This window comes from Ammospiza caudacuta, chromosome 1 (genome assembly GCF_027887145.1).
Source record: "Ammospiza caudacuta isolate bAmmCau1 chromosome 1, bAmmCau1.pri, whole genome shotgun sequence".
Classification (NCBI taxonomy): Eukaryota; Metazoa; Chordata; class Aves; order Passeriformes; family Passerellidae; genus Ammospiza; species Ammospiza caudacuta.
In genome coordinates this window covers 154,943,330-155,011,609 of record NC_080593.1, presented here as the reverse complement: position 1 = coordinate 155,011,609, position 68,280 = coordinate 154,943,330, and the positions used below count along the sequence as shown (strand labels likewise).

The 68,280-nt window shown below is 45.1% G+C and overlaps 1 protein-coding gene across 1 annotated transcript; it reads right to left on the bottom strand.

The window, feature by feature from the left end:
* Window positions 1-7,828: 7,828 nt before the first annotated feature.
* On the bottom strand, window positions 7,829-55,551 carry LOC131561942 (rho GTPase-activating protein 39-like). The gene is made up of 9 exons (XM_058811499.1): window positions 55,492-55,551; window positions 54,227-54,495; window positions 53,710-53,719; window positions 53,303-53,373; window positions 52,373-52,804; window positions 39,525-39,605; window positions 23,829-25,227; window positions 14,300-14,861; window positions 7,829-8,037 (listed from the first exon to the last, which is right to left on the bottom strand). The coding sequence occupies exons 1-9, from the start codon at window positions 55,549-55,551 to the stop codon at window positions 7,829-7,831; spliced, it is 3,093 nt and encodes a 1,030-aa protein (XP_058667482.1).
* Window positions 55,552-68,280: the final 12,729 nt, after the last annotated feature.

Here is a 68,280-nt window from a genome sequence, read left to right as displayed (position 1 = left end):
TGTCTGGTGGGACCTCGTGGGATTTGGTGGTGTCTGGTGGGATCCAATGGGACCTGGTGGTGCCTGTTGGGACGTGGTGGGACCTGGTGGGACCTGGTGGTGTCTGGTGGTGCTTGGTGGGACCTGGTGGGACCCAATGGGACCTGGTGGGACCTGGTGGGATCCAATGGGACCTGGTGGTGTCTGGTGGGACCTGGTGGGACATGGTGGGATCCAATGGGACCTGGTGGGACCTGGTGGTGTCTGGTGGGACCTGGTGGGACCTGGTGGTGTCTGGTGGTATCTGGTGGGACCTCGTGGGATTTGGTGGTGTCTGGTGGGATCCAATGGGACCTGGTGGTGCCTGGTGGGACGTGGTGGTGCCTGGTGGGACGTGGTGGGACCCATCCGCGGTTCCTGAGGGTGCGGCGCCCCCAGGAGCTCCCCAGGACCTCCCTTGGTTCCTCCTGGAGGTTCCTCCTGCTGGGCCCGGCCCAGGCTCCAGGGTCCCAAACTCCCCCAGCCCTTCAGCCATTTATCAATTGATTAATTGCACTAATTAATTAAATTAATGACATTAATTAATTCAATTAATAAACAATGACTTCAATTATTATAAATAATAGGAATAAATTATAATATTCATATTAATTATGATTAATGACATTAATTAATTCAATTAATAAATAATTACTTCAATTATTATAAATAATAGGAATAAATTATAACGTTCATATTAATTAACTATATTATTCAAATTCGATTAATTCTACCATCTGTATAATTAAATTAAAGTAGTAAATAAATAATTAAAATTATTTAATTAAATTTCATTTCCTTGATGAATTATAATAAACGGATGGATTTATAAATATTGTATGTGTTAATGAATATTAATAATTAAATAGTTATATATTTAATATTAAAGTTATATGGAACATTATATATTCATACTTATTAATGACTTTTAATAATTATTACCATTATAAATATTACAAATAATAATCAATATTATATTAGCTAAATGATACCAACTCTTGCTGACCGCTATTAATTAGCCCAATTAATGCGCTAATATTAGTACTAATATTAATAGTAACTCTGCTGCTAATACTAAGAATACTACCAATACTAATATTGATGCTAATACCTTAATAATATTATTATTAATATTAATAATATTAATAATCTTATTAAATTCAATATTATTACATAAATGACACCAACTCTATCTGACCCCTATTAATTACCCCAATTAATGCAATAATAATGTTATTATTGATACCTATACTAATAATGCTAAGGCTAATATTAACACCAACACGAATACTACTATTAATAATACCCTATCTGACCCCTATTAATTGCATAATTAATACAATAATCATATTAATACGAATACCAATATGAACAATACTAATGCTATATTAATATCAACACTAATACTATTAATACTAATGATGTTATTAATGTTATTACTAAATGAGTGACACCAACTCTATCTGACCCCTATTAATTGCCCCAATTAATGCAATAATAATATTATTATTGATACCTATCCTAATAATGCTAAGGCTAATATTAACACCAACACTAATATTACCATTAATAATACCCTATCTGACCCCTATTAATTGCATAATTAATACAATAATCATATTAATACGAATACCAATATGAACAATACTAATGCTATATTAATATCAACACTAATACTATTAATACTAATGATGTTATTAATGTTATTACTAAATGAGTGACACCAACTCTATCTGACCCCTATTAATTACCCCAATTAATGCAATAATAATATTATTATTGATACCTATCCTAATAATGCTAAGGCTAATATTAACACCAACACTAATATTACCATTAATAATACCCTATCTGACCCCTATTAATTGCATAATTAATACAATAATTATATTAATACGAATACCAATATGAACAATACTAATGCTATATTAATATCAACACTAATACTAATAATACTAATAATGTTATTAATGTTATTACTAAATAAGTGACACCAACTCTATCTGACCCCTATTAATTGCCCCAATTAATGCAATAATAGCATTAATACCAATACCAACACTAATAATACTAATGCTAATATTAATGCCAACACTGATACTAATAATATCAATAATAATAATATTGTTACCTAAATGACACCAACTGTATCTCAACCTGATTAATTACCCCAATTAATATAATAATAATATTACCAGTTATACCAATACTAATAATACTAATGCTAATATTAATACCAATACTACTACTATTATTACCTAAACGGTACCAACTCTATCTCGTCCCTATTAATTACCCAAATTAATGTAATAATAATATTAATACTGATTCCAAAATGAATAATACTAACCCTAATATTAATACCAATACTAGTACTAATAATATGAATAATGTTATTAATAATGATATTATTACATAAATGACACCAAGTCTATCTCAGCCTTATTAATTACCCCAATTACTACAATATTAATATTAATACTAATACCAGCACTAATAATGCTAACACTAATATTGATCCAACACTAATACTACTAATACTAATAGTAATATCATTACTGCATCAATTCCACCAATTCTATTTAATCCCTATTAATTACCCCCATTAATGCAATAATAATATTAATACTAATACCAAAACTAATAATACTAAAGCTAATATTAATACCAACATTAATGCTACCAATACTATAACTAATATTATTATTAATTAAATGACACCAACTCTATCTGACCCCTATTAATTACCCCAATTAACATAATAACAATATTAATACAAATACCAATTCTAATAATACTAACGCTAATATTGATACTAACAATAATACTACTAATATTAATTAATGTTGTTACATAAATTCCACTAACTCTATTTCATCCCTATTAATTACCCCAATTAATGCCATAGTAATAATAATGCTAATAATACTAACGCTAATACCAACACTGATACTAATAATATAAATAGTATTATTACCTAAACGACACCAAGTCTATCTGACCCCTATTAATTACCCCAATTAATGCATAAATAATATTACTATGAATACCAATAGTACTAATAAAATGCTAATATTAATACCAGCACTAATGCTATTAATATCAAAGATAATAATAAGATTAAATAAACGACACCAAGTCTATCTGACCCCTATTAATTACCCCAATTGATGCATAAATAATATTACTATGAATACCAATACTACTAATAAAATGCTAATATTAATACCAACACTAATGCTATTAATATCAAAGATAATAATAAGATTAAATAAATGACACCAAATCTATCTGACCCCTATTAATTACTCCAATTAATGCAATGATAATATTAATACTAACACCAATCCTAATAATACGCTACTCATAAGACCAACACTAATAATATTAATGTCAACAATAATATTATTACCTAAATGACACCAACTCTATCGGACCCCTATTAATTACCCCAATTAATATAGTGATAATATTCCTACTAATACTAATACTATTAACGCTAATATTAATGCCAACAGTAATACCACTAATGCTACCAAATTAATAATATTAGATAAATTACACAAGTCTATCTCATCCCTATTAATTCCCCTAAATAATACAATTATTTGGGGTAATTAAGAGTATAACTTACAATAATTAATAATATTAATATCAAAACTTATATCAAAACTAATAATACTAGTGCTAATATTAATACCAACACTACTACTGCTACTACTACTGCTATTATTATTAACTAAATGACACCAACTCTCTCTGACCCCAATTAATTACCCCAATTAATGCAATAATACTAATACTAATAGCAATACCAATACTAATACTAATACCAATACTAATACTAATAGGAATACTAATACCAATATGAATATTAACACTAATGCCCATACCCACACCAATACTAATATTAATACTAATGCTGATACTAATAATGCTAATATAAACATCAACCCTAATAGTAATATTATTAATATTAATAAATAAATGACACCATGTCTACCTGACCGTTATTAATTACCCCTATTAATGCAATACTAATACAACTACAAATCCTATTACTAATGCCAAGGCTAACACTAATACTATTACCAATACTAATACTACTCTAATACTAATACTACGAATTCTAACATTAATATCAACACTAATACTAATAATATTAATATTATTAAATAAATGACACCAAGTCTACCTGACCGTTATTAATTACCCCTATTAATGCAATACTAATACCAATACCAATACCAATACTAATGCTAATACTACTAACGCTAATATTAATATCAACACTAATACTAATAATATTAATATTATTAAATAAATGACACCAAGTCTACCTGACCATTATTAATTACCCCTATTAATGCAATACTAGTACCAATACCAATGCTACTAACATTAATATTAGTAACAACAGTAATACTATTAATATTAATATTATTAAATAAATGACACCATGTCTACCTGACCATTATTAATTACCCCAATTAATGCAATACTAATACTAATACTAATACTAACACCGATACCGATACCAACAATACTCTAATACTAATACTACTTACGCTAACATTAATACCAACACTAATACTAATAATATTAATATTATTAAAAAAGCGACACCAAGTCTACCTGACCGTTATTAATTACCCCAATTAATGCAATACTAATACTAATACTAATACCGATACCGATACTAACACTACTCTAATACTAATATTACTTAAGCTAATATTAATACCAACACTAATACTAATAATACAAATATTTTTAAATAAACGACACCAAGTCTACCTGACCGTTATTAATTACCCCAATTAACGCAATACTAATACCAATACTATACCAATACCAATGCCAATACCAATACCAATGCTAATACTACTAACGCTAATATTAATATCAACACTAATACTAATAATATTAATATTATTAAATAAACAACACCAAGTCTACCTGACCGTTATTAATTACCCCAATTAATGCAATACTAATACTAATGCTAATGCTAATACTGATACCGATACCGATACTAACACTACTCTAATACTAATACTACTTACGCTAATATTAATTCCAACACCAATACTAATACTAATAATATTATTAAATAAATGGCACCAAGTCTACCTGACCATTATTAATTACTCCAATTAATCCAATACCAATACCAATACCAATACCAATGCTAATACTACTATCGCTAATATTAATCCCAACACTAATACTGCTAATATTAATATTGTTAAATAAACGACACCAAGTCTACCTGACCGTTATTAATTACCCCAATTAATGCAATACTAATACTAATACTAATCTAATACTAATACTACTTACGCTAATATTAATATCAACACTAATACTACTAATAATAATATTAAATAAATGACACCAAGTCTACCTGACCATTATTAATTACCTCAATTAATGCAATACTAATACTAATACTAATACTAATACCGATACTGATACCGATACTAACACTACTCTAATACTAATACTACTAACGCTAATATTAGTACCAACACTAATACTAATAATATCAATATTATTAAATAAATGGCACCAAGTCTACCTGACTGTTATTAATTACCCCATTAATGCAATACTAATACCAATACCAATACCAATGCTTATACTACTGACGCTAATATTAATATCAACACTAATACTAATAATATTAATATTATTAAATAAATGACACCAAGTCTACCTGACCATTATTAATTACCCCAATAAATGTAATACTTATACTAATAGTAATACTAATACTAATACTGATACCGATACTAACAGTACTCTAATACTACTTATGCTAATATCAATACCAACACTAATACTAATAATATTAATTTCATTAAATAAACGGCACCAAGTCTACCTGACCGTTATTAATTACCCCAATTAACGCAATACTAATACCAATACCAATACCAATACTAATACTACTAACGCTACTATTAATCCCAACACTGACACTGCTAATATTAATATTGTTAAATAAACGACACCACGTGTACCTGACCATTATTAATTACCCCAATTAACGCAATACTAATACCAATACTATACCAATACCAATGCCAATACCAATACTAATGCTAATACTACTAACGCTATGATTAATATCAACACTAATGCTAATAATATAAAATTATTAAATAAACGACACCAAGTCTACCTGACCGTTATTAATTACCCCAATTAATTCAATACTAATACTGATACCGATACCTATACCGATACTAGTACTACTCTAATACTAATACTACTTACGCTAATATTAATCCCAACACTAATACTAATAATAATATTATTATTAAATAAACGACACCAAGTCTACCTGACCGTTATTAATTACCCCAATTAATGCAATACTAATACTAATACTAATACTAATACTAATACCGATACCCGTACTAACACTACTCTAATATTAATACTACTCACGCTAATATTAATACCAACACAAATACTAATAATATTAATATTATTAAATAAACGGCACCAAGTCCACCTGACCGTTATTAATTACCCCAATTAATCCAATACCAATACCAATACCAATACCAATACCAATACCAATGCTAATACTAGTAACGCTAATATTAATCCCAACACTAATACTGCTAATATTAATATTGTTAAATAAATGACACCAAGTCTACCTGACCGTTATTAATTACCTCAATTAATGCAATACTAATAATAATACTAATACTGATACCGATACCAATACGGATACAGAAACTAACACTATTCTAATACTAATACTACTTACGCTAATATTAATATCAACACTAATACTAATACTAATAATATTATCAAATAATTGACACCAAGTCTACCTGACCGTTATTAATTACCCCAATTAATGCAATACTAACACTAATACTATTACTAATACTGATACCGATACCGATACTAACACTACTCTAATACTAATACTACTTACGCTAACATTAATACCAACACTAATACTAATAATACTAATATTATTAAATAAACAGCACCAAGTCTACCTGACCGTTATTAATTACCCCAATTAACGCAATACTAATACTAATACTAATACTAATACCGATACCGATACCAATGCCGATACAGATACTAACACTACTCTAATACTAATACTACTTACGCTAATATTAATACCAACACGAATAATATTAATATTATTAAATAAATGACACCAAGTCTGCCTGATCGTTATTAATTAGCCCAATTAATGCAATACTAATACTAATACTAATACTAATACTAATACCGATACCCGTACTAACACTACTGTAATACTAATACTACTAACGCTAATATTAATACCAACACTAATACTAATAATACTAATATTATTAAATAAACGGCACCAAGTCTACCTGATCGTTATTAATTACCCCAATTAATGCAATACTAATACTAATACTAGTACTAATACCGATACCGATACTAACACTACTCTAATACTAATACTACTTACGCTAATATTAATCCCAACACTAACACCGCTAATACTAATATTATTAAACAAACGACACCAAGTCTACCTGACCGTTATTAATTACCGCAATTAATGCAATACCAATACCAATACCAATACCAATACCAATGCTTATACTACTAACGCTACTATTAATCCCAACACTAACACCGCTAATACTAATATTATTAAACAAACGACACCAAGTCTACCTGACCGTTATTAATTACCGCAATTAATGCAATACCAATACCAATACCAATACCAATACTAATGCTACTAACTCTTCTATTAATCCCAACACTAACACCGCTAATACTAACACTATTAAACAAACGACGCCAAGCGGATGCTGCCCGTTATTAATTGCCCCGGTTCATTAATAATTAATGAATTGCGGAGCCCCCGCAGCGGCGCGGGAGCCGCGCGTCCCTTGTCCCTACCGGGGCTCTCGAGGCTCCGCGCCTTTGGTTTCTTGCGCAGTTTGGGTTTCCTCTGGGCGCTCGCGGCCAGCAGCTGCCGCAGGTGCCGCGACACTGGGGGGGCGCCGGAACCGCGGGCACGGACGGGCACGGGCACGGGCACGGAGACGGAAATGGAAATGAAACCCAAATTCAAATCAAATGAAAATCAAAAAGAAAATTAAGCGGAGGCGAAAATGAAAATTTGAAAAAATTAAATTTAACACTGAATTGAATTTAAGTGAAAACTTAAATTAAAATTAAAATTAAAATTAAAATTAAAATTAAAATTAAAATTAGATTGAAAATAAAATAAAATTAATAATAAAATTAAAATTAAGATTAAAATTAAAATTGAAGTTGAAATGGAAAATAAAATTGAAATTTAAAATGAAAAAAATTAAATTGATGTTAAAATTAAAATTTAAAAAATTAAATTTAACACTGAATTCAATTTAAGTTAAAACTAAAATTAAAATTAAAATTAAAATTAAAATTAAAATTAAAATTAAAATTAGATTGAAAATAAAATAAAGTTAATAATAAAATTAAAATTAAGATTAAAATTAAAATTGAAATTGAAATGGAAAATAAAATTTAAATTCAAAATTAAAATTTAAAAAATTAAATTTAACACTGAATTCAATTTAAGTTAAAACTTAAATTAAAATTAAAATTAAAATTTAAATTTAAAAATTAAAATTAGATTGAAAATAAAATAAAATAAGTAATACAATTAAAAATTGAAATTGAAATTGAAATTGAAATGGAAAATAAAATTGAAATTTAAAAAATTAAATTTAACACTGAATTGAATTTAAGTGAAAACTTAAATTAAAATTACTAAAATTAAAATTAGATTGAAAATAAAATAAAATTAATAATAAAATTAAAATTAAAATTAAAATTAAAATTAAATTGAAAATATAATAAAATTAATAACAAAATTTAAATTGAAATTTAAATTTAAATTAAAAAATTAAATTGAAATGAAAATTAAAATTTAAAAACTAAATTTAAAACTGAATTACATTTAAGTTAAAACTTAAAATTAAAATTAAAATTAAAAAAATAAAATTAGATTGAAAATAAAATAAAATTAATAATAGAATTAAAATTAAAATTAAAATTAAAATTGAAGTTGAAATGGAAAATAAAATTGAAATTAAAATAAAAAAATTAAATGAAAATCAAAATTAAAATTAAAAAAATTAAATTGATATTAAAATTAAAATTTAAAACTGAATTAAATTTAAGTTAAAACTTAAATTAAAATTAAAATTAAAATGAAAAAAATTAAAATTAGATTAAAAATTTAAAAAAAAATTGAAATTGAAATTGAAAATGAAAATTAAATTAAAATTGAAATTGAAACTTAAAATTAAACTAAAAATAAAAATAAAAATTGAAATTGAAATTAAAATTCCAAAAATGAAATTAAAATTGAAATTGAAACTTAAAATTAGAACTACAATTAAAATTAAAATTAAAAATCGAAATTAAAATTAAAATTAAAAAAATTAAATTGAAATAAAAATTAAAATAAAAAATTAAATTACATTTTAAATTAAAAATGAAATTTAAATTTAAATTCAAAAATTAAATTGAAAGTGAAATTTAATAAATTAAATTTAAGTAAAACTTAAAATTATTCAAAATAAAACTGAAATGAAAACAAAAATTAAAGGAATTAAAAGTTATAATTGAAATGAAAATAAAAATTAAAATGAAAACTATTATTAAAATTAAAAAAATAATAAAAAATTAAATAAAATTTTAAATTATAATTGAAATTAAAAATCGAATTTGAAATTAAATATATTTTTAAATTTCAAAATTAAATAATTAAATTTAATTGAAATTAAAGCAAAATATTAAATTTAAAATGATGATTAAAATAAATTAGAAAAAATAAATTGAGATGGAAAGAAAAGTAAAAGTAAAAATAAAAATAAAAATTAATAAACCAAATTAAATTGAAATTAAAACAAACATTTAATTAAATCTAAAATTACAATTGAAATTAATGTAGAAAACTTCGAAATAAAAACTGAAATCACAATTGAAATTAATATTAAATCTAAAAATTTAAAATAAAATCTAAAAAATAAATTAAAATTAAATTGAAAGAGAAAATTAAATTAAAATTACAATTGAAATTAAAATAGGAAAAAATTGAAATACATGAAACTGGAATTAAAATTTGAAGCCAAATGGAAATTGAGATGGAAATTTGAAATTGAATTTAAAATGAAAAATGAAAATTGAAATTGAAATTGGAATTTAAAATTTGAAATGAAATGGGAAGTAGCACTAAAATAAAAATTTACATGAAAATCAAATTTGAAACCTGAAGTGAAATAAAATTTGAAATTGAATGAAAACTGAAAAGAAAACTTGAAATTAAATTCTAATATAGAACAAAAACAACATTTGAAATTACAATAAAATAACAAGAAAACGAAATTAAAATCTGAAACCAAAATCAAATTAAACAGGAAATGAATTAAAGTTAACAATTCAAGTTCTAACTGAAGTTACAACATCAAAAAATAAAATTAAATTTAAAATTAAAATAAATAAAATTAAAACATCAAAAAATAAAGTTAAATTTAAAATTAAAAAAATAAAATTAAAACATCAAAAAATAAAATTAAATTTAAAATTTAAAAAATAAAATTAAATTAAGTTAAAGGAAGAATTAAAGGAAAATTGAAATTAAAAAAAGAAATAAGAATTAAATAAAAATCAAAAAAGAAAATGAATTAAAGGAAAAACTGAAAGGAAAATGGACAAATAAAATGGAAATAAAATTTGAAAGGAAATGAAAGTGGAAATGGAAAAACATTGAAGTGGAAATGGGAATGAGAATAAAGAGATTAAATAAAAATAAAAATACAAAATTAAAATAAAATGAAAACAGAAAAATAAAAAAATCCGTAAATAAAATTAATTTTAAAAAATTAAAAAGATAATAAAGCAAAATTAAGTAAGCAAAGATTAAAACCTTGGGAAAAGTGTCAAAGTTTAATGGAAAAGGAATAAAAAATGAAAATAAAAATAAAATAGATATTAAAAATAATAAAGAAAATTAAAAAGAAAATTAATAATTAAAATAATTAAGAGAAAATAAAGATGAAATTTGATAATACCATGGAAATAAATTAAAATGGAAAATAAAGTAGGAAAATTAAATAATATAAATAAGATATAAACTAAATTATAAATTAAAAATAGAAAAAATTATAAGTAAAACTGAAATTAAGGAAAATAAAATGAATTAGAATTAGAATTAAAATTGAATTTCAAATAAAATTAAAATTAAAATGAAATCTAAAATTAAAATTAAAATTAAATTGAAACGAAATTATTTAAAACTGAAAATGAAAGGAAAAAATAAAAATAAAATTAAAGACAAAAGCACAATTAAAATGACAACGGAAATGCAAATTTAACCAAATGAGACGGACTCAAAATGCAAATTCAAACAAATCAACGCCGACCATGAAACCAATCAACACAAAGACAACGAAATCTGATTGGCTGGGAGGGGATTGGGGGCGGGGCTTCGACTTTGGCGGGAAATGACTTTGGCACCTCTGGTGGGACCAACGCGACCAATGCCGGCATCCCCGGGATGTCCCACGGGGTCTTCTCCACCTTCCGTGGCCACCTGGGGTGGGACCAGCTCCTGGTGTCCCCATGGATGTTCCTCCAGGAGCTGAAGGGGACCTCAAACCCCCAGGAGAAATTTGGGATCCAAACTCGGGGTCTTCTCCACCTTCCGTGGCCACCTGGGGTGGGACCAGCTCCTGGTGTCCCCCATGGATGTTCCTCCGGGAGCTGAAGGACATCTCGGAACCCCGGGAGAAATTTGGGATCCAAAATCCCCAAAATCCCAAATCCTCCAGGATTCCCAATCCCACCTGATCCAAGACCCACCAGGAGGTGACATCGAGTCGTGGGGACCTCCAGAGGGTGAAGGGTTTGGGACAACCAATCCCAAGGCGGGAGAGGACCTCCTGAAATTCCCAAATTTCTGTCAAATTTTGGGCCCAGAGCTTCTTGAGAGGAGACATCTGGAGATGTTAGTGAGGGAAAACATGGAATCCTGGAATTTTGGATCTAAAGCTACTTGAGGAGAAACATCTGGAGGTGGGAATGATGGAAACCATGGAATCCTGGAATTTTGGATCCAAAGCTATTGAGGAGAAACATCTGGAGATGTTAATGAGGGAAACCATGGAATCCTGGAATTGTGGATCCAAAGCTACTGGAGAAGGAGCATCTGGAGGGGGGAATGATGGAAACCATGGAATCCTGGAATTTTGGACCCAAAGCTACTGGAGAGGAAACATTTGGAGGTGGGAATGATGGTGGAACCATGGAATCCTGGAATTCTGGGTCCAAAGAAGAAACATCTGGAGGTGGGAATGATGGTGGAACCATGGAATCCTGGAATTCTGGATCCAAAGATGCTTGAGGAGAAACATCTGGAGGTGGGAATGATGGAAATAATGAAATCATGGATCCAAAGCTACTGGAAAGGAAACATCTGGAGGTGGGAATGATGGAAACCATGGAATCCTGGAATTTTGGATCCAAAGCTATTGGAGAAGAAACATCTGGAGGTGGGAATGATGGAAACCATGGAATCCTGGAATGGTTTGGGTTGGAAGGAACTTGAGAAGTTCCAGGAGCAGAGGTGAAGATGATCCCACAGCAAAGGTGTCAAAGCTCATTTCCTCTTGGATCTCCTGTTGGATTTCCAGGAAGGAAAATGGTGGGGAAAGCCTCAGAGCACCAGGTGCACCTCCGGGAGATGTTCTGCATGGGTTCCTCATCCACCTTTCCACCAGGAGACTCATCCAAGAGGAAAGGAACCAAATCAACGGGTTGGGACATGGAATCATGGAATGGTTTGGGTCCAAAGCTACTTGAGAAGAAACATCTGGAGGTGGGAATGGTGGAACCATGGAATCATGGGATGGTTTGGGTTGGAAGGAACTTCAGGTGATGGGAGAATTTCCAGGAACAGAGGTGACACCGATCCCACAGCAAAGGTGTCAAAGCTCAGTTCCTGTTGGATTCTGGGAAGGAGAAGGGTGGGAAAGGTCCCACAGCACCAGGTGCACCTCCGGGAGATGTTCTGCATGGGTTCCTCATCCACCTTTCCACCAGGAGACTCATCCAAGAGGAAAGGAACCAAATCAACGGGTTGGGACATGGAATCATGGAATGGTTTGGGTCCAAAGCTACTTGAGAAGAAACATCTGGAGGTGGGAATGATGGAACCATGGAATCATGGGATGGATTGGAAGGAACTTGAGAAGTTCCAAGTGTGGTGGTGACACTGATCCCCCAAAGGTGTCAAAGCTCAGTTCCTCTTGGAACTCCTGTGGGATTCTGGGAAGGAGAAGGGTGGGAAAGGCCCCACAGCACCGGGTGCACCTCCAGGAGATGTTCTGCATGGGTTCCTCATCCACCTTTCCACCAGGAGACTCATCCAAGAAGAAAGGAACCAAAGCAACGGGTTGGGACATGGAATCATGGAAAGGTTTGGGTCTAAAGCTACTTGAGAAGAAACATCTGGAGGTGGGAATGGTGGAACCATGGAATCATGGGATGGTTTGGGTTGGAAGGAACTTGAGGGGATGGGAGAAGTTCCAGGAACAGAGGTGACACCGATCCCACAGCAAAGGTGTCAAAGCTCTGTTCCTGTGGGATTCTGGGAAGGAGAAGGGTGGGAAAGGTCCCACAGCACCGGGTGCACCTCCGGGAGATGTTCTGCATGGGTTCCTCATCCACCTTTCCACCAGGAGACTCATCCAAGAAGAAAGGAACCAAATCAACGGGTTGGGACATGGAATCATGGAATGGTTTGGGTCCAAAGCTACTTGAGAAGAAACATCTGGAGGTGGGAATGGTGGAACCATGGAATCATGGGATGGTTTGGGTTGGAAGGAACTTGAGGGGATGGGAGAAGTTCCAGGTGTGGTGATGACACCGATCCCACAGCAAAGGTGTCAAAGCTCAGTTCCTGTTGGATTCTGGGAAGGAGAAGGTTGGGAAAGGTCCCACAGTGCCGGGTGCACCTCCGGGAGATGTTCTGCATGGGTTCCTCATCCACCTTTCCACCAGGAGACTCATCCAAGAGGAAAGGAACCAAATCAATGGAATCGTGGAATGGTTCGGGCTGGAAGTGACCCCAAAGACCATCCAGGGACACCTCCTGCTGTCCCATCTCTCTCTCTAATCCCCATCCAACCTGGCCTGGAGACCCTCCCACGCACGGAGGACCACCCCAGAGTGCACCGCGCCGCGGCTCCTCACTCACCTTTGGTGTCGTTCACCGGGTCCATGTGCCGGTAGATGTACCCCTCAAGGTAGGAGTGGAACTTGGGCGTGGGCGGGAAGAAGGCCAAGCAGATGGCCATGAGCTCCCAGCCGCGCGCCAGGCTCTCGTAGCGGAAGTTCTCGGTGGTCTGCCGGCACAGCTGGATGTAGAGCTCGTCCCGCAGCCCCTGCACGCTCCACCCCTTGGTGGCCACCTCCAAGGCCACGCTGAGCTGGTCCGTCTTGGCGCGCCGGTCGCCCATGTACATCTGGATGAGCTTGAAGATCTCGCACGCCTCCTTCTTGACGTTGCGGTCGTTGGTCATGATCATGGGCTTCTTGATGGACTCGCTGCTCCAGGCCAGCATGTTGGCGATGGAGACCTTGCGGCGGAAGAGGCCCTGCGTGTGCTTGTTGAAGTGCTTGGAGGCCCAGTTCTCAATGTCCGTCTCCGAGGACGGCTTGCGCAGCGTGAACGTGGGGAAGACGCAGCTGGCGCTCGGCATCATGGCGCGCGCCGGCCGGCCGCCCTCGAACGGCGCGCACGCGCCCAGGTCCTCCGACTGCGGGACACAGGGGGGGGTGAGTAAGGGATCGATTGGTTGGTTGGTTGGTTGGTTGGTTGGTCAACTGATAGAGAAATGGAGCAGCCAATAATTCAATGAACCAATCAAGCAATGGCTCAATCAATCAATCAATCAACAAACCATCAACCAGCAAACCAACCAATAAATCAATCAGTCAACCAACCAACCAACCAATGGCTCAATTAATCAATCAACCAACCAACAGATCAATCAACAAGCCAATCAACCAACCAACCAACCAATGGCTCAATCAATCAATCAATCAACCAACCAGTAGATCAATCAACAAACCAACCAACCAACCAACCAACCAATAGCTCAATCAATCAATCAATCAACCAATAGATCAGTCAACAAACCAATCAACCAACCAACCAACCAACCAATAGCTCAATCAATCAATCAATCAACCAATAGATCAATCAACAAACCAATCAACCAACCAACCAACCAATGGCTCAATCAATCAATCAACCAACCAATAGATCAATCAACAAACCAATCAACCAACCAACCAACCAACCAATGGCTCAATCAATCAATCAATCAATCAACCAACTGATCAATCAACAAGCCAGTCAACCAACAAACAAACCAATAAACCAATCAGGCAACCAACCAACCAACCACTGGCTCAATTAATCAATCAACCAATAGATGAATCAACAACCAATCAACCATGGGAGTGCTGATGGAATGATTGATTGATTGATTGATTGATCGACTGAGCAACAGGTTGAAAAATGGAGCAGCCAATATACCAATGAACCAGTGCAACAATGGCTGAATCAATCAATCAGCCAACCAATAGATCAATCAATAAACCAATCAGCCAACAAGCCAACCAATAAACCAATCAGTCAACCAGCTAATGGCTCAATCAATCAATCAATCAATCAACAAATCAATCAACCGTGGCAGTGTTGATGGAGTCATTGATTGACTGATTGATTGATCGAGCAACAGGTCCAAAAATGGAGCAGCCAATAAATCAATGAACCAATGAGCTAATGGCTCAATCAGCCAAGCAACCATATGATCAATCAACAAATCAATCAGCCAACAAACCAACCATCCAAAAAACCAATGGCTCAATCAATCAATCAGTCAATCAACCAACAGATCAATCAACAACCAATCAACCATGGGAGTGCTGATGGAGTGATCGATCGATTGATGGATGGATTGATTGAGCAACAGATTGAAAAATGGACCAGCCAATCAAGCAATGGTCCAATGGCTCAATTAATCAATCAATGAATAGATCAATCAAACAAACCAATCAGCCAACAAACCGACCAGCCAAAAAACCAATGAAGCAACCAACCAACCAATGGCTCAATCAATCAATCAATCAATCAATCAATCAACCAACCAACTGATCAATCAACAAACCAATCAACTGACAGACCAATCACTAAACCAATCAGTCAACCAACCAACTGATCAATCAAGAAACCAATCAACCAACAAACCAACCAATAAACCAGTCAGGCAACCAACCAACCAATAGATCAATCAACAACCAATCAACCATGGCAGTGCTGATGGAGAGATTGATTGATTGATGGATGGATCGATGGAGTAACAGATCAAAAAACAGACCAGCCAATAAACCAATGAAAAAATGGCTCAATCAATCAATCAACTGACCAACCAATAGATCAATCAACAAACCAATCAACCATGGTTGTGCTGATGGAGTGATTGATCAATTGATTGGTTGATTGGTTGATTGATTGATTGATCAAGCAACAGGTTGAAAAATGGAGCAGCCAATAAATCAACAAACCAACCAACCAATGGCTCAACCAACCAACCAACCAATAGATCAATCGACAATCCAATCAATGAATAAGCCAATCAATGAAACAACCAATAAACCAATCAGTCAACCAACCAAGCAATGGTTCAATCAATCAACCAACCAATAGATGAATCAACAAACCAATCAACCGTGGCAGTGCTGATGGAGTGATTGATTGATTGATTGATTGAGCAACAGATCAAAAAATGGACCAGCCAATAAATCAATGAGCCAATCAAGCAATGGCTCAATCAATCAATCAATCAATCAATCAACAAATCAACCAACAGATCAATCAACAAACCAACCAACTGATAGACCAATCAGTAAACCAATCAGTCAACCAACCAACCAACGGCTCAATTAATCAATTAACCAACAGATCAATCAGCAAACCAATCAACCAACCAGTAAACCAATCAGACAACCAATGGCTCAATCAACAAACCAACCAATGAAACAACCAGTAAACCAATCAGTCAACTCAACTAACCAACAGGTTAATCAATGAACCAACCAACAAACCAATCAACCAATCAACCAGCCAATCAAAGGCTCAATCAATCAAACAACCAACCAACAGATCAATCAACAAACCAATCAATGAATAAGCCAATCAATGAAACAACCAGTAAACCAATCCATCAACCAATCAATGAACCAACCAACCAAGCAATGAATTGATCTGACAAACCAATCAACCAATCAACAAATCAATCAATCAACCAACCAACCAATCATCCAGCCAATAAATCAGCCAACAAGCTGATCAATCAACCAACTGACAAGTGGAGAAACCAACAGAGAAACCAACCAACAAACCAACCAACCAATGAATTGATCCAAAAAAGCAATCAACCAATCAATCAACCAATCAATGAACCAACCAACCAAGCAATGAATTGATCTAACAAACCAATCAACCAATCAACAAATCAATCAATCAATCAACCAATCAGCCAACAAGCTGATCAATCAACCAACTGACAAGTGGAGAAACCAACAGAGAAACCAACCAACCAACCAACCGACCAATGAATTGATCCGAAAAAGCAATCAACCAATCAATCAACAAATCAATCAACAACAAACCAATCAATCAATCAATCAATCAACCAACAAATCAATCATCCAACCAATAAATCAGCCAACAAGCTGATCAGTCAACTCACTGATAAGTGGAGAAACGAAGAGAGAAACCAACCAACCAATGAATTGATCCAAAAAAGCAATCAACCAATCAATCAACAAATCAGTCAATCAACCGACCAACCAATCAATCAACCAACCCACCAATTAATTGATCTGACAAACTAATCAACCAATCAATGAAATAACAAACCAACCAATTAATTGATCTGACAAACCAATCAGCCAATCAATCAATCAACCAGCCAACAATCAGCCAATCAATCAACAAATCAGTCAATCAACCGACCAACCAACCATTCAACCAACCCACCAATTAATTGATCTGACAAACTAATCAACCAATCAATCAAATAACAAACCAACCAACCAATTAATTGATCTGACAAACCAATCAGCCAATCAATTAATCAGTCAACCAGCCAACAAATCAACCAATCAACCAACAAACCAATCAATCAATCAATCAATCAACCAATCAACCAACAAACCAATCAATCAATCAATCAATCAACCAATCAACCAACAAACCAATCAATCAATCAATCAATCAATCAACCAATCAACCAACAAACCAATCAACCAACCAACCAACCAACCCACCCACCCGCCACCCACCCAACCGCCGCAGCATTCCGAGGTTTCCCACCAGCCTCGTCCTCTCCAGGAGCTTCTCCTCAGTCCCACCACGGCCAGGTGCCGCGCGATTGGCCGGCACCGAGGCGGGCCCGGCACCGATTGGCTGCAGGAGGGAGGGAGGGGACAGTGGGGATGAGTGACAGCCAGGCTGTCCCCACTCTTGGCCAGAAGAACTTGGGGGGGAACAAAGTGGGAGTGGCTTTGGGTTCCTCCCATATTTTGGGGACACGCCCACCCTTAAGAGCCCCCCAGGACACCCAATCACCTTCCAGGAGTGGCCACAGGAGGAGGGTGGTGGCTCCTCCAAGCCGTGAGGAACATGGATGGTCCTTCTGAACATCCTGAGGGACAGGAGATGCTCATGGTTTGACCTCGGCAGAGCGGCCAGTGGGAAGGACCCAGAGGACCTCTGTGGACCCGTGTGGCGCTGGTGGATGTCACCCCAGGAGGTGGAGTCACCAAAAGCTGGTGGCCACCATGGAGGAGACCAACAAGGGACAGTTGGGATGGACCCAGAGGAACGCAGCGTCCTCCTCCTGCTGGCACCAGTACAGCTGGTGGATGTCACCTCAGCAGATGGTGGCCACCATGGAGGAGACCAACAAGGGACAATTGGGATGGACAAAAGGACCCAGAGGACCTCTGTGGACCTGTGTCCTCCTCCTGCTGGCACCATCACAGCTTCTGGATGTCACCCCAGGAGGTGGAGTCACCAACAGCTGGAGGCCACCATGGAGGACAACAAGGGACAATTGGGATGGACAACTGGACAATTCTGGACAATTCCGTGCTCCTGCAGCCAGCCAAGGTGGCTTCATCATCTCTTCTGCCCATCCAGCCCAGCACCACCAGGTTTGGAGGCCATGGGGACATGACCCATGGCAGGGAAGGACCAGTCACACCATGCAGAGGTGACACTGATGTCCCCACCTCGGTGGCCCTGGGCAAGGTGACTCCAGCCCTGCCACGGACTCGGGGCTGGGCTTCAGATGAGGAACAGAAGAAAAGCAGAAGGTGGAAAGACCCAGGAGGTGGAAAGTCCAGGAGGGGGACAAGGAAGCCACCCAAAGAGCCACCAGAGCTGCTGGCAGCTGAACTTCTACTGAGCTTCTGCTTCTTCAAACAAGTCAAGGTTCTTGTCTCCAACCACTCGTCCTGGTCCAATGTGGAGATCTTCCCGTGGACATCGCTCCACTCCCATCTTGACCATGGTGACGATGGTGGGGACATTTGATGGAGACACAGGAGCTTCATCCCTCAAGAGACCCAGCCCTGGTGTCCCTGTTGAGGTCACCTCACCCCAAAGGTCCTTCTGTGTCCTCCAACTGGTCAGCTGAAGGCCCCTGGGGTTTCTACTGAGCTTCTTCAAACAAGTCAAGGTTCTTGTCTCCAACCACTCGTCCTGTTCCAATGTTGAGATCTTCCCATGGACGTTGCTCCACTCCCATCTTGACCATGGTGACGATGGTGGGGACATGGGATGGGAAGCCTTCATCCATCAAGGAACCCAGCCCTGGTGTCCACATGGAGGTCACCTCACCCCAAAGGTCCTTCTGTGTCCTCCAACCTGGTCAGCTGAAGGCCAATGGTGTTTCCACTGAACTTCTTCAAACAAGTCAAGGTTCCTGTCTCTTCAACAACTCGTCCTGTTCCAATGTGGAGATCTCTCCATGGACACTGCTCCATTCCCATCTTGACCACGGTGATGATGGTGGGAACATGGGATGGGGACATGGGATCTTCATCCCTCAAGGAACCCAGCCCTCGTGTCCCTGTGGAGGCCACTTCACCCCAAAGGTCCTTCTGTGTCCTCCAACTCAGCTGAAGGTCCATGGGGTTTCTACTGAACTTCTGGTTCTTCAAACAAGTCAAGGTTCTTGTCTCCAACCACTCGTCCTGTTCCAATGTGGAGATCTTCCCATGGACATCGCTCCACTCCCATCATGACCATGGTGACGATGGTGGGGACATGGGATGGGGACACGGGATCTCCATCCCTCAAGGAACCCAGCCCTGGTGTCCCTGTTGAGGTCACTTCACCCCAAAGGTCCTTCTGTGTCCTCCAGCCTGGGGTTTCCTGGGTGGAAGGAGATGCAGGAGATGCTGGAAGGTCTCACCTGGCGGCTGCTGAGGACGTGGCTCTTCCAACAATTGGTCCATGGGCTGGACCAGAGCCACCAAGAGAAGGAAATGACCCCATTGGTTGAGGACATCGACCTTCTCCAGCCAAGGAGGGCGTGGTCAGGCCAGGGAGCGACACCAGAAGTGATCCTCTGCTGCCGGAGCCAACAGGAAATTAACTTCAGCCCTAATTAGCCCTAATTAGCACCTAGATGAACCTGGGGGATGTCCTGGCCTACAAGAAGGGGATGAACCATCGGGTGTCACCTCAAATGGCCGTGACCTCCTGCCTGGCCCATGGGGTGACCGTGGAGCCACCTCAGGAACTTGGGAATCCTCAAGGGAGAAGGTCCTGGAGCCACCCGGGTGGGGCTGGGATGCACCTGGGTGTGGGGACACTCCATGGTGACAACCACAGCCATGACCATGGAAGAAGGGGTTGGGTTGGAAGGGACCTTCAAGGTCCTCCCGTTCCAATGGCCAGGGACACCTTCCATGATCCCAGGTTTCTCCAAGCCCTGTCCAGCCTGGACAATTCCAGGGGTGGGGCAGCCACAGCTTCTCTGGGAAACCGTTGTTGGTGTCCCACCACCTTGGTGTCCCTGAGGTCAAGGACCACCAGGACAGAAACCTCTGGGGAGCGGAGAAGATTCCCACCACATCTTGTGAAGAAGGTGTGGGATCACCAATGGTGGCAGCTTTTTCTCCTGGCGTGAAGATCCAAAGCGGGTCCGGAGCTCTCCAGCTTTGGGTTTGGACCTTCTCCTGTGCTTCAGGAATCTTCTGCTGCTGGTCCACCGATTCCCATGGACAAAAAGGGAATTTTCCTGATGATTTCTGTTTCCCAGGTCCATGTCCAGGGTCTCCTTCCTGCTGACACCCAATTCCATCTTCCAGGAAGTCTGGAAGTTTTCCAGGTGGGATTTATCCTCGTGGATGGTGTCATCACCTGTTTTTTGGAAGCCCTGATGGCCTTGCCCTGGAGGGGAAGGGGCTGATGGAGGACATCCAGAAGATGATGGAGGACATCCAGAAGATGATGGAGGACATCCAGAAGCTGGTGGAAGACATCCAGAAGCTGGTGGAGGAAATCCAAGAACCACGGAGACATCTGATGGGATGGAATTGGGAACATGGGGTGCACCAGCTCCAGCAATGCCAGGTCAGAGCCTCAGGGTCTCCTCTGGAATGGGAGTTTGGATCTCCAGGGAGGGAACAGGCAGCGCACAACCCTGGGGAACAAATCCTGGAAAAGTGGCGGCTCTTTCATCCCAAGGTTTTGAGGGACCACCTTGCTAAGGACCGACATCTTTGAAGGACCACCTTGGTAAGGACCAACTCCTTGAAGGACCGAAATCTTTGAGGGACCCCCTTGGTAAGGACCAGCTTTGAAAGACCACCTTGCTAAAGACCAACTTGTTTGAGAAACCACCTTGGCAAGGACCAACTTTGTAGGATCACCTTGGCAAGGACCAAGTTCTTTGAAGGACCACCTTGATAAGGAGCAACGTCCCTGAGGGACCACCTTGCCAAGGACAAACTTCTTTGAGGGACTACCTTGCTTAGGACCAACTTTGAAGGACCACCTTGGCCAAGACCAACATCATTGAGGGACCACCTTGGCAAGGACCAACTTTGAAGGACCATCTTGGTAAAGACCAACTTTGAAGGACCACCTTGCCAAGGACCACCTTCAAAGGGACCACCTTAGCCAAGACCAACATCTTTGAGGGACCACTTTGGCAAAGACCAACTTTGAGGGACCACTTTGGCACGGACCAACGTCCTGGAGGGACCACCTTGGTAAGGACCAAATTCTTTGTGGGACCACCTTGGCAAGGATGAACTTTGAAGATGTTGGCCAAGGACCAACTTCTTTGAGGGATCACCTTGCCAAGGACCAATTTTGAAGAACCATCTTGGCAAGGTCCAACTTTTAAGGACCACCTTGGCCAAAACCAACATCTTTGAGGGACCACCTTGCTTAGGACCAACTTTGAAGGACCACCTTGGCAAGGACCAACTTTAAAGGACCACCTTGCTAATGACCAGTTTTGAAGGACCACCTTGGCCAAGACCAACTTCTTTGAGGGACCAGCCTTGGCAGGGACCAACATCCTGGAGGGACCACTTTGGCAAGGACCAAATTCTTTGAGGGACCAGCTTGATAAGGACCAGTGTCTTTGAGGGACCACCTTGGTAAGGACCGACTTTAAAGGACCACCTTGCCAAGGACCAACTTCTTTGAAGGACCAAATTTCTTTGAGGGACCACCTTGGCAAGGACCAACATCTTTGAGGGATCCCCTTGGCCAGGACCAGCATCTTTGGGGGACCGCCTTGGTAAGAATGAACTTTGAAGGAACACCTTGGCAAGGACCAACATCTTTGAGGGACCACCTTGCCAATGACAAACTTTGAGGGACCACCTTGGCAAGTGCCAATTTCTTTGAAGGACCACCTTGCTAAGGACCAACTTTAAAGGACCACCTTGGTAATGACCAACATCTTTGAGGGACCATCTTGGTAAGGACCAACTTTGAGGGACCACCTTACCAAGGACAAACTTCTTTGTAGGACCACCTTGGTAAGGACCAACATCTTTGAAGGACCACCTTGCTTAGGACCAACTTTGAAGGACCACCTTGGCCAAGACCAACTTCTTTGAGGGCCCACCTTGGCAACGACCAATATCTTTGAGGGATCATCTTGGCAAGGACCTCCTTAATAGGACCATCTTGCCAAGGACCAACATCTTTGAGGGACCACCTTGGCAAGAATCCACATCTTTGAGGGACCACCTTGCCAATGACCAACTTCTTTGAGGGCCCACCTTGGCAACGACCAATATCTTTGAGGGATCATCTTGGCAAGGACCTCCTTAATAGGACCATCTTGCCAAGGACCAACATCTTTGAGGGACCACCTTGGCAAGAATCCACATCTTTGAGGGACCACCTTGCCAATGACCAACTTTGAAGGACCGCCTTGCCGAGGACCAACTTCCCTGAGGGACCAGCCAGGGCTGGGCACTCAGGAACCTCCTGGGAGCTGCGCGGCTCCAGGATCTGCCCCACACCGAGGCAGGAGAACCCACGGCACAGAGCTGAGGCCACCATGACGCAGAGATCCCTGTGCCCAACCCCAGGGACCATCCCACTGCATCTCCACCGGAGGAGAAGCACCTGGTGAAGACCCCAAACCCGAGAACGTTCCCGAGGGCGTTACCTGAGACGGATGCAGGTACGGCTCGGGCGACGCCAGGTTGGTCTGCACCGAGACGCTCTTCTCCAGCAGGATCTGCGGGAAGCCCAGCTTCTCGAAGGTGTTCCTCTTCCAGTGCTTGTTCTCCTGCTGCGCCAACGCCTCGTCCTCGCTGAAGGCCCTCACCACGGGGCCCGGCATGGGCAGCGGCAGCGCGCCGTCGCTCTCGTAGCCCGACCCGTCCTTCTGGGAATCCCAGCTGCTCCTCTGCTTCATGTGGTAGTGCGCCTGCTGCGCCTCCCACGCCAGCCGCGCCTGCGCCAGGAACGGCTCCGGGAACGCCCGCGCCGCCGCCTCCGCCTCGGCCGCCTTGCTCTCCGTCCGGTTCATCGGCGACCGCGTGGGCGCCGCCCGCTCCTCGCCCGGCTCTCCCGGCGCCTCCCGCTCCGCGGAGCCGTCCGTGGAGGAGGCGTTGGCGTCGTGGTTCACCGAGGGCTTCCGGCTTTTCCTCTTCCTGGTGGAGGGCGAGTAGCCGCTGGAGGACAAGGTGTCCTGCTGGCTGGACCACGACATGGAGTCCTCGGCCTGGCCCGCCGGGGCGCCCGCGGGGCCGGCGCAGAAGTCGGCTCCCTCCATGCTGCTGTAGTCGCCCGATTTGACGTCCAGGCGTTGGTCGCGCACCAGGCAGGGGCTGTGCTGCAGCGAGTAGGAGCCGCCGATGGGGTTGGGGGAGTATTTGTGCCTCAAGCCCGTCTTCATCTTGGGGCTGGAGCCCGACTGCTCCACGTAGACCAGCTGCCGCACGTACTCCTTGCCGGCCGGGCTGTACTCCAGGCTCATGAACCGCTCGGGGCACTTCTGCTTGGTGAGCACCAGCTGCTGGTAGGGCGAGTTGGCGCCTTGCTTGGGCGACTGCAGGAACGGGTGCGGCTTGCGGATGGGCGACTTCTGCGGCGAGCCGGCCTTGTAGCTGCCGCTGGCCTCGTACTGCATGTCCACAGGCGGCTCGTCGTAGATGGGCGCCTGGTACTCCATGGGCGGCTCCTCGTAGAGCGGCGGCTCGTAGGCGTAGCGCGGCGACGACGGCTGCGACTCGCTCGAGTGCTTGCGGTGCTGCCCCTGCAGCGGCGAGCAGAAGGAGTCGCCGCGGCCCAGCAGCGGCGAGCAGCTCCCGGCGTGCTCGGCCCGCTTCAGGAAGGGCGACTGCTTCCTCTCGGGGAAGAAGACGGAGTTGTCGGCGTCCGAGGAGAAGGTTTGGAGGTTGGGCGATTGCTGGCCGCCCGAGGGACGGCGGGAGCGGGAGCCGGGCTGGTTTTCCGGGGCGTAGCCGTTGCCTTGGTGGAGGAGGAAGCTGGGCTCGCGGTCCGTCACCTTGATCAGCATCCGCTCCTTGGTGCCGGCGTTCCATCGGAGCGATGAGGTCCTGCCAGGAGGAATGTCACAGTGGGGGTCAGAATTCCAACAAAATTTGGGATTGTTGGTCCTGAACCTCCTGGGACTGGAGGATGGACATTCCCAAGTGCTCAAGGGATGGGAGGGATTGGATGGGGTTGGATCTCGGCCAAGGCGTGGAGGCACAGGAGACAGGGAATGGCTTCCCGCTTCGGAGGGCAGGGTTGGGTGGGATAATGGGAAGGAATTCCACCCTGTGAGGATGGTGAGGGGCTGGGATGGAATTCCCAGAAAAGCTGTGGCTGTTCCATCGGAGCGATGAGGTCCTGCCAGGAGGAATGTCACAGTGGGGGTCAGAATTCCATCAAAATTTGGGATTGTTGGTCCTGAACCTCCTGGGACTGGAGGATGGACATTCCCAAGTGCTCAAGGGATGGGAGGGATTGGATGGGGTTGGATCTTGGCCGAGGCGTGGAGGGACAGGAGACAGGGAATGGCTTCCCGCTTCGGAGGGCAGGGTTGGCTGGGATAACGGGAAGGAATTCCACCCTGTGAGGATGGTGAGGGGCTGGGATGGAATTCCCAGGGAATCTGAGGCTGCTCCATCCCTGGAAGCGTCCAAGGCCAGGTTGGACAGGGCTTGGAGCAACCTGGGATGGTGGAAGGCGTCCCTGCCCTTGGAAGAAATTCTCCCGTGAGGAATTCCTCCCTGGCACAGCGGATTTCCATCTCCTCCCTCCCTGCTCCTTGGAGGGAGAGCAGAGATGGATTTTGCGGAGCTGCCCGGCCCCCAGGAGGGATCCCAGCTGGAATTCGCCGTTCCCAAGGCACAGGGCAGCACATCCTGCCACCAATCCCACGCTGGAACGGAACATTCCGGAGGCGCCGTCTGCTCTCCCAGCTCATCCCTCCCCAGCTCCCGTTTATTCCCAGACATTTGTCCCTTCTGTCCAACCCCCCGGGAAAAGGTGGAGTGAGTTCAATCGCCGAGTTTTGATGGAAAAATTCCTAAAAAAAGCCACAATTCCCTGCAGGAGGCTCCACAGCCTCTCCTTGCTTTTCCACGACTTTGTCCTCGCTCCAGGGGGTTTGGGAACAATTTATTCCTCCCTTTTCCACCTTTGGAGCTCCTGGGGAATTGAGGCTCCTGCCAACTCCTTGCTGTTGGAAAACCTGGATGAGTTTGGGTTCCTCCACCTCATGGAGCCCTTCCAGACCCCCAAAATTCCATCCACGACGACAAAATCATGGATTCATGGAATGGTTTGGGCTTAAAGCTCATTAAAAGTTCTTGCCATGGGTTGGAACATCTTCCACCACCCCAGGTTGCTCCAAGCCCCTTCCCACCTTTCTCTGCTCCCGAAAAATCTGCAATTCCTGCTCAAACCACGCACAAAAATCTTGGATCGCTCCGTGTTTCTTCTGGAATAGCTGGAGGTCTTTAATCCTCAGGAATAACCTGATTTTTATACACAGATCCCAGAAATCGTGAGGAAAGAAAACAGAAGATCCACAGAGGAACTGGACTGGAATTCCCAGGGAATCTGTGGCTGCCCCATCCCTGGAAGTGTCCAAGCCCAGGCTGGACAGGGTTTGGAGCAACCTGGGATGGTGGAAGATATCCCTGCCTATGGAAAAGGGTTGGAACGAGACAATCCGGAAATTCCCTGCAGAAATCCGCGTTTCCACGTTTTCCCCACGCCCACCCAAATCCCAGCTCCCAACTCCCAAATCCCAAATCCCTGCCAAATCCAGGTGTTTTCACTCAAACCAGGTGAAACCACCGCTGAATTCCCAGATTTGCTGCCGGCATTAACATTCCATCTGGATCCGAAGGAAAATCCCCGAGGGAGCGGCGGCGCTTCCGTCAAATCTTCAAATCAGCTTTCAATCCCAAAAATTAAATAAAAGGGAAACAATATTCCAGAGAGCTCCGTGGATTATGGTTTGGTGCCCCCCCTCAAAAACAAAAAAAAAAAAGGGAATTTTCTGCCGGCAAAAGGAATCCCAAAAAGGCAAATTTTGGGCTGAAATCGCTGCCCACGAGAAAGAAATCCAAGGGATGCTGGCACCGTCAGAAATTCCAGGTTTTCCGGTTATTTCTGGCTTGGCACCGCGTTCTCCCTGCTGTTCTCTCCACGTGGGGGAGGATTTCTTTTTTCCTGCTCCGTACATTTCCATGACAAAAGCGCTTCCCAAAAAAATCCCTGCGCGTCTCCTACGCAAGAAATCCGTTTCTCTGGAAATTTGCGTGATTCCCAAATCATTTCCAGCTGGTTTGGGGCAGGATTTTTCCATCTTCTCCTAAATTTCCTTCCCTGCTCCAACGTCCCCTCCTTGAAATTCTTCCAAACTTTGGGAATTCAGAGATGGAGGGGACAGGAGAAACCTGGATCCCTCATCCCGGAATTCCTTTTGCTTCCCGTTGTTTTTTCTGGACAGACCCCACACCTGCAGACCCCCCCCCCTCATTTGCATATCATTATTCATTCCAGCACGGCTCAAAATTCCTTAAAATCCCCACGAGAACGACCAAAATGATGGATTTTTTCGCATTCCTGATGCTTTTAATGGAGCTTTTTTTATTCCCTCAAGGTGGGACTGAGGGAAAAAATCATATTTTAAGAAAATTATTTAAAAATAAAAATTTCATTCTTTTAAACCAAAATTATTTGGGTTTTTGATGGACTTGAGGTTTATAAACAAGAACATTTCCAAAACCGACACAATCCATGCATTTTTCCAGGACTTCTTCCCCTGCCCCGGCATTGTTCAGACTTTGCAGGTGAAAATTAAAATTTAGAGCCGGGATTAAGTGGATTTTCCCCTCCCTCGGGAAAAGCCGAATTATTTTAAAAATAATATTTCACTATTTTAAACAAAATTATTTGGTTTTTGATGGAATGAGGCGGCGACATGAGGTTTTTAAAAACAAGAATATTTTCATAACCGACCCCATCCATGCATTTTTCCAACATTTCTTTCCCTGCCCCGGCGTTGTTCAGACTTTGCAGGTGAAGATTAAAATTTAGAGCCGGGATTAAGTGGATTTTCCCCTCCCTCGGGAAAAGCAGAATTATTTTGAAATATTTCACTACTTTAAACCAGAATGATTTGGTTTTTGATGGACTTGAGGTTTATAAACAAGAATATTTTCAAAACCGACAGAAACCATGCATTTTTCCAAGATTTCTTCCCCTGCCCCGGTGTTGTTTAGATTTTGCAGGTGAAGATTAAAATTTAGAGCCGGGATTAAGTGGATTTTCCCCTCCCTTGGGAAAAACAGAATTATTTTAAAAATAATATTTCACTATTTTAAACAAAATTATTTGGTTTTTGATGGAATGAGGCGGCGACATGAGGTTTTTAAAAACAAGAATATTTTAAAAACCGACCCAAACCATTTCCAAGATTTCTCCCCCTGCCCCGGCATTGTTCAGACTTTGCAGGTGAAGATTAAAATTTAGAGCTGGGATTAAGTGGATTTTCCCCTCCCTCGGGAAAAGCAGAATTATTTTGAAATATTTCACTACTTTAAACCAGAATGATTTGGTTTTTCATGGACTTGAGGTTTATAAACAAGAATATTTTCATAACCGACCCAATCCATGCATTTTTCCAAGATTTCTCCCCCTGCCCCGGTGTTGTTTAGATTTTGCAGGTGAAGATTAAAATTTAGAGCTGGGATTAAATGGATTTTCCCCTCCCGGGGAAAAAGCAGAAGTTTTTTGAAATATTTCACTATTTTAAGCCAGAATTATGTGGTTTTTGATGGAATGACGCGGCGACATGAGGTTTTTAAAAACAAGAATATTTTCATAACCGACCCCATCCATGCATTTTTCCAAGATTTCTCCCCCTGCCCCGGCATTGTTCAGACTTTGCAGGTGAAGATTAAAATTTAGAGCTGGGATTAAATGGATTTTCCCCTCCCTGGGAAAAAGCAGATTTTTTTTGAAATATTTCACTACTTTAAACCAGAATGATTTGGTTTTTGATGGACTTGAGGTTTATAAACAAGAATATTTTCAAAACCGACAGAAACCATGCATTTTTCCAAGATTTCTTCCCCTGCCCCGGTGTTGTTTAGATTTTGCAGGTGAAGATTAAAATTTAGAGCCGGGATTAAGTGGATTTTCCCCTCCCTTGGGAAAAACAGAATTATTTTAAAAATAATATTTCACTACTTTAAACCAGAATGATTTGGTTTTTCATGGACTTGAGGTTTATAAACAAGAATATTTTCATAACCGACCCAATCCATGCATTTTTCCAAGATTTCTCCCCCTGCCCTGGTGTTGTTCAGACTTTGCAGGTGAAGATTAAAATTTAGAGCCGGGATAAAGTGGATTTTCCAGGAAAAAAAAGCCTGGATTTCAATAATTCAAATACCAGAATACAGCAGGATTTTCTGAGAAGAGCAAAATTTTCTCGGGCACCCCCCACCATCCCGAATTCCCAAAAATCCCAAATTCCCACCTGGCTCTTCCTCACCTTCCTCCGCCGGCCCTGGGATTTGGGAGCATCTTCTCCCTCCGCCTTCCACCTGAGCTGAAAATTCCCTTTTCCAGAGCTAAACTGGGAACGGTGGGAATGAGGAGAGCAGCCCGGCCCCTCTTCCCTCCCAGCCGCTCCGAGCGCATCCCGCTGGGAATTCCGGGGATCAGGGAAAAACCCTGGCACGGCGCCCGGCTGTCGGTTCCTCGGCTGTTCAGGTGGCCTGGAAAGGCCCAGGGATGGCCTTGAGGAGCCGGCGCTTCAAAGGACGAGGAGAGACTTCTGATCTTTTCTTGGTGTTTATTAATTGTTTATCTAAAAGATTTTCTCTCGGCCCGACAGAGGTCTGCACAGCAGCCAGCCATGGGCACACTGCGAGCCCCCGGGCGGTCACTTATCTTTATACCCGAGTGTGGGATCTCAGCACCTCAGGACGGAGGTGCAGAGAGGCCGAGACCACCCTTGGGGGGCTCGGGAGTCCTGGAATGTTGCCAGGAGTGTCTGGTGGCTGCACTTTGATCCGACACAGGAGACGACGCCTGTGTGAGGATGGGAGGGTTTCACCGGGTGAATGGTGAAGGGATGTCGCAGATCGACACGAAGGGACACAGGCACGCGCCGCTCTCAGGCGAAAGGAAAAAAGGAAAGTTTTATTCTCTGACTCCGCTATTTATAGTTTTACAAGGGTGACAGTGGATTGGAAGGTGACAGTACCACCTCTGCAATGCCACAGGTCAAACCAACAGTCCATCAAATCTCTCTTCCTCCAAAAGGAATGAAAAACGATGAGTTGTTTACAGAAAAAGTGTGTGGGAAAGTTCACTACAAGAATGTCAACATCAGAAGGCTTAGAAAATCCTAGAAAACCAGGGTGACAAAGGGATAAGTTAATTAGAGTGTGAGACACAGGGTTTAGGATTTCGGTACAGGGGGGTCTGAAGAAGTAAGATGGAGGAATTGGGGCGTGTCCTCTTCTTCTTCTTCTTCTTCTTCTTCTTCTTCTTCTTCTCGGCCTCCATCTTCTGTGGTGATGGTGGCACTTTGGGATTGGTCATTACTAGAAGTGCACCGGTTAATAAGGGTAGAAGGCATTGGGGAAAAATGATAAATATTGTACACGTAACTTCGGGTGTAAGTTTTTCGGTGCTGTTCAGGTGGCCTGGAAAGGCCCAGGGATGGCCTTGAGGAGCCGGCGCTTCAAAGGACGAGGAGAGACTTCAGATCTTTTCTCGGTCTCGGTGTTTATTAATTGTTTATCTAAAAGATTTTCTCTCGGCCCGACAGAGGTCTGCACAGCAGCCAGCCATGGGCACACTGCGAGCCCCCGGGGCGGTCACTTATCTTTACACCTGAAGTTACGTGTACAATATTTATCATTTTTCCCCAATACCTTCTACCCTTATTAACCAGTGCACTTCTAGTAATAACCAATCCCAAAGTGCCACCATCACCACAGAAGATGGAGGCCGAGAAGAAGAAGAAGAAGAAGAAGAAGAAGAGGACACGCCCCAATTCCTCCATCTTACTTCTTCAGACCCCCCTGTACCGAAATCCTAAACCCTGTGTTTTACACTCTAATTAACTTATCCCTTTGTCACCCTGGTTTTCTAGGATTTTCTAAGCCTTCTGATGTTGACATTCTTGTAGTGAACTTTCCCACACACTTTTTCTGTAAACAACTCATTGTTCTTCATTCCTTTTGGAGGAAGAGAGATTTGATGGACTGTTGGTTTGACCTGTGGCATTGCAGAGGTGGTACTGTCACCTTCCAATCCACTGTCACCCTTGTAAAACTATAAATAGTGGAGTCAGAGAATAAAACTTTCCTTTTTTTCCTTTCGCCTGAGAGCGGCGCGTGCCTGTGTCCCTTCGTGTCGATCTGCGACATCCCTTCACCATTCACCCGGTGAAACCCTCCCATCCTCACACAGGCGTCGTCTCCTGTGTCGGATCAAAGTGCAGCCACCAGACACTCCTGGCAACATTCCAGGACTCCCGAGCCCCCCGAGGGTGCTCTCGGCCACTCTGCACCTCCGTCCTGAGGTGCTGAGATCCCACACCCGGCAGCACGAAAATATCCGTGGGAAAAAAAAAAAAAAAATCACGGAAAGGTGAGCAGCAAAGCCTGAGGATGTCCAGGATTCCACCTGGATTTCATCTGTGATCCATCCGAAATTTTCCAGCTGGGGAAATTCCTCAGGACAGGGAATGCAGCCTCTATAATCGCGTAAAAACTCATCATTTATGTTAATTTGTAATTAAATCAAGCTGTGTGGTGAAATCCCGAAATCCTCCGTCCTCAAGGTTTTGCTGTTCTTCACCTGCTAGTGCTGCTCCCAAATCCTGGAATTCTGCGGGATTCCGTACATTTAATAATCCCAAGATTTGGGATTATTTTTATTTTAAATTCTTTTAAATTCTACATTTTAAAATTTCAAATTTTTTTAAAATTCCTGCTCAAGCCCTCAAAATTCTCAGTTTTTGTGGGATTTTTGGGTTCTCATAACCCCACCACGGCCTCTCCAATCCTTCCACACTTCCAATCCCTCTTCCCATTTTTTGGAAGCGTCGCTTCCTCCTTGGAGTTCATTTTTTTAGGAAGCATTTTGATTGGTTGAAGCTGATTCCTAGAAAAACCAGAATGAGGGGAAACTTGCAGAATTTGGGCAATAAAATGGATATTTGGGAAGAAGGTGAGCACCAGGATCGAGTTTTTCCAGGATGATTTGATGGATACAATAAAATCCATGAGATACCCAGGAAGGGGAAAATCCAGTTTGGTATTTCTGCGGGAATTTTGGAGCGATGGGAATGCTGAATCCCAAAGTTTTTGACATCAAATCTTGGTTTGGTGGATGTCCATGACCTCCTGGAGCTCCTCCACGCACAATTCCGTTCTCCAGTGGAATATTCCCAAAGGATTATACCCATCAAAATACCACTAAAAAAAAAAAAATTATTTTTATTTTTCCAAAATTTTATTTTTCCAAAATCCAATCCCTGTCTCCGGATGGCGCTGTGGGATCACCTTTAGCTTCAAGCCCTCAACACCAAATCTCTCCATGGAAATTTCTGCTGCTCCGGTGGAATCGGCGCTAATTAACATCCGCGGAAGATGATCGAGACCAGAGGGAGATAACGACCAATCCAAATCCCTCACCATCCCATTCCCACTTTTTTTCCAGGAAAAGCAGGGTGAAAAATTCATCAGGAAGGTGAATTTTTGCCATTTTCCGGCAGCTGTTTGGGCGGGATTGGTCACGTCAGGACGTTGGAGGCCACAGATCCACAACCAAAGGATTTTATGGGATGTCCACGATGAGGAAACACCAAAATGAACTGGGGTGAAGGTCAGGTTGGCCTTGCTGAAGGTCAGCTCGGGGTGGAGCTTCCCCACCCATCTTTGTCCTCTTGGTTTGGCCGGGATGGTCTCCAGGGAGTTCCTCCAGGATCAATCCCATCAGGAACCCACCAGGTGGAACCACAAGACCAAAAGACTCAAACTGGGAATGGACAACACGGACACCAAATTCCCAGGAGCCAATGGGAGCTGCTCATCCCAACTGAAGCCATCCCCCAAAAATATTTTTGTTCCCAAAATCCAAATGTCACCCAAAACAAGAGGAGATCTTTCCAGATTGGAGAGGGACGTTGGAGGCCACGAATCCACAACCAAAGGATTTTATGGGATGTCCATGACGAGGAAACACCAAAATGAACTTGGATGAAGGTCAGGTTGGCCTTGCTGAAGGTCAGCTCGGGGTGGAGCTTCCCCACCCATCTTTGTCTTCTTGGTTTGGTCGGGATGGTCTCCAGTGAGTTCCTCCAGGATCAATCCCATCAGGAACCCACCAGGTGGAACCACAAGACCAAAAGACTCAAACTGGGAATGGACAACACGGACGCCAAATTCCCAGGAGCCAATGGGAGCTGCTCATCCCAACTGAAGCCATCCCCCAAAAATATTTTTGTTCCCAAAATCCAAATGTCACCCAAAACAAGAGGAGATCTTTCCAGATTGGAGAGGGACGTTGGAGGCCACGAATCCACAACCAAAGGATTTTATGGGATGTCCACGATGAGGAAACACCAAAATGAACTGGGGTGAAGGTCAGGTTGGCCTTGCTGAAGGTCAGCTCGGGGTGGACCTTCCCCACCCATCTTTGTCCTCTTGGTTTGGTCGGGATGGTCTCCTGTGAGTTCCTCCGGGATCAATCCCATCAGGAACCCACCAGCAGGAAGCACAGGACCATAACAGGTGGTGCCACCACCATGACACCACCAAAAGCAACCATCAACCCTCATCCCGTTTTTTTCCCAGAAGATGGGATTTTCATCTCATGGCTCCTCAGGGAATTACAGTTCTGCTCCTCTTCCTCACTTCCAAGGAAATGGATTGGCTTCCAAAAATCAGGAATGGTTTGGGTGGGACTGGACGATCTTGGAGCTCCAACCCAAACCCAAACCTCCAGGATCGTTCCACAAACGGGGTTTGGAAATGAGGGAGCTCCACTGGAAGCGTCTGGGGGCTCATCCCACTCCATGATGGATCCTGGAAGCTCTGGTTGGGTCCCGTCCTGCTCCAAATTCTCCATCTCCACGTTGGGACTTCCCAATCCCTGTCCCAAGGTCCTGGAGCACCACGGCACTTCCATCCCAGGCCAGGTTGGACAGAGCTTGGAGCAACCTGGGATGCTGGAAGGGAAGCAACCATTCCCTGCCCTTGGAATGGTCTGGGTGGGACCGGACAACCTTGGAGCTCCCACCCAATCCCATTCCACGATTCCGCGATCAATTTCCCCCCTCACAATCAATCCCACTAACAGGAATCCACCGCCGGCTCTGATTCCAGCTCTGGCGCTCACGGGGTTAAACCAAAGCGTGTCCACTCACCGCGGTAATTAAGCTTGGTAATTAAGCCGAGCTGCTAATTAGCTCCTTGGATGGCTGGGGGAAGGGCGGCCGGGGCTGCTCCGGGGTTTTTCTGGGATTGGGAAGACGGAGGCGTCTCCAGTGGAGATTTTAATTGCCACCAGCCCAAATCCAAGTCGTCCCCGACAAATCCCGCCGGATTCCGGCTCGGCTCCCGCTGCCAATCCCCGATTCCCAACCAAACTTCCCACTTCTGGCTCCTTCCCGCCCTTCCTGGGAATTGCACCCGCCCAGCTCCCGGCTGGGATCAGCTGTCCATGGATTCATGGAGAACGTTCGGCCAACGAGGATTAAAACCCCATTCCATTCCCCCCTGGAAAGTTTGGAATTTTTCCCCTCTCTTCCTCAAGTGCCAATTAATTCCAACACTTCCCATGAGGTCACTCGGTGGTGGTGAATCCCATGGAATGTGATGGAGACCAGCTTGGAAACGCTGGAAAACTGCCGGGTTTTTATGGGATTGGGAAGGCCAAGGCGTCTCCAGCTCACGAGTGCGGTGACACCGAGCTTTTAATTTGTCTCCGACAAATCCCGCCGGATTCCGGCTCGGCTCCCGCTGCCAATCCCCGATTCCCAACCAAACTTCCCACTTCTGGCTCCTTCCCGCCCTTCCCGGGAATTGCACCCGCCCAGCTCCCGGCTGGGATCAGCTGTCCATGGATTCATGGAGAACGTTCGGCCAACGAGGATTAAACCCCCATTCCATTCCCCCCTGGAAAGTTGGAATTTTATCCCTCTCTTCCTCAAGTGCCAATTAATTCCGACCCTTCCCAGGAGGTCACTCGGTGGTGGTGAATCCCATGGAATGTGATGGAGACCAGCTTGGAAAAGCTGGAAAACTGCCGGGTTTTTATGGGATTGGGAAGGCCAAGGCGTCTCCAGCTCACGAGTGCGGTGACACGGAAGCTTTTAATTTGCCCCTGACAAATCCCGCCGGATTCCGGCTCGGCTCCCGCTGCCAATCCCCGATTCCCAACCAAACTTCCCAATTCTGGCTCCTTCCCGCCCTTCCTGGGAACTGCACCTGTCCAATTCCAGGGTGGGATCATGGATTCATGGAGAACATTCGGCCAACAAGGATAAAAACCCGATCCCATCGCCCTCTGCGGGTTTTCCCTCCTGGAAAGTTTGGAATTTTTCCCCTCTCTTCCTCAAGTGCCAATTAATTCCAACACTTCCCATGAGGTCACTCGGTGGTGGTGAATCCCATGGAATGTGATGGAGACCAGCTTGGAAACGCTGGAAAACTGCCGGGTTTTTATGGGATTGGGAAGGCCAAGGCGTCTCCAGCTCACGAGTGCGGTGACACCAAGCTTTTAATTTGTCCCTGACAAATCCCGCCGGATTCCGGCTCGGCTCCCGCTGCCAATCCCCGATTCCCAACCAAACTTCCCAATTCTGGCTCCTTCCCGCCCTTCCCGGGAATTGCACCCGCCCAGCTCCCGGCTGGGATCAGCTGTCCATGGATTCATGGAGAACGTTCGGCCAACGAGGAAAAAACCCCCATTCCATTCCCCCCTGGAAAGTTGGAATTTTTCCCCTCTCTTCCTCAAGTGCCAGTTAATTCCGACCCTTCCCAGGAGGTCACTCGGTGGTGATGAATCCCATGGAATGTGATGGAGACCAGCTTGGAAACGCTGGAAAACTGCCGGGTTTTTATGGGATTGGGAAGGCCAAGGCGTCTCCAGCTCACGAGTGCGGTGACACGGAAGCTTTTAATTTGTCCCCGACAAATCCCACCGGATTCCGGCTCGGCTCCCGCTGCCAATCCCCGATTCCCAACCAAACTTCCCAATTCTGGCTCCTTCCCGCCCTTCCTGGGAACTGCACCCGCCCAGCTCCCGGCTGGGATCAGCTGTCCATGGATTCATGGAGAACGTTCGGCCAACGAGGAAAAAACCCCGATCCCATCGCCCTGCTGGTTCTCCCTCCTGGAAAGTTTGGAATTTTCCTCCGCTCATCCCCAATTCCTGCAAAAAATCCTGGAATTTGGGGTTTTACCAAAACCCGGAGCAACCAGGCCGGGAGTGACTCCATAAATCCCAAAAAAATTCCGGTTTTATCCGCGTGTCGGAATTTTGGGGTTTGACCAGGAGCTGGTGGGGTCCAACGGGGACTTTTGGGGTTCGGGGAGGGTTTGGGGGGATTCAAGAAGGAATTTTGGGGTCAAATAAAGATTCTTTGGGTTCAGTGACGATTTGGGGCTCAAGAAGGAATTTTGGGGAGGTTCAAGAAGGAATTTTGGGGTTAAATAAAGATTTTTTGGGCTCAGTGACGATTTGGGGTTCAAGAAGGAATTTTGGGGTTCAATGAGGATTTTGTGGATTCAGTGAGAGGATTTGGGGTTCAAGAAGGAATTTTGGGGTTCAGTGAGGTTTTGGGATTCAGTGAGGATTTGGGGTTCAAGAAGGAATTTTGGGGAGGTTCAAGAAGGAATTTTGGCGTTAAATAAAGATTTTTTGGGCTCAGTGACGATTTGGGGTTCAAGAAGGAATTTTGGGGTTCAGTGAGGATTTTGTGGATTCAGTGAGAGGATTTGGGGTTCAAGAAGGAATTTTGGGGTTCAAGGAGGATTTGGGGGATTCAGGAAAGATTTGGGGGATTCCAGAAGGATTTTTTTGGGATCAGTGAGGAATTTTGGGGGTTCAGTGAGGATTTGCGGCTCCAGAAGGAATTTTGGGGGTTCAGTGAGGATTTTGGGGCATTCAAGAAGGAATTTTGGGATCAGTAAGGATTTTTGGGGGTTCAGTGAGGATTTTGGGGGTTCAAGAAGGAATTTTGGGGATCAGTGATGATTTTGGGTTCAAGAAGGAATTTTGGGGTTCAGTGAGGAATTTTGGGCTTCAAGGGGGATTTGGGGGTTTCAAGAAAGAATTTGGGGCTCAAGGAGGAATTTTGGGGTTCAGTGAGGATTTGGGGTTCATGAAGGATTTTTGGGGGTTCAGTGAGGATTTTGGGCATTCAGTGAGGATTTGGGATTCAAGAAGGAATTTTGGGCTCTGAGGATTTTGTGGTTCAAGAAAGAATTTTGGGATTCAAGAAGAAATTTTGGGGATCAGCAAGGATTTTGGGGTTCAGTGAAGATCTGGGATTCGAGAAGGAATGTTGGGAATCCAGTGAGGATGTTTGGGGTTCAAGAAGGATTTTTGGGGTTCAAGAAGGACTTTTGGGGGTTCAGTGAGGATTTTGGGGATTCAAGAAGGAATTTTGGGGAGGTTCAAGAAGGAATTTTGGGATCAGTGAGGATATTTGGGGTTCAGTGAGGGTTTGGGGTTCAAGAAAGGATTTTGGGGAGGTTTAAGAAGGATTTTTGGAGTTCAGTGAGGATTTGGGGTTCAAGTAGGAATTCTGGGGTTCAATGAGGATATTTGGGGGTTCAAGAAGGAATTTTGGGGTTCAAGGAGGATTCAGGAAGGATTTGGGGGGTCCAAGAAGGATTTTTTGGGTTCAATAAGGATTTTGGGGGTTCAGTGAGGATTTGGGGTTCAAGAAGGAATTTTGGGGGGGTTCAAAAAAGAAATTTTGGGGTTAAATGAGGATATTTGGGGTTCAGTGCGGATTTGGGGTTCAAGAAGGAATTTTGGGGTTCAATGAAGATTTTGTGGATTCAGTGAGAGGATTTGGGGTTCAAGAAGGAATTTTGGGGTTCAATGTGGATATTTGGGGTTCAGTGAAGTTTTGGGGTTTAATGAGGATATTTGAGGTTCAGTGAGGTTTTGGTGTTCAAGAAGGATTTTTGGGGTTCAAGGAGAATTTGGGGGATTCAGGAAGGACTTGGGGGATTCAAGAAGGATTTCTGGGGATCAGTGAGGAATTTTGGGGGTTCAGTGAGGATTTGGGGTTCAAGAAGGAATTTTGGGGTTCAAGAAGGATTTTTGGGGTTCAAGAAGGAATTTTGGGGTTCAATGGGGATTTGGGGTTCAAGAAGGAATTTTGGGATCAGTGAGGATTTGGGGGTTCAGTGAGGATTTTTGCAGATGAAGGAATTTTGGGATCAGTAAGGATTTTTGGGGGTACAGTGAGGATTTGGGGTTCAAGAAGGAATTTTGGGGTTCAAGAAGGATTTTTTGGGCTCAGTGACGATTTGGGGTTCAAGAAGGAATTTTGGGGTTCAATGAGGATTTTGTGGATTCAGTGAGAGGATTTGGGGTTCAAGAAGGAATTTTGGGGTTCAAGGAGGATTTGGGGGATTCAGGAAAGATTTGGGGGATTCCAGAAGGATTTTTTTGGGATCAGTGAGGAATTTTGGGGGTTCAGTGAGGATTTGCGGCTCAAGAAGGAATTTTGGGATCAGTGAGGATTTGGGGGTTCAGTGAGGATTTTTGCAGATGAAGGAATTTTGGGATCAGTAAGGATTTTTGGGGGTACAGTGAGGATTTGGGGTTCAAGAAGGGATTTTGGGAATCAGTGAGGATTTTTGGGGGTACAGTGAGGTTTTTGGGCTCAGTGAGGATATTTGGGGTTCAGCGAAGCTTTGGGGTTTAATGAGGATATTTGAGGTTCAGTGAGGATTTTTGGTGCTCAGTAAGAAATTTTGGGGTTCAGTGAGGAATTTTGGTGGTCAAGGAGGATTTTGGGGGTTCAGTGAGGATTTGGGGTTCAAGAAGGAATTCTGAGAATCAGTGAGGATTTTGGGGGTTCTGTGATGATTTTGGCGTTCAGAAAGGAATTTTGGGGATCAATGGGGATATTCGGGGTTCAGCGAGGTTTTGCAGTTCAAGCAGGAATTTTGGGTTTCAGCGAGGACTTTTTTGGGTTCCTTGAGGACTTCTGCCATTCCACAAAAACCTCAAGGGCAACGCACGAATGGAAGGGACGAGGAGAAGGATTGGAAAATCCTTCGGGAATAAACCACCAGCGACATTCCCAGCCCCGGCGCCGGCGGGAAATCCCGGCTACCTGTAGTGCAGGAGCTGCCCTTCCGTGCTGTAATCCCGGTAAATGTCGTATTCCTTCTCGAACACTCCGGAGGGCGACGAGCTGGAAAACAGGAACGGCGGAGGAGAACATCAGCGTCTCCTCTGGGATTCATGGACAGGAATCCCACCGGGATGGGATCCACCTGACCTGGATCTGCCCGAGTTCGGAGTCTTCAATTTTTTTTTTTTTTATTTTTTTTTATTTTTATTTTGAGTTGTTGGCCGGATTGACGACCAAGCCACCCATGGTCGTGGTCTCCGGGTTCTCATCCAACCCTTCCAAGACCAAAAATTCCCTTAAAACATCTGAGCAGATCCCAAACATCTCCCGGCTCCATCCCACCCTTTCTGAGTGCAGCTCCCGCTTTTCCACAGCCTCGGGTGGTGAGAGCAACATGGGAAGAGGAAAATCCCCCAAAAAACCATTTTTTTGGCCACATTTTCATCTAAATCTGAGCCTTCAGAAGATGGAGAAGGTCACACCACCAACCCACTCCGAGAGACATCAAACTTGGAAAAACATGGGGAAAAAAACCCCATCTGGAAATCTGGGATGGGATTTCCAAACTGATTTTTGGGCTTGGTGGGGGTTCAGTGAAGAGCTGGGAATTCAAACTTGGGAATTTGGACTTGGAATCCAGGAAGGATTTTGTGGGATTCAAGGACTTAAAGGCGCTCCTGTAGGATCAAGCCCATCCTTGATCCGTATTTTTGGCTCCACGCTTTTCCAATGGATCCATGAATCCGTGCCAGGATCCTCCAACCCTTCCCAAAAAAACCCAGGAATTGATTATTTTTATTTCTTTTTATTTATAATATTTTATTTATTTATTTATTTATTTATTTATTTTATTTATTACATTTAATATCTTTCCGATATTATCCAATCCAATGAGCACAGGAAAATGTTGATTTTTGCCTTAAAATCCCTTCCCGGCGGGAATGTGCTCAGATTCAATCCCGTTTGGAAAAGACGGAGCAAATATTTCTCCAGAAAATATCCGGAGAAATAACTTCATTCAAAAAAAAAAAAAAAACAACCAAAAATCCCTAAAATTCTCCCGTGTCTCCCGTTAATAAAATTCGGATCCGATGTTGGTTTCGGGAGGGAAAAAAAAAGAGGGAAAAGAAACAAATCTCCCTAATAGGATAAAGCTCCAAAATTTTAGTGGAGCAATAAAATCAAGCTTCTGTCAAAGCTGATTTTAATGGGATTTAGCCCTGGAATTACGGCTGTGTGGAATTGCTTAATCCCCTTTTCCTCACCGGAGCATGTGAATGGAATTATGGAATTCCCCCCTCCTCCTCCCGTTCCTCCTCCTCCTCCTCCTCCTCCTCCTCCTCCTCCTGGATTCCTGAGAGGAAGGCATCACCTCTGATCCCGGTGCTGTACCCAAATCCATGTGGAATTTAGATGGACCCCAAATCCATGACAGAATCCAGATGGATCCTCAAATCCACGGAGAAATCCAGAGGGACCCCACATCCATGATGGAATCCAGATGGGTCCCCAATTCCATGGCAGAATCCAGAGGGATCCCCAAATCCATGGTGAAATCCAGACGGATCCTCAAGTCCACGGAGGAATCCAAATGGATCCCCTAATCCATGGAAGAATTTAGATGGATCCTCAAACCCTTGGCGGAATCCAGATGGATCCCCAAATCCGTGGCAGAATCCAGATGGGCCCTCAAATCCACGGAGGAATCCAGATGGATTCCCAAATCCATGTCAGAATTTAGATGGATTCCCAATCCCATGGCAGAATCCAGATGCATCCCCAAATCTATAGTGGAATCCAGATGGATTCCCAAATCCATGGAGGAATCCAGATGGATCCCCAGTTCCATATCAGAATCCAGATGGATCCTCGGTTTCATGGAGGAATCCAGATGGGCCCTCAAATCCATGATGGAATCCAGAAGGATCCCCAAATCCATGTCAGAATTTAGATGGATTCCCAAATGCATGGCAGAATCCAGATGGGCCCTCAAATCCATGGTGGAACTTAGATGGATCCTCAAATCCATGGTGGAATTTAGATGGATCCCCACATCCATGGAGGAATCCAGATGGATTCCCAAATCCATATCAGAATCCAGATACATCCCCAATTCCATGGCGGAATCCAGATGGATCCCAAATCCATGGAGGAACTTAGATGAATCCCCAAATCCATGTCAGAACTTAGATGGATCCTCAAATCCATGGCAGAATCCAGATGGATCCCATCCCTGGAAGTGTCCAAGGCCAGGTTGGAGCAACCTGGGATGGTGGAAGGTGGCCCTGCCCATGGAAAGAGGACGGAAGTGGATGGATTTCAGGATCCTTCCCACCCAAACCATTCCATGTTTAAGGTTTTTCCTGGAATCTCCACCTTGGCCTGGTTTGTGTCCCCGAGCCAGACATTCCCACCCAACCTGGCCTTGGAACAACCAGGATAATCCGGAAAACTCAACCCAAACAAATTCCCAAAGTGGGCACCAAGGACTGCCACAAGAACGGGGCTGCGACTGCATCCCAGAAATCCCGATGGATAAAATCTCACGGAGGTGACCACAGGAAGCAAAACCGGCTCCGACCAAAAACCCGACCCGTTTGGAAACCCAACTTTAGCTTTGGAAAAATGTCCAGAGGTCTCCCCAAAAAATCCTTCTCCACGTAAAAACCAGCCCGGCGGCTCCCTCATTTTCTCCTCACACATCCCATCCTGGTGACTCCTGCTGGATTCTCCCACGTTTCCCAGGTTTTGGATAACCCAAAAGTTTCCAAGTTTTGGGCCAAACGAGGATTAAATTTTCACTGGACTTTCCGAGGCGTTCCCAACTTCCCTCCCTCGCCTGCCCTTGGGATAACAATTCCCAGCATTCCTGAATCCTTGGGCGGCCACCGGTTTGTCCATCCCGCGGCCTTCACGTCGGGAAGTTCTTCCCAACCCATTCCTTGATCCAAAAAATCCCTTGGAGACCCAGCCCTGCCCTCCGGCTTGTCTGGAGCTGGGGGGTGGCTCCGTAGATTATTGATAAGAATGTCCAGACTGTTGATAAGGATAGCCAGGTTATTGATAAGGATCAGGAGGGGAGCCAGGATCGGCCTGGGAGGATCCAAACATTGGGAATGAAACTTGAACCGCCACCCTCTGAGCCGGATGATCCGGTTTTTATCCGGTTTTTATCCGGTTTTTATCCAGTTTTTATCCAGTTTTTATCCATCAAATCACGTCCCTGGCTGGATGAGGGAGACATCCCAAGTTTTTCCGGGGCACTTTGAAGGTGGTTTTCCATGAATAAAGGCGATTTTCTGTTAATAAGTGCGATTTTCCACTGAAAAAAAGTGACTTTCCAATAATTAAGGCGATTTCCCAGTAATAAGAGCGATTTTCCAATAAAAAAGGTGATTTTTTTATTCCACTAATAAGGGTGATTTTCCAATGAAAAGGGTGGTTTTCCAGTACTAAGTGTGATTTTCTAATGAAAAAGGTGATTTTCCACAAATAAGGGTGATTTTCCAATAATTAAGGCGATTTCCAATTATAAAAAAATGATTTTCCAGTAATGAAGATGATTTCCCAGTAATGAAGATGATTTTCCATTAAGAAGTGTGATTTGCCAATAAAAAAAGGTGGTTTTCCAATAATTAAGGTGATTTTTCCATAATTAGGGTGATTTTTCCATAATTAAGGCGATTTCCAATTTAAAAAAAGTGATTTGCATTAATGAAGATTATTTTCCATTAATAAGTGTGAGTTTCCAAAAATTAGGAGATTTTACAATTAAAAAAGTTATTTTCCAATAATTAGGATGACTTTCCATGAACAAAGGTGATTTTCCAATAATTAAAATGATTCTCCAATAGTTAAGGTGATTTCCAATTTAAAAAAGTGATTTCCATTAATGAAGATGATTTTTCATTAATAAATGTGATTTTCCACTAAAAAGAGGTGGTTTTCCAATAATTAAGGTGATTTTTCTATAATTAAGGCGATTTTCCAATAATTAAGGTGAATTTCAATTATAAAAAATGATTTTCCAGTAATGAAGATGATTTTCCATTAATAAGGGTGATTTTCCAATAATTAAAGTGATTTTCCAATAGTTAAGGTGATTTCCAATTTAAAAAGTGAGTTTCCAGTAATGAAGATGATTTGTTATTGATGAAGATGATTTTCCAATAATTAAGGTGATTTTCCACTAATAAGGGTGGTTTTCCAATTTAAAAAAAGTGATTTTCCAATAATGAAGATGATTTGTTATTAACACATACGATTTTTCATTAATAAGGGTGATTTTCCAATAAATAATGAGATTTTCCAATAATTAATGTGATTTTCCACTAATAAAGTTGATTTCCCATTAACCAACATGCTTTTACACCAATAAAATTAATTTTCCTTCAACAATTTTCCCTAAACCTCAGCTTACAAATCCTCCAGCACCGACAGAAATTTACCCTGGGAACCTCTGGCACAACAACAAAACCTAAATAATTTTTTTTTTTTTTTAAATCAATAAATCCAGCAGTTTTTGGGTGTTTTTTTTCCCTGCCTAGAACACAGCAGCATTCCCCAGCCTCTGGAAAAATCAGGGAGAGCGAGCGGCCGGAAATAGCTCAGCTCCATGGCAAAATCCAGGAATAGAAACGAAATCCCAGCTCCAAATCCTCGGATTTAATCTTAATTACAGCCCCCGCTTCCCGTGAAAATTCGGAGAATGTTTTCCTTGGAATTACGCAACCGGAATTTCGTGGCCGACGACGCAAGCAGATATCCGGAATATCCGCCTAATCCGGGGAATTCAAGGCAAGGACATTAAAAAAGCTTCAGGTCCTGATTTCCATTCCAGCTCGGAGCAAAAAATGCCAAACATGAGATTTTTAAATTTTTTTTTTTTTTTCTGGGACACATTTGAGGATGGAATGAGGAAGAGGAGTCCGAGCTTGTTTGGGTTATGCCGGGAATGTGTTTTCCGTTGGTTATCCCCGAATATTTCCTTGGATAATTCCATCCCTCCGGGAGCTTCACGGTCTCAATACACTCGAGGATGACGGCGAGGAATTGGATTGAGGAAGGAGCCTGGGAAATGGATTTGAGGATCTTGGAAGTCTTTCCCGACCTTTAATTCCATGGGAAACTCACCCTGGAGCGCCCCCAGCGCCGGAAGAGGGAAAAGGAAGTTGAAGCCAAAGGAATTTCGGAGCAGGAAAATTTTCCATGGAGGAAAATCGAATTTTTGGATAAATCTGGGAATGCTGGGAGATCCTACCAAAAAGAATTCTAGCAATGCCCCATCCCTGGAAGTGTCCACGGCCAGGTTTGGAGAAACCCAAACCGTTGGAAGGGACCTCAAAGACCGCGGAATTCCGACCCCTTTGCCATGGACAGGGAAGTCCAACGTCACTCAGAGATGGATTTTTGCCGGGAAATGATCGCGGAATTCCGACCCCTTTGCCATGGACAGGGATGTCCAACGTCACTCAGAGATGGATTTTTGCCGGGAAATGATCGCGGAATTCCGACCCCTTTGCCATGGACAGGGACGTCCAGCGTCACTCGGAGATGGATTTTTGCCGTGAAATGGGTGGGAATAAACCAAAATTTGGGGATAAAACGCCACAAAAAAACATTGGAAAACTAAATTTGGGATCCTGCCTCATGATTTGGGAAACTGAGGGTCTCGCAGAAGCGGGGGAAGAGGCTGAAGCCGGGGAATTCCCAATTATCCCAAGTTCCTCCTGGCTCCTCGCACCAGGAGACTTCACCCGGCTGGGAAAATCCAACATCTGGAGGAAGAAATTCCAAGAATTCCAGAATTCCAGGCCTTAGTCTCCTGCTGGAGGCAGGACAGTGGGAAGGAATGGATCCTTTCCGTGCCTTGTTCCTTCCGCGCGGTTTTCCAGAGCAAATCCAAGCCCTCGGTTTCTCTTCCTTCTCATCGTGGAGGAATTCTGGGAATTCCCGCCAGGATCTGGAATATCCTCGGGCAGCACCAGGGATTTATGTCCTTGATCCGCCTGTTTTCCAAACCTGGTTCTTCCCAGCGCCTCTCGGGAAAGGAAATAAACAGAGAGAATTCCAAGGAAAAATCGTGGGATGCTCAAATTGGGTATTTTAGAGATTTGAGGCATCTTTTATTCCACAAATCTGCCTTTTTTTGGGAATTTTTTGGAGTCAGGAAATGGCTGCTGCCTGTAAGGACGGGGGGGGGGGGGGTTTGATCCCGGAGAACTGGATTGGATTTTGAGAGAATTCCCCTTGGATATTCCAGCTCAGCCACACTTAATCCAGGAAGATTTAAATGCTGTGCTATAACTCCGATATCCCGGTGCCTTTGGAATGTGCCAAAAAAAAACCAAAATTGGGAATCCCGAGGAATAACTTGGGCACAATTTCCCAGCAGATGGGATTTGGGTGAAGGCCCCTCGCATCCCAAAATTCCTGCGTTTTTGTCCAAGGAAAAAACTCCAGACGGTCAAAAATCCACTTTTTTGTCCTTCAAGCTTTTCCTTGGAATTCCTCCTTGGAGAAGCAGCGGCAGGGCCGAGTTTTCCATGGAAATTTCTCCTTTTTTCCCTGCCTGGGAATCTTCTCCAAGGATTTCAAGCCAACAACCTCAGACGCTTCCCGACGGAGCGGAAAAATCCCGACACAAAATCCGGCCGACGTTCCCGCTCCGAGATGTCACGGCTGTCGCGTCGCGCTCCGGAGAAAAGCCGCCATTTTTAGGACAAGCGTGGAAAACTCCGTGGAAAAGCTGGGAAATCCCGCTGGGAATGCTCTGCTGACCACCAGGACGAAGCTGCTGTTGATATTCCCGAGCTGGGAATCAAATCCCACCTCACCGTGGAAGCGCGAGCTGATTCCGGCGGGATCCAGGAGCTTGGCAATGGAAAATTCCCAGTGGATTCCAAGGGCTGATGAGGGAACATCCCCATGGATGTGAGGAATGGGTTGGGAGAGGTCTCCAGCATCCGGAGACGCTCTGGTTCCTAAATCCTGAATTTTAAGGGAGGTCGCGGGTGTGAATTCCAATAAAAACTTCCCCGCTTATCCCTAATTTCCTTTTCCAACCAGATGAGCTGCGATTATCCAGAAACCTTTAAATAAAATTTCCTGGGACAAAACCTGGACTGGGAAAGCTCCAGAGCTCCTTCCGAGCTGTGGATCTCCTGTGAGAAACCCGACCAAGACCTGGGAATCGTGGAATTTCATGGAATTTCATGGAATTGTGGAATGGCTGGGGTTGGAAGGGGCCTTCAAGATCATGGAATTACACAGGGACATCTTCTGCCATCCCAGGTTGCTCCAAGCCTTGTCCAGACTGGCCTTGGAAACTTCCAGGGATGGGGAAAATGCAGGAATGGAGAAAATGCAGGAATTGGGATAATGCAGGAATGGGGAAAATGCGGGAATGGGGAAAATGCGGGAATGGGGAAAATGCAGGAATGGGATTTTTTTTCCGGCCAGGATACGAGGATCGAGGGTGGGATGCAGCCATGGTTTGGATGGGCTGATGGGACTCATCCCTGTCACTTCCAGGGATGCACGTGGGAATTCCAGTCAGCAGGAATTTCTGCGGGAAATTCCAGTCAGCAGGAATTTCTGCTCCCTCTAGTGGCATCTGAATTTTAAAATCTTTTAAAATTAATTTTTAAAGCTCCAAGACCCGGGATCTGCTCAATCCCAATCCCTGGAAAGGCCAAGACCTGGAATTCCGGGAGATTCAATGACGCACAACCTCCCATCGGCCAAACCCAGCCCAGGGCTGAATTCCTTTTCTCTTCCAGGAGATTTCCAGGGATGAAACGTTTTCATTTGAGAGTCCTGATTCCCCTTTGGGAGTGATCCTTTCCCCAGGAAATGCCCAATCCCAGCTCAGGAATGATCCTCCCCTCAGGAAAATCCTGCGTTCCACCATGGGAATGATCCTTTCCCCAGGAAATTCCTGATCCAACCTCAGGAATGATCCTTTCCTCAGGGAACTCCTTATTCCACCCTGGGAATGAGCCTTTCCTCAGGAAATTCCCCATTGCAAGTTGGGAATGATTATTTCCCCAGGAAATTCCTGATTCGATCTTGGGAATGATCCTTTCCCCAGGAAACTCCAGATTCCGGCTCAGGAATGATCCTTTTCCCAGGAAATTCCTGATCCCACCTTGGGAATGATCCTTTCCCCAGGAAAATCCCATCCCACCTTGGTAATGATCCTTTTCCCAGGAAATTCCTAATCCCTCTTTGGGAATGATTCTTTCCCCAAAAATCTCCTGATCCCACCTTGGGAATGATCCTTTCCTCAGGAAACTCCTGATCCTACCTCAGGAATGATCCTTTCCCCAGGAAATTCCCAATCCCAACTCGGTAATGATCCTTTCCTCAGAAAATTCCTGATTCTACCTTGGGAATGATCCTTTCCCCCGGAAATTCCCAGTCTCACTTTGGGAATGATCCTTTCCTCAGAAAATTCCTGATTGCAAGTTGGGAATGATTATTTCCCCAGGAAACTCCTGATCCCACCTCAGGAATGATCCTTTCACCAAGAAATTCCTGATCTCATTTCCAGAATGATCCTTTCCCCAGGAAATTCCTGATCCAACCTCAGGAATGATCCATTCCTCAGGGAACTCCTTATTCCACTCTGGGAATGATCCTTTCCCCAGGAAATTCCTGAATTCCTGATCCCACCTCGGGAATGATCCTTTCCTCAGAAAATTCCAGATCCCACTTTGGGAATGATCCTTTCCCCATGAAACTCCTGATCCCACTTTGGGAATGACCCTTTCCTCAGGAATCTCCTGATCTCATCTCAGGAATGACCCTTTCTCCAGGAAATTCCCAATCCCAGCTCAGGAATGATCTTTTCCCCAGGAAAATCCCATCCCACCTTGGGAATGATCCTTTCCTCAGGAAATTCCTGATTCCACCTTGGGAATGATCCTTTCCTCAGAAAATTCCAGATCCCACACTGGGAATGATCCTTTCCCCAGGAAAATCCCATCCCACCTTGGGAATGATCCTTTCCTCAGGAAATTCCTGATTCCACCTTGGGAATGATCCTTTTCCCAAGAAAATTCCTGATTCCAGCTTGGGAATGATCTTTATCCAGAAAATTCCTGATCCCAGCTCAGGAACGATCCTTTCCCCAGGAAACTCCTGATCCCACTTTGGGAATGATCCTTTCCTCAGGAAACACCCGCATTCCACCTTGGGAGTGATTCTTTCCCCAGGAAACTCCTGATCCCACTTTGGGAATGATCCTTTTCCCAGGAAATTCCTGATCCCACCTCGGGAATGATCCTTTCCTCAGAAAATTCCAGATCCCACTTTGGGAATGACCCTTTCCTCAGGAATCTCCTGATCTCATCTCAGGAATGACCCTTTCTCCAGGAAATTCCCAATCCCAGCTCAGGAACGATCTTTTCCCCAGGAAAATCCCATCCCACCTTGGGAATGATCCTTTCCTCAGGAAATTCCTGATTCCACCTTGGGAATGATCCTTTTCCCAGGAAACTCTTGCATTCCACCTTGGTAATGATCCTTTTCCCAAGAAAATTCCTGATTCCAGCTTGGGAATGATCTTTATCCAGAAAATTCCTGATCCCAGCTCAGGAACGATCCTTTCCCCAGGAAATCCCTGATCCCACTTTGGGAACGATCCTTTCCTCAGGAAACACCCGCATTCCACCTTGGGGGTGATCCTTTCCCCAGGAAACTCCTGATCCTACTTTGGGAATGATCCTTTCCTCAGAAAATTCCAGATCCCACTTTGGGAACGATCCTTTCCTCAGGAATCTCCTGATCTCAACTCACGAATGATCCTTTCCCCAGGAAATTCCTGCATTCCACCTCGGGAATGATCCTTTCCCCAGGAAATTCCTGATTCCACCTTGGGAATGATCCTTTCCTCAGGAAACTCCTGATCCCACCTTGGTAATGATCCTTTTCCCAAGAAATTCCTGATTCCATCTTGGGAATGATCCTTTCCCCAGGAAATTCCCGTTTCCACCTTGGGGATGATCCTTTCCTCAGGAAATTCCCGATTTCAAGTTGGGAATGATCCTTTCCTCAGGAAATTCCTGATCCCAGCTCAGGAATGATCCTTCCCCTAGGAAACTCCTGATCCCACCTTGGTAATGATCCTTTTCCCAAGAAATTCCTGCTTCCATCTTGGGAATGATCCTTTCCCCAGGAAATTCCTGATCCCACCCCTGTTCTTTCAGCAAATCCCAGGGAATTTAAAATCCATCCCCCGATCCCTGTTAACCCCTCACGCCCCTTTGGGAATGGGATCCTGCTCCACCAACATCTCCTGGGCTCCTTTCCCACCAGGAAAAGAGGGAATTCTGCCCCTCTGACCTGCTCAGGTCAGATCCCACCTGGAATTCTGCACCCAGCATCCAACATCAGGAGGATGTGGAGCTGCTGGAGCAATTCCAGAGGAAGCCACGGAGATGCTCCAAGGGCTGGAGAGAGGCTGGGAGAGCTGGGAATGTCCAGCCTGGAGAAGGGAAGGATCCAGGGAAACCTTGGAGTTCGTTCCAGAGCCTGAAAGGGCTCCAGGAGAGCTGGAGAGGGAATTTGGGACAAAGGGATGGAGGGACAGGACACAGGGAATGGCTTCCCACTGCCAGAGGGCAGGGATAGATGGGATTTGGGAAGGAATTCTTCCCTGGGAATGTGGTGAGGGGCTGGGATGGAATTCCCAGAGAAGATGTGGCTGCCCCTGGATCCCTGGAAATGTCCAAGGCCAGGTTGGATGTTGGAACAACCTGGGATGGTGGAAGGTGTCCCTGCCCACGGAAAAGGCTGAAATTCCATGATCTTCCAGTCCTCTCCCATCCCAAACCATTCCATAATTCTGTAATTCCACGATTCCACATCCGCCGGCGCTGAACGACCCCAAACCCATCTCCATCCCCAAAATCCCCCTGCTCCGGGAGGATCCCCCCATTCCCAGGCTTGGAGATTCCATCAGGAGCTCGGGAAGGCGGGACCTCCTCCCCGGAGCCTCCCATGTCCCACATGAAAGCGCTGGCCCGGCCGGGAATTCCCGTTCCCACCCGGCCGCAGTTCCTGGGAACGGGAATTCCGTCCCGGATTGGTCTCCTCAACCCGGCCGGCTCCTTAACGTGGTCAAAAGCATCAATTAAGGGAAGATAAATGCATTAATTAACGACCCGCCTCGGGCCTCCCCGAAAAGCTGCCTGGAATTGTCCCAGGTTGGGTTGGGTGCCTGGAATGGTCCCAAGCCAGGTTGGGATGGTGGGAGGCGTAGGAGATGGAAAAATATGGATTTTAAAGCTCCTTTCCAACCCAAACCATTCCACGATTCCGCGATTTGCAGCTTTTAATCCATAAAAAATGGAGGAGCGACACGAACGTCTCCGGACGCTGTCCTTGGGAATTGAGCACCGGCTCCTTTCTCCTTCCCGAGGGAAATCGTCCCGGCCAGGAGCTCCCCAGACCGGCGGGACCAGCCGTGGATGTGCCGTGAATCATCCCAGCTCCTCAGGGAGATCTTACCCAGGGAAATCACTGAAAACCACAAAATTAGAATTTCCAATCCTAAAAACTAATTTCAAGAGGACGAGAAATTATTCCTTCAGGGAATCTTGTAAATGTAAAATATCCCTAAGGTGAAGAAACACCTTTTCCTGATGTTTTTCCCTCTTCTTCCTTGTTTTGTGGAGGATCCAACTCAGTGGAGACCCACCAAGACTCGAGCATGAGGAACCATCCACAAACCATCTTTACTCAAGACCTGCAGGATTTCTCTGCACTGGAAATTCCTGATTTTCTCCCGCCCGGGCTCTAACCCCAAATTTCCAATCCTAAAAATGAATTTCAGAGGATGAGAAATTATTCCTTTAGGGAAACTTCTAAATCTAAAATACCCCTGAGGTGGAGAAACACCTTTTCCTGATGTTTTTCCTCCTTGTTTTGTGGAGGATCCAACTCAGTGGAGACCCACCAGCGGTCGAGCATGAAGAACGATCCACAAAACACCCAAGACCTGCAGGATTTTGCTCTTGGACACCACCACTGGAAACTCCCAATTTTCTCCCACCCGGGCTCTAACCCCAAATTTCCAATCCTAAAAACGAATTTCAGAGGATGAGAAATTATTCCTTTGGGGAACCTTCCTGAAGGAAACATCTAAAATATCCCTAAGGTGGAGAAACACCTTTTCTTGATGTTTTTCCTCCTGGTTTCTTGGAGGATCCAACTCAGTGGAGACCCACCAGGGCTTGAGCACGAGGAACCATCCACAAACCAGGATTTCCCTTGGAGACCACCACCACTGGAAATTCCCAATTTTCTCCTGCCCGGGCTCTAAACCCAAATTTCCAGTCCTAAAAATGAATTTCAGAAGATGAGAAATTATTCCTTCAGGGAATCTTGTAAATGTAAAATATCCCTAAGGTGGAGAAACACCTTTTCCTGATGTTTTTCCCTCTTCCTCCTCCTCGTTTTTTGGAGGATCCAACTCAGTGGAGACCCACCAGAGGTCGAGCATGAGGAACCAACCACAAAACATCTCTACCCAAACCTGCAGGATTTTGCTCTTGGAGACCACCACCACTGGAAATTCCCAATTTTCTCCTGCCCGGGCTCTAAACCCAAATTTCCAATCCTAAAAACAAAGGGAACACCTAAAATACCCCTGAGGTGGAGAAACACCTTTTCCTGATGGTTTTCCTCCTCGGTTTTTTGGAGGATCCAACTCAATGGAGACGCACCAGAGGTCGAGCATGAGGAAGCAACCACAAACCAGCGTTCCTCCTGGAGACCACCACCACCACCACCGCAAATCCCCGACTTTCTCCCACCTTTACCTTTCCGCTTCCTCCTTCACCACCGAGTACTGGCTGGGCTGGCGGCCGGGGCGCTGCTCCTGCCCCTTCTCGCTGCCCTCCAGCTCCTGCTCCAGGGACGAGCTGGTGCTCCCCTCCCGGCTGACATTGCTGCTCCGGCCGGGGCTGTTCTCCGTGGACGCCCGCGGCGACTCCGTGTTCTGCTTCAGCGTCTGCAGCTTGGCCAGCGGGATGATGTCGCAGTTCTGGGGCCGGTGCCACACCGTCCTCTGCGTGGTGGCATTGTAGTAGTAGAAGCGCGAGGTGTTGGGGTCGAAGAGCTCCCACCACTGGTTCTCATTGGTGCGCTTGATGCGCACGCCGGCCGGCGGGTCCCACACGCACTCGCCCGTGATCAGGTTGGCGTACATGCGCTCCCGGGTGCGAGGCTCGATGATTTCCACCCATTCCAGCCTGGGAAAAGGACAGGGAGAGAAGGGGAACGTCAACCAAGAGACCTTGGAAGGTCACCCAAGCCACCCCATGATTTTGTGATTTGACAACACCACGGGATGGAGAAGAGCGACTGCTCAAATCTTCCTTGCACCCCCACTGAGTCTCCTGTGTCCAAGACTTGATAAATCCCACCCATTCCCCCAGCCTGGGAAAAGGCCAAGGAGAGAGGAGAAGCATGAGGGAGAGATGGGAAGCATCAACCAAGGTCTCTCCCAGTCCCGACTATCCGATGATTCCATGATTTGACGCAAACACGGGATAGAGAAGGGCGACTGCTCAACTCTTCCTTGCATCCCCATCAAATATTCCATGTCCAAGACTCGATGATTCCCACCCATTCCAGCCTGGGAAAGGACAAGGAGAGAAGGGAAACATCAACCAAGAGACCTTAGAAGGTCACCCAAGCCACCCCATGACTTTCTGATTTGACAAAATCATGGGATGGAGAAGAACAACTGCTCAACTCTTTCTTCCAGCTCCATCAAGTCTCCCATGTCCAAGAGTCGATGATTCCCACCTATTCTAGCCTGGAAAGGAACAGGGAGAGACGGAAAATTTAACCAGGTCCCTCCCAACCCCAGCCATCTAATGATTCCATGATTTGACGCGAGCACGGGATGGAGAAGAGCGACTGCTCAACTCTTCCTTGCACCCCCGTTGAGCCTCCTGCGTCCAAGACTCGATAAATCCCACCCATTATTCCAGCCTGGGAAAAGGACAAGGAGAGAGGAGAAGCACGAACCAAGGTCCCTCCCAACCATCCAATGGTTCCGTGACTCGGCGCTCATGGAAGAAGAGCAATTTGACAACTTGTCCTTCCACCCCTATAAAGTCTCCCATGTCCAAGACTCGATGATTCCCACCCATTCCAGCCTGGAAAAAAACACGGAAAGAAGGGAAAATTCAACCAAGATCCCTTCCAAACCAACCATCCAATAGTTCCATGACTTGATGCTCACGGGGTGGAGAAGAGCAATTTCAGAACGTCTCTTTTCACCCCATAAAGTCTCCAAGACTTGATAAATCCCACCCATTCCAACATGGAAAGAAGGGAAATCCAACCAAGATCCCTTCCAACCCAAACCATCCAATAGTTCCATGACCAACATTCACAGTGAGCGTGGGATGAAGACCTCACAACTCCTTCTTCCACCCCCACAGAATTATTTACACAAAACACAGAATTTTCCAAAGGTTTTCCAGCCAATCCCCGATTTTCAGCTCCCAGGGAAACCCAACAAGTCTGCAAAACACACACTTGGGGTTGGAGCACCACAATTTCCACCTGGGATTGTGGTGTCCACCCCGAACCCTTGAAGGTCCAGAGCCGGGGATCAAACCACATTCCATGAGGGAATGGGAAGGGCTGGAATCACCAACCTGGAGATAAACTTCTCCTGCACCACCCACACCACCAAACCCGGCAGCGTTCCCCGCAAAAACTCCAAAAAATTCTGGATTCGACCTCCCCTGGTCCAGCTGGAGCAGCGCAGCTCCCCGGCGCTCCGAAGATCCCGGAGCTCCTTCCCTCCCTGTCCCGATTTCGACACCGGGAAAAGGCGTCGGCTCCGCGGGCTCCGGCGCCATCCCAAAACCACACAGCCGGGCTGGGTGACAACAGCCATGGGTGGCACCATCAGCACCGAAACCTGGCGGTGACGGGGATGGAGATGGCGAGGGCTGGACAGGCCCAGCCGTGCCTGGGATCCGTGGGAAGGGATGGAAACTGGGATGGAAACTGGGATGGGATCATGGGATGGAAACTGGGATGGAAACTGGGATGGGGTGGGATGGGATCATGGGATGGAAACTGGGATGGAAACTGGGATGGAAGGTGGGATGGGATCATGGGATGGAAACTGGGATGGAAACTGGGATGGGAAACTGGGATGGAATTTGGGATAGGATGGGATGGGATGGAATCATGGGATGGGATCATGGGATGGGATGGGATCATGGGATGTAATCATGGGATGGGATCATGGGATGGGATCATGGGATGGGATCATGGGATGGAATCTGGGATGGAATCATGGGATGGGATGGGATGGGATGGGATGGGATGGGATGGGATGGGATGGGATGGTCCCATGGGCAAGGGGACACCTTTCCCCCTCCCAGGGTGCTCCAAACCCTGTCCAACCTGGCCTTTGAAACTTCCAGGGATCCAGGGGCAGCCACAGCTTCTCTGGGAATTCCATTCCAGCACGTCACCACACTCACAGGAAAGAATTTCTTCCCAATATCCCATCTATCCCTGCCCTCTGGCAGTGGGAGCCATTCCCTGCGTCCCGTCCCTCCATCCCTTGTCCCAAGTCCCTCCCCAGCTCTCCTGGAGCCCCTTCAGTCTCTGAGGTCTCCCTGGATCCGTCCCTTCTCCAGGCTGGACATTCCCAGCTCTCCCATCCTCTCTCCAGCCCTTGGAGCCACTCCAGGGCCTCCTCTGGAATTGCTCCAGCAATCCCAGGTCCTCCTGCTGTTGGATCCTGGAGCTGGGTGCAGAATTCCAGGTGGGATCTCACCTGAGCGGGTCAGAGGGGCAGAATTCCCCTTTTCCTGCTGCCCACGCTGTGGGGTGAGCCCGGGACATTGGGCATTTCCAGGACCGGAGCACATGGGTGACTCCTGTGGAGCTTCTCACCGACCAACATTCCCAAATTCCGTCTCTCCAGGGCTGCTCTCCATCCTTTCCCCCCAATCCGCATTTTCCCGGAATTGCCCTGACCCCCCTCACCCATAAACGCAACAAAAGGGATTTTTGGGATCAGCCAGCAGCAAATGGAAGCTTAGAAAATTCCAAAGAGGATTAAGAGACATCGTAATCCCAAAAAAAACAGAGAATTCCGATTTTTCAGATTGCCCCAAACGCTGCACTTGTCGCCTCTGGATAATCCAGAGGGTACCTGAGACATTCCCAGGATCCGCATTTTTATTCAAATTCCCCTTTTGTGTGGGTTTTTATTTAAAAAAAAAAAAAAAAAGGAATTTAATGAAGTTATTTGGGATTTGTCCTCGCCTGCTTTTCCAAGGCTTTTAAGGAACGTCTGGGGAGGAATAAAAAGCGAAGTGAGGCTTATTGAGGAAGGAACCTGACACATCTGGGGAGTCGGACAATGATGGATCACATGGATCACATTCCCGGGAATGAACCCCTGGAGGCTCCTCAGAAACACCCAATTCCCAAGGAAAAAAAATCCCTGGAGGGAGGCCCCAGGTGCGAGCCTGGCTCTGAGCCCTCAGCTGGTCCAGCTCGTTTTCCAACGGGATTTAAAATCCTCTGGATGGACAGAAAGATTTTCAGGGAGTGGGATCCCAGCTCGGATCAAACCCCCCTAAAGGAGGAAAACGCGTTCAGGTCCTCCTGGGAATGAGAGGAAATTCCGTAACTGAGCTTTTCCCCGCAGGACAGAGACTGAAGGCAGTGGGAGGGGAGTCGGTCCCAAATCGTGGAATTCCGCAAAAGTCGGATCTGGCACGGAGATGGAAGCCGTTTCCAGGGAATTGGGATTGGCCAAAGAACCAGTCAAGGTGGCCAATCCCGGGCCAGGGAAGATTTGGGAATCCCAGGATATCGAGGGGCAGGGAAGGGAATGGGATGATCCTGAAGTTCCTTTCAGACCTAAAGCATTCCATGATTTTTTAAGGAGCAATTGGAATTCCCGATTCCCAGCAAGGTTTTGGAGATCTTGGAAGCGGCTCCGCAGCACTTGGGGGGCTCTGCTCCCCAAATTTCCCACTCCCAGGTGATCCCTTTGGAATCACAACCCAAAATATCCAAGATTTCCCAACGTGTCCAAGAACCCAAACGCCCCCATCAGTGCAAAATTCCCAGGAGAGGACAATTCCCATCTCATTTCCCATCTTATTTCCCATCTTGTTTCTCATCTCCTTTTTAAAATTTAATTTAAATTTTCTTAATTTAATATTAATTAAAACCTCCTGCAAAGCTCCATAAAAATTTAAATTAATAATGGAATTATTAAGTGGGTTGGGGTGAAAGGAGCTTTCAAAGCTCATCCGTTCCAAACGCTGCCCGATGGTTTATTTATTATTGATTAATTAATTAACGTTCATTATCACACCCTTTATTTTTTTAATTATCCCCATTATTTTATTTATAATCCACTTCATTATTATTCCTTTAATTACTACACCCATTATTTTATTTATGATTGATTTTTTGGGAACTTTTGATTTGAAATATGGGGAAAACCCCACAAAATTCCTTGATGCCAGACCTTGGAAAATCGGGAACCAATGGGAAAGAAAATCATGGAATGAGGGCTGGGAGCGGGGTGGATCCTCAGCCACTCCATGGAAAATGGGAAAACCGCTCCTGTGCTGCGGTCCCACCTTGGGATTTTGGGAAATCGAGTGTCCTCTCCCCAAAATTCCAAGGCAACCCTGTGGCACGTCCGTCATGGCTCAGTGATTATCATGGAAAATAATGGAATTTTTCCCTGTGGAAAAATTTTTTCCAATGCACTTCGACGTGCTGGGACACATCCCACTATCCCAGGTTGCTCCAGTTCCTGGCCTTGGACAGTTCCAGGGATCCAGGGGCAGCCACAGCTTCTCTGGGAATTCCATTCCAGGGCCTCACCACCCTCAGAGGGGAGAATTCCTTCCCAACATCCCACCTAAATTTCCACTTTTCCACTGGGAAGCCATTCCCTGTGTCCTGTCCCTCCATCCCTTGTCTCTGGTCCCTCTCCAGCTCTCCTGGAGCCCCTTTAGGCACTGGAAGGGGCTCCAAGGTTTCCCTGGATCCTTCCCTTCTCCAGGCTGGGCATTCCCAGCTCTCCCAGCCTGGCTCCATCCCTTGGAGCATCTCCATGGCCTCCTCTGGATCTTCTCCAACATCTCCACATCCTCCTGATGTTGGATTCTGGAGCTGGAAGAAGATTCCAGGTGGGGGGTAAAACTGATCCCGCCTGAACCTAATTTCCCTCTTTTTGGACAATTCAGGGATTTAAAACAACTCCTCCAACTTCTTACCACCAGGTCTTGGCTTGGAGCTGCTCCTTTCTGACCCAAATCCCAGGAATCGATGTGGAATCCGATCCCGTTTCTCTCTGATTCCACAGGCAGGGACGCGTTCTGCTATCCCAGGTTGCTCCAAGCCCTTCCCAACCTGGCCTTGGACAATTCCAGGGATGGAGCAGCCACGGAATTCCCTGGGAATTCCATTCCAGTGCCTCGCCACCCTCCCGGAGAAGAATTCCTTCCCAAATTCCAATCGAAACCTGTCCATTCTTAATTCCAAATCCTTCCCTGTTCCTCTGACAACTTGAAGCCTCAACTCTGGGTAAAGCCAATCCTGCCTGAACCTGATTTCCCTCTTTTTGGACAATTCAGGCATTTAAAACAACTCCTCCAACTTCTTCCCACCAGGTCCTCGTTTGGAGCTGCTCCTTTCTGACCCAAATCCCAGGAATCGATGTGGAATCTGATCCCGTTTCTCTCTGATTCCACGGGCAGGGACGCGTTCCGCTATCCCAGGTTGCTCCAAGCCCTTCCCAACCTGGCCTTGGACAATTCCAGGGATGGAGCAGCCATGGAATTCCCTGGGAATTCCATTCCAGTGCCTAGCCACCCTCCTGGAGAAGAATTCCTTCCCAAATTCCAATCAAAACCTCTCCATTTTTAATTCCAAACCCTTTCCCCTCATCCCTGTTCCTCTGACAACTTGAAGCCTCAACTCTGGGTAAAGCCGATCCTGCTTGAGCCTAATTTCCCTCTTTTTGGGGAATTCAGGGATTTAAAACAACTCCAACTTCTTCCCACCAGGTCTTTTTTGGAGTTGCTCCTTTCCCACCAAAATCCCAGGAATCGATGCAGAAATCCAATCCCATTTCTCTATGACCTCATTACCATGAAAATTCCAAAAAATCCCGTTATCCTACAAATTGTGGCCAATTCCTCCGAAACATCAACACGAGGAGGTTTTTGTTTTTGTTGGGAAAAGCATCTCCAAAGGCTGATCCAACAGAAAAATCCTCCTCGGGATGTCGATGATGACAAAGGGCTTTGTCCCTGCCTTGCTCAGCAGATTCCCAGGATCGATCCCCGAGCAATGGAATAAATCCATAAAGGACTGGGTGGAAACCTGGGAGAGCTGGGATGGGGAAAAAAATCCCGGGCTGGGAATGCAGAGATGGGAGGAATTCCGGGGATGGAGATGTCAAGGTGCTTAAAAAAGGAAGGGGAATCATTAATTAAGGGAAAATAGTCTTTAATTAGAGCTTAAAGAATTAAGCTCTAAATCCTAAAGCAGCCACAGCTTCTTTGGGAATTCCATTCCGGGGTCTCACAGGGAGGAATTCCTTCCCGATGGGAGAAGCCTGGGAATGACGATTCCCAATTTAACACCATTGAAATGCCGCGTTTCATGGAGCCATGGAATGGTTTGGGTGGGAAGGGACCTCAAAGATCACCTGGATGTGAGTGGTGACACCTTCCCCCATCCCAGGCTGCTCCAACCTGGATTTGGACACTTCCACCCACAGCTTTTCTGGGAATTCCATTCCAGGGTCTCACGGGGAAGAATTCCTTCCCGATGGGAGAAGCCTGGGAATGACGATTCCCAATTTTACACCATTGAACCATCGCGTTTCATGGAGCCATGGAACGGTTTGGGTGGGAAGGGACAAGCCTGGGAATGAAAATTCCCAATTTGGCACTATTGAAATGTCGCGTTTCATGGAGCCGTGGAATGGTTTGGGTGGGAAGGGACCTCAAAGCTCACCTGGATGTGAGTGGTGACACCTTCCCCCATCCCAGGCTGCTCCAACCTGGATTTGGACACTTCCAGGGAAGGGGCAGCCACAGCTTTTCTGGGAATTCCATTCCAGGCCCTCGCCAACCATCACCAAATTCCTTCCCAATCTCTCCATTTTTAGTTTCACATTCCCAACCTTGACATAAGCGGGTCCTTTCCCTTTTCCACCAACATTCCAAGGATTTTGAGGATCCTTTTTCCTGCTCCATGGCGGGGTTTGAAGGCACCTCAAGACCTTTTGTTCCACCCTGCACCATTCCCAACCATTCCCAACCATTCCCAACTATTCCCTTTGCCGCTGACCGCCACGATTGGAAAACCACAGGATATTTCATTGTCCCCAGGGAATTTATCAGGGAAAAAGGAGTGGAAGGACACTGAGGATTTTTAATTTATCCACAGACCACCAGAGGTCCAAACCTGGGACAATCCTGCTCATCCAGCTGCTCTGGAAGAGGCAGAATGCCGGGATAACACGGCCCGGCGGATCCGACAGCGTCGGAACTCAACTCCCCCCTTTGATTTTCCCGGAGATACAACCCCGGGATTTGCAACTTGGGAATGATTTGCACCCCAAATGACAGCCCTGGAGTAATTCCCAGACCCAGATAAACCGGGATAACACGTCCTGGGACGTGCCACAACTTGGAATGCGCTCCGGGGAAGCTCCCGGCTGGCCAAGCTCTTCCTCAGCACTTTCGGGAGCCAAACGGTGGAGGAGGAGGAATTTTTTTTGCATAGGGATGAAGCTCCAGGATTTCTCTGCCAGCTTGGAATTGCAGCTCCTTCCCGAAGGAGTAAATACCTGGACAGTTTTAAATATCGGTGTTCCGATGGATCTGGGAGTTGCAGAGGCCTGAGGGTGGCTACGAATGGAATTCGTGGAATTCCGACTTCCCCGAGTGAGGAAACCCAAGGAAAATGAGGATTTCCATGAGGTGATCCCGCTGGAGAATCAGGGGGTGGAATCCAAGAGGGAATCTGACGTTCCCCAGCGTTGGATCAAGCACCATCCAAAGGCTCCAAAATTGTGATGCTCCGCGAATCCCAAAATCCCCATCCCTGCTGCAAATGCCCTGATTCCACCGGGAATCAAAATCCCGGAGATTGGGGATGAGATTGAGCCCCAGAAACCATGGAATGGTTCGGGTGGGAAGGGACCTTCAAGACCGTCACTCTCAACCCCATTCCATGGGGCAGGAACACCTTCCACCATCCCAGGCTGCTCCAATCCTTTCCCAACTTGCCCTCGGACACTTCCAGAGATGGGACATCCACAACTTCTCCAGGAAGTTCCCACAAATCCCACCCTCAGAGGAAAAAATTCCCGGAAGAAACCTTAAAAACAATCAAAAACTATTTCAGAAGTGCGAAAACCCAATTTCCCCGTTATTCCTGAAAAGCACCGCGGAGAAGAGGAGCAGGGAATGACTCCACATTTTTTTTCCCCCCTTTCCTTTAATTGGTTGCTCCGGAGTTTCGAAGAAAACTCTGGGAAATGATTTTCCGTGGCTCCTAATTAAACCGTGGAATTCGGCAACGCAGCCAAATCCCATAAATAGGTTCAAAGGAGAATTAGATGAGTTCAAGGAGGACAAGAGCCTTTAAAGGGGATATTCCAAGGTCGGGAAATCCCCAGGAGCAGGGAAGGTTCACCTTTCCCCTTTTTCAGAGGAATTTTTTTCCCCTTTTTCAGAGGAATTTTTCGCCTCTTTTTCAGAGGAATTTTTCCCCCTTTCTCAGAGGAATTTTTCCCCTTTTACAGAGGAATTTCCCCCCCTTTTTCAGAGGAATTTTTCCCCCTTTTTCAGAGGAATTTTTCCCCCTTTTTCAGAGGAACTTTTTCCTTTTTCAGAGGAATTTTTCCCCCTTTCTCAGAGGACTTTTTCCCCCTTTCTCAGAGGAATTTTTCCCCTTTTTCAGAGGAATTTTCCCCCCTTTTTCAGAGGAATTTTTTCCCCTTTTTCAGAGGAATTTTTCCCCCTTTTCCAGAGGAATTTTTGCCGTGGAGAACGGAGTCCCGCCACGAGAAACATTCCTACCCCTCCCATCTCCCAACATCCCACTTTGCATCCGTTTTTTTGGCTTCCTCCCATCCCTTCTGGCCTGGAGGACACAGGGATAAAACTCCCCAAAAAATCCACAAAAAACCCCTGGAGGCTTCAAAGAGCAGCCTCAGAAAAAGGGAAAGGACGGCATTTTTTTTTTCCCGTCTTATCGGAGCCCTTTCCGACGCTCCCGATCCGAACTTCACAGCTCTGGCATCTCCTTTAAACTCCAGGGAGAAAAGGGGAAAAAAAAAAAAAAAAAAAAGGAATTTAGGAAGCTGCCGGAGAGCTGATAAGGAAAAGAGCCCGGGATGAATGGAAGGATCCGCACGAAAGCAGCGAAACCGCCGGGATGACCTCGAGCCTCTCAAAGGAGCTCTGGAATTTTATCCGGAGGCTTTCGCCATCCGGTATCTCCCCCGACGCCAATTAATCACTTTTTGAGCCTCTCGCCTCATTAAACCCCGGAGAGGTCAAGGGCTTGGGGATATCAGCCCTGGAAAAGTTTGGGTTTGAAGGGAAGAGGGAAAATGAGGACAGGAGGATGGGAATTCTTTTAGCCGAGGGGTGGGAGAGGAAACGGGACCGGGATTGAGCTGGAAGAGTCGTTTCTGATCCCAAAATGGTGGGAGAGGAGCTGGAGGACACCGTGGGATGGGATTGGGATTGGGATTGGGATTGAGATTGGGATGGGAGGGAAAGAGGAGCTGGAGATCCCAGGGAAGGATCTGGCAGGGGTTGGGATGCCCATCCAACATTTTATCCAAGATTCTGTGACAGCATTCCCAAAAAACCCCTCGGGAGTGTTTTAATTGATAAGAAGCTTCACGAACTGAAGATGCCCCACAAGATCCCAGGAGAACTTTGGGATCCATTATCCATGATTTTTTAATAAACCTTCAGGTCCTCATTGCATTCCACCCAAACCAAATCCAAACCAAATCCAAACCAATGGATCCAAATTCCACCTTCCCTTGACTTGTCCTCCTGGAAAAGCCACGTTCCCGGGGATTGTGGGGAAATTTTGGGCAATTTTTCTCATCCCAAAATGGTGGGAGAAGGGCTGGACGACACCATGGGATGGGATTGGGATTGGGATTGGGATTGGGATTGGGATTGGGATTGGGATGGGAGGGAAAGAGGAGCTGCAGATCCCAGGGAAGGATCTGGCAGGGGGCGGGATGCCCATCCAACATTTTATCCAAGATTTTGGGACAACATTCCCAAAAAAACACCTCGGGAGTGTTTTAATTGATAAAAAACTTCATGAACTGAAGATGCCCCACAAGATCCCAGGAGAACTTTGGGATCCATTATCCATGATTTTTTAATAAACCTTCAGGTTCTCATTGGTTTCCACCCAAACCAAATCCAAACCAAATCCAAACCAATGGATCCGAATTCCACCTTCCCTTGACTTGTCCTCCTGGAAAAGCCACGTTCCCGGGGATTGTGGGGAAATTTTGGGATGGGAAGAGCCGAATTTCCAACCTCCGAGGTGGAGCAGATGATTCCCACCTCGAGCATGGATCATTTTGGGTGGTGGCATTCCATGAAATCCCACTCCTCAGATCAGCTAAAATTTGCTTCCCAAATCCCAAATTTTCATCCCTGAACATTCCAGAAATTTGAATGAAGATTATCCCAGTGGGATTTTCCAACACCGACTCAAACACTCCCTAAAAATCCGTAATAAATTAATCTTTTTTTGCTTTTCCAGTCGGAATCTTCCGAGGAAAAGACGATTAGTGGGAATAAGCTCTTTGGAAATGGGGAATATTGAGAGGAACACTTCGAACTCTGAGCCAAAAAAAACCCTGGAACAAGCAACAACCTGCACCAATCCGAGAAAAACCTGGAATGATCAGGATTGAGGGAAGAAATTTTCTCCCTGCACCGAAAATTCCTGCAGGAAAAGGAATTCTGCCAATCTCAGGAGTCTCCATTTCATATTTTGTGTAAAGAAAAACCTCAGGGAGCGGAAATCCAATACCACCAAAACTCCTGGCCAGAAAATTCCGTAAAAATACCAGAAAGGATGTTGTTTTTCCTTATTTTCAAGGAATTCCTGGTGGTTTAGCTGCTGCCTTGTGAGAAGGATTCAGGAATCACCCTGCCTCAGCTAAACTGAGTTTTTTGGTGTTTTTTTTTTAATTCCCTATTTTTGTCGTCTTGGATAATCAGGGAATGGCTTCCCACTGCCAGAGGGCAGGGAAAGATGGGAATATTGGGAAGGAATTCCTGGCTGGGAGGGTGGCGAGGCCCTGGAATGGGATTCCCAGAGAAACTGTGGCTGCCCCTGCACCCCTGGAATTGTCCAAGGTGTCAGAAACCCGGGATGGTGGAATTTGTCCAAGGGACTGGATGGGGTTTTTCCCTTCCCAAACCATTCCATGATTGGTATCCCCGATTTTCCCCTACTGATGGGAGTTTTTTTAAGGGAAAAAAGGCCAAGTTTGGTGTTTTGGGGCAGCGGCAGCTGGGGGGAGGCAGAGAGGGAGAGGAGCAGGGGAAAAATTCCGGCGGCAGCTGCTGAATCCCGACCCTCCTCACCACGTGTCCAAAACTCCCTTTCCTTGAACTCCTGCTTTTTAACTCCTTAGGGAAAACCTTGTTTCCATTAAAAAAATTCCATTTGTGCCAATCCCGAGGGAAAAAGATTAAATTTAAAGATTTAAGCTTAAAAAAGTGGAGCCTGGGTGGAGGAAAAGCCCAAGCGTGGATGAAGATTGGAAAAGCGGGATCCCCAAAGTCACAGAGGTTGGAAAACAGCAGGGAAAGGACAAAAATTCCAACAAAACAGTAAAAATTCACTTTTTTTTGGGAATTCAAGACGTATCAGAGCATGAGAGGATTTTACGGATTTAACGTGGGGAAAATATAAAATCTAAACACACATCCTAAAATTAAATTCCAGACTGGAATAACTTTAAATCCAGTTCCCCTGGGAGGAAAAAGGGAACATTCCACAACAGCAAAAAAAAAACGAGGAATAATCCACAAAAACCTTAAAGGGAAAATCAGCACCGAGGAAAAAAACTTGGAGGAAATTTTGTTTTCCTTGCTGAGCCCAGCCCCGAGCGGAAGAAAAAACGAGGCCCGGAGCACATCCCGTGCCATCTGAACTCCGAAAAATTCGTGGAATGAGGTCGGGAAAAGAGCAGGGAACTGCAAACAGCAAATCTGAGCCGGGAGAGAAAAATAAGAGAAAAATATTCCTCCTCCTCCTCGTCCTCGGCCGGAGCCACAGCAAACATCGGGCACAGCTCCTCCTCCTCCTCCTCCTCCTCCTCCTCCTCCGGGGGGGGTGGAATTCCTTGGAAATCCCGAGCCGGGGCTTTGGGATGGCTTTTCCTCGTCCTGGGGAAGCGGCAGCTGGCGGGGAGCAGGTGATTCCGAGAGGCCACCTGTCGCCATTTGATCGGGACGAGGGCGGATTCCAGGAGGAGGAGGAGGAGGATTTGGGACGAAAACAAGGGATCCTTGTTTTCCCTAGAGCGTTAACTCCGTTTAAACTCCCTGTGGAATCTGATGCCTAAAAAATAAAAAAAAAATAAAAAAAATCCCATCCCTGGGATGATGGGAGCAATTAGGTGAAAAATGAGAACGAGCTTCCCGAGGTCACCTCCTGAATATCCAATGACCTTCTCCAAGAGGGAGGAAAACATGGATGCAGCAGCTCTCCCCCCCTCTTCCCGCCGGGATATTTTTAGGATTGGGGAGATAAGGCCGGAAAACATTCCCAGCTCCAAGACAGCAAATCCCATTTGGGAAAAGAGCTTCCCCCCTCCTCCTCCTCCCTCTGCAAAATCCTCCGTAGGAGTAAAATCACGGGATCGGAGTTTGGGCTGCTTCCCTACTCCCAAATTGTTTTTCCCAAATCCAGGGAAAAACAATTGGGATTGTTCCTCGGGACATAAAAGAGTTGGGATTGTTCCTCGGGACACGAACGGGGGCGAAAAGCAGAGGGAAAACGGAGGGGAGGGTTGGTTATCGGCAGGGAAACGGGGCCATATGTTGTGTGGATAAAAACCGCTCCGGTGGCGTGACGCGCGCCCGGGATCCGCCATCCGAGCGCTCGGCGCAGTTGGTTACGGAATCTGCCGCCCCAGCTGCCGGGAGGAGGGGAAGGGAGGTGGGAAAACAGGGATTTGCCCAGTTTTTCCCCCTTTTCCCAAACCTTCGCCCCATCCTGGAGAAATATGGACGGGCAGCTTCCTGCTGGTGGGGTGGGAAGAAGGAAAAAAGGGGAATTTTGGGCCTTTGGTGAGATTCCTGTTGGAATTCTGCATCCAGGTCTGGGGTGAAAAGCAGAGGGATGTGGAGGTGTTGGAACAAATCCAGAGGAGGCCATGGAGATGCTCCAGGGGATGGAGAGAGGCTGGGAATGTCCAGCCTGGAGAAGGGAAGGATCCAGGGAAACCTCAGAGCCTGAAGGGGCTCCAGGAGAGCTGGAGAGGGAATTTGGACACGGAACGGAGGGACAGGACACAGGGAACGGCTTAAACTGGCAGAGGGAATTTGGGATATTGGGAAGGAATTCCTGGCTGGGAGGGTGGTGAGGGGCTGGGATGGAATTCCCAGCCCCATCCCCGGAATTGTCCAAGGCCAGGAATTGGAGCGTCCTGGAGTAGTGGAAGCATTTTCCATCCTGCCCATGGAATTCCGTCATCTTGAAGGTCCCTTCCCACCCGAACCATTCCAGGATTTTGTGCTGCTTGGAGCACCCGGAGTTTGGATCCATCCTCACATTCCAGCGGATCCCAGTGGATCCAGTTCCCTCTGGATGCCGCAGAAAAACCCCTCTAAAAACCAAACAGGGATCCCACGGGGAATAACAACTTCATTCCAACGTTTCTAAGGGAATCCAAACACACCAAATCCGGGACTAATCCAAATCCCGCTCATAAACTCCCAGGAAAATTCCAAACAGGCCCAAATACCCTTGAAATTTCAAGAACAAAACCAAACAAGAAACAAATCCAGAACGCCAGAAATAAATGTGGGTTTTTTTGTTTTTTTTTTTCCCATGGATTAAAACACGGATATTTCACTTCGGGAACCAAATCAGGGAATTCAGTAGTGAAAATTCCACCTAAAAGTGCTCGTTTGGCACCGAAAATTCCGCGTCCTGCCGCTCCTTGGAAGGAGCTTTGCCGAAGGAATTCCCGAAGAGCAAAATCCTCATCCCGAGCCCAGCCCTTGTGGAGAGAGCGTGGCTTGGCAGGTGCGGGAGCATCTGCCGCTTCCAGAGGCTCCTCTGGCAGCAGGAGCGGATTCCAGAGGCTCACACCCCTTGGATGCTCCCCAAAACTTGGCCCGGACGGGCAGCGAGGATGAGGAAGGCTCGTTTTCCACTAAAAACCTCGGATATTTGAACAATCTGGAACCCAGGAGCTTCCCTGTGCACGGGAGGAAAGGAAAACTCGGTGTACCAACCAGAGCGGTGTCATGGTTTAGGAATTTAGGATTCTTTTGGGAATCTTTCCCAAAAAAAACCCAAATCAGGAGAGCCAGAATACCCCCTCCTCCCTTTTCCAAGGTTTTTCCTCATTCCAGGTGGGAGAATGGGAATCTGCACTTCCCCAGCACCGTTTTTCCCTGTTTTTACAACCGCGTTTCCCCAGTAATTTAGGATGGATTTGGAGGTGACCTGGGCCATGTTCCTTTCCCAGGAACATGGGAAACTTGGAATTCTCCCATCCAGCGCCCAAATTCCACCATCTCCAAGGATGGACGTCTCCCCACCATTCCTGCTGGCCAAAAATATGGAAAACACACGACGGGAGACCCCTCCATGCTGCAGGCATGGAATTCCTTCCGTGGAAAATCCTGGTTTTCCCTTCCCCACCATCCCTTTAGCGTGGAGAGGACTCTTGGATCCGTTCCCAGGTTCTTCTCCTCTTCGTTAAGTGCTGGTGTTGATTTGGTGACCTCTTGGAATTCGTGGTGGATCCATGTGGATCCCCATTCCCAATTATCCGACAAATTATCCGGGAATGATCAGGTGGCACCATCTGGGCTGGAGCTTTGGATCTGCACCAGAGCCATCCCCAGATCCCTGTCCTGGATGCTCCTCACGGAATCCAGGAGAGATCCCAGCGATCCATCCTTCCCATAATTTGTTTTTTGGGATTTCTGCTACTCAAAGTTATTAAAATTGAGGTTTGGACCCTTAAAACCTGAGGGTTTGATCCCAAACTTGAGGTTTTGATCCTAAAATTGGAGGTTTTCATCCTAAACCTGAGGTTTGGACCCTAAAACCTGAGGTATGTGGATCTGTTATCCAGAAAAAAAAAAAAAAAAAAAAAAAAACCAGGAAAAAAATCCAGGCCAAAAGAAACCAGGGAAAAAATCCATTGGGAAGGTTCCCAGATTGTCCAGCCCATGGAAGCTGGACCCATCACGTTCCTGCTCCCATGCCGTGGTCTCATTCCCGTTTTTCCGAGGGTTTTGCGGGCAGGAATCCCGTTTGGAGGATTTGGAGCCGTTCCCGCGCTGGTTCCAGCCTGGAAAAATTCGGATTTCTCCTCCCTTCTCTGGTGGAGCCGGGTCTGGAAAATCGGGGAGACTCGGGAACAACGGCCAAGGAATGTGGGAGGCGG

Bases quoted from the DNA above. Each gene is read 5' to 3' on its own strand.
- LOC131561942 (XM_058811499.1), bottom strand. From the start codon at position 55,551: ATGCGGATTGGGGGGAAAGGATGGAGAGCAGCCCTGGAGAGACGGAAT. The intron at 52,805-53,302 runs GTTGTTCTTCTC...TCCTTTTCCCAG, and splicing joins CTGGAAGAAAGAGTTGAGCA to GCTGGAATGGGTGGAAATCA. The intron at 39,606-52,372 runs GTAAAGGTGGGA...CCTGTTTTCCAG, and splicing joins GTGAAGGAGGAAGCGGAAAG to CTCGTCGCCCTCCGGAGTGT.